Source organism: Hyaena hyaena, unplaced genomic scaffold, assembly GCF_003009895.1.
Source record: "Hyaena hyaena isolate Hyena2069 unplaced genomic scaffold, ASM300989v1 scaffold_303, whole genome shotgun sequence".
NCBI lineage: Eukaryota > Metazoa > Chordata > Mammalia > Carnivora > Hyaenidae > Hyaena > Hyaena hyaena.
This window is the reverse complement of record NW_024080934.1, coordinates 985,495-1,055,690: the sequence shown is the minus strand read 5'-3', so window position 1 is coordinate 1,055,690 and position 70,196 is coordinate 985,495. Positions and strand designations below refer to the sequence as shown.

Sequence of the window (70,196 nt, the reverse complement as noted above, 5' to 3'; positions counted from 1 at the left end):
AGAAATACATAAAATATATATATATCTTTTATATATATATATATATATAAAAGATACAAGTCTTAATCTTGATTACAAATATATTGACAGCCTACTAGTAATTATTTGGGAAAATAAAAATCTGATTTTAACAATGTCCACAGATTTTTATTATTTTGGTTGGCTCAAAACAAGTATTGTCATTTTAATGTGGTTAGATAAGTGAGCAGTTAGGGGTACCTAGCTGGTTCGGTAGAGTATGACACTCTTGATCTCAGGGCTGTGACTTCAAGCCTCATGTTGGGTGTAGGGAACATAAATAAATAAACTTTAAAAAATGGGTAAGTGAACCATAGGTAAAAAATAAAAGTAAGATATGAAGCTAAGATTAGATCATAGAGTCTGTATTTGACAAGAGAATTTTATTTACTTACAAATTGTAAGAAACTGTCCAGTCGTTGTCATTTTTGTCAAATTTTGTCAACTTCCAATAAGACCACCAGAGAAATCTACTCAAAGTTGAGAGTTGAGTTTATGAAATTTACTGTAGCAGAGGACAGTGCCACCTTGACTCAATTGTGACTGGGAAGGAGGGAAGGAGGGTGGATTAAGGAAGGGTTAAGGATTAAGGCTTTTAAGGTCTAGACTGTAGTGGTTTAAAGAAGATGCTTCCAGACAGAGACCTGGTTGGAACTGGCAACGTTTATGACAGCAAAGTGAGGATTTAAAGTAATTTTTGATAAGTAAACTGTTGTCAGAGAAGCAAGCTCTTTGCCAGGTGAGCAAGCTGTTATCTTAAAAGGAAAGCTGTTCCTACAGATGATCTTCCCATATACACTGACTGAAAAGCACATCCTAAGGCAAATAGTAAAGTTATATATTCTTTATAGTCTTATATTTCTGGGAAAGATTATCCTGGAACAAAGAATTAAGGCAAATAGTTTCAATATCCACTTTTCCTTTAAAAAATTCTCCTTTTAAAGTCCACTAATGAAAGAGATCAATGAGATATAGTTCAGAAAAATAATTGCTTAGTTGGTGGAGAATGCAACTTTTGATCTCAGGGTTGTGAGTTCAAGCCCCATGATGAGCATAGAGCTACTTAAAAAATAATAATAATAAAATAAAAGTTAAAGGCCATACAATGGAATATCAGCCATAAAAAGGAATAAAAGTATTGATACATTCTACATGAATGAACCTTGAAAACATCATACTAAATTAAAGGAGTCAGAAACAAAGGCCACATATTATCATCTCATTCATAAGAAATATCCAGGACAGGCAACCCAGAGGCAGAAAGTTGATGCGTGATTACCTAGGGTTAGGAGGAAGGGAAATGGAGGGATACCATAAAGGGTACAGGCTTTCTTTTGGAGAGAATGACAATGTTCTGAAATCAGACAGTGGTGATGGTTGCATGACTTTGTGAATATACTTCTAAAAAAAATCACTTCATGGTGTGGTCCCTGGGTGGCTCAGTCAGTTGAGTGTCTGACTCTTGATTTCAGCTCAGGTCATGATCCTGGGTTGTGGGATCAAGCCCCACATTGGGCTCTGCATTGAGCATGGAGCCTGCTTGGGATTCTCTCTCTCTCTCTCTCTCTCTCTCTTTGTCTCTCTCTCTCTCTCTCTCTCTCTCCCTCTTCCCCTTCCTCCCCTCTGCCCCTTTCCCCTGCTTGTTCTCTCTCTCAAAAATATAAACAAATATATATATATATAAATTCATTGTACACTCTATATGTCTATGTGAATTACATCTCAATTTTTATTTATTTATTTTTAAATATTTATTTATGTTTGAGAGAGAGCACGAGTAGGGGAGGGACAGAGAGAGAGAGAAACAGAGGATCCAAAGCAGGCTCCATGCTGACAGCAGAGAACCCGATACAGGGCTTGAACCTGCAAACCAAGTTCATGACTTGAGCCAATGTTGGATGCTTATCCAACTGAGCCGCCCAGGCGCCCCTTTGTAAGGTAATTTTCTTTCAGCTGATGTAGTAATTGGATTTTTAGCAGGTCATTCTACCATTTTGTCAAGCCAGATGCTTTGGGTTTTGGGGGATTGCGATAATGTTCATGAATCCTGTGAGTGTAATTCCATTCCATTATGTCCTTCAATGTAAACGAGTTCCTCGGTCTGAAGTGATTTGTATGGAACATGAATGGCAATGAGTAAGGTGGAGCACTTGGGGCAGGAAAGGTTAATCCAAACTGAAATATGTTTCTATGCCCAGGAGGACAAATTGCTGCTCCTTTCATGGTGCAAAGTGTCCAATGTATTCACCTGCCTCCAAGTAGCTCATCAGTTCCTTGGAGAATGGTGTGCTCTGTCAGGAACTCAGCGTGGCTCTGACTCACAGCACACAGGTACCCAGCAGAGGGAGAAGGGAGGAGACGTTCATGTAGGGCCTCCTTCCCTGCTGCCATCTCACTTTATAAATGAGCCTATTAAGCAAACACCAGGGTGGCTGATGAAAGAGGTTGACTGACACCCACAGCACTAGATAGACTGTTCCGAACTAGCAAGTCAACTCATTAGCCCCTGTCCACGACGCAATGTTAATTCCTACATCAGGATACCTACCACCGAAGTCCAAAGTTGAAAACCAGATGCACTGGCTCCTCAGTCAGTCTGGTACTTGCTTAATAAGTTTATCAAACCAGATAGGAAAATCTATTCTGATAGTTATTTAATGCTGGGGTTTGTTGGTTTGTTTGTTTTTTGTCTGTTTAGACTAGTCAGTTTGTAGATGCTATAAAGGTAAATGAACCAGTACTTTGCCTCTGCTTCACATTGAATCATATCCAAGAATTTGCTCTTATAAAGGCTGTGGGGTATTTTAGTATAAGTAACTCAAAAGCCATTTAAAAGAACTATTATCTGCTCTAGGTGGCAGGCTATAATGAGCTGGCTTTATCACCATCATTTAGTATCATTTCTAAGTAGGGCTATAAAATAGTTCTGGCCGGAGTCAGCGTACTAAACAAACCAATTCATAAACCAGGACCCTACTTTCTTTCCTTTCATTCACTCCTCATGCGGCCATATGTGTGGACTGAGGAAAGCCAGCAAAGCAGAAAGCCTCAGAAATGATAGAACACTGAGGTGACCTGCTTATATATTCTAATTATGCCTTAAGAGCTGCTGGGACTGGCCATGTATATACTGTTTTCATGTAACAATGAAATGCTGCTGCACCAACCCAATATATAGTTTTGCGAATCAGAGAATGCCCCATTCATGATGGACAGTTCAGCACAGTCATTTATGTCCTAAGAACAGGGCCTGGTAGCAATTTAGCAGCTTTTTTTTCAAATGGAGAATACTGGTCAATAAAAGAGGGCATGATGTTAGGGGTTTTGCTAGAATTCTCCTTTAAGAAATAAAAAGGTTTTGGAGAAGATTCACACAGCACTGAAGCTCCCTGTAACATTGGGCCCCCTGGGCCATTAGGCCTGAGGGGCAGGTGGCTTGCACCTCAGCCTAAGCATGGTATAGAGCCTGTCTTGCGTGGGGCCTAATATAAATCCAGAGTTATAATTACTTTATAAATTACTTAGGGCAACATATTATCCATTTATCAGGTATGTTACCCACAAACCCACAGAGGTTCATCAAACACTGTGCCTCTTTCTTTGTGGTGAGTGATACAACTTGTGCACCAGACTAGAGTCCGACCCCCAAAGTCTCACTAATGTTGCAGTCCTTGAATTTTTTTACATTTATTTCCCATCCTCCAGCATGCATGTGTTTTATGAAGTCTTACAGAATGCTTACTTTTTTCCTATTTGTCAGGTCTAGTTAGCATAATATCATCAAAGAAATGGACGAATGTTCTACAGGACATCAAGATGACAAATCTCATTTATAAAAGTGAGATTTTATACATCTTGCTTGAAGGCAGATGTATAAGCTACAAGCAGATATATCCATTGTTATATGTCCATGTCCTAGAGGTTGAAAGCATTATGGTCAGGAGGCTAGAGCACAACTAGGAGCTGAGTCAGCCCGCAGGGGAACTCATAGATAAGGCCTCAGACAGGCTCTACCAGGGTGCTACTCATAACTCCCACAAGCCCATGGGGATCCCAGTGACATATACACTTGTGGAAATCTTCCACCCACTCTGTAACACTGTACTAACCAAGAAGGAATACGTGGTCAAATAGTCACATGTAGCTATTTAACTTTAATTAAAATTAAATACAATTAAAAATTCAGTTCCTCAATAGACACAGGTGGCCAGCAACTGTACTGTTAGACCACGTAGGTACAGAACTATTGGACAGTGCTGCTATACAAAGCCAGAGTAGGGGTAGCCAATGATATTTCCCTAACTAGCCAATAAACAAGGTTCCTAAAAGCCTATCAAACCAAATAGGGCAATACCTACACAGATTCTGCTAGTCACTTAGTATCGGTTTTGGCCTGTCTGGACTATGCCAGTTTGTAGCTGCTACACAGGTGAATGAACAGTCCTCTCTCTCTACTTCACATTTAATCATATCCAAGAGTTTGCTCATAAAAGAAAATTCTGTGGGATATTGCAGTATACTAATGCAAAGGCTATTTAAAAGAGTTATTCTCTGGGAAAAGACAGTCTCTTCAATAAATGATGCTAGGAAAACAGGAAGCTACCTACAAAAGAATGAAACTGGGCCACTTTCTTATACCACACACAAAAATAAACTTAAAATTGATTAAAGGTCCAAATGTGAGAGCTGACACCATAAAATGTCTGGGAGAAAACCATAGGCAGTAATCTCTTTGACATCAGCCTTGGCAATATTTTTCTAGATATGTCCCCTCAGGCAAGTGAAATAAAAGCAAAAATAAACTATTGGAACTACACCAAAATACAATACTTTTGCATAGCAAAGGAAACCATCAACAAAACTAAAAGGCAACCTACTGAATTGGAGAGGATACTTGCAAATTATATACCCAATAAGGCATTAATATCCATAATATATAAAGAACTTCTACAACTCAACAAACCAAAAAAAAAAAAAAATGGATTCAAAAATGGACAGAGGACCTGAATAGACATTTTCCAAAGAAGTCACACAGATGGCCAACAGACACATGAAAAGATGCTTAACATCACTCATCATCAGGAAAATGAAAATCAAAACCTTCAGATATTATCACCCCACACTTGTCAGATGGCTAAAATAAAAAACACGAGAAATAAGTGTTGTTGAGGATGTGGAGAAAAGGGAACCCTCGTGCACTGTTGTCAGATATGCAAATTGGTACAGCCAGTGTGGAAGACAGTATGGAGGTCCCTAAAATATAAGAAATAGGGGCACTTGGGTGGCTCAGTCAGTTGAGCATCTGACTCTTGATTTTGGTTCAGGTCATGATCCCAGGGTTGTGAAATCGAGCTCCATGGCAGGCTCAGTGTTGAGCATGGACCCTGCCTAAGATTCTCTCACTCTCTCTTTCCATTCCCCTCCTCCACTCATGCACTCTAAAAATAAACAAACAGAAAAATAAATAATAAAAATAAAAATAGAATCACCATATGATCCATTTCCATTATTGAGTATCTACCCAAAGAAAATGAAAAGACTAATTTAAAAAGATATATGCACCCCTATGGTTATTACAGCATTATCTACAATAATCAAAATATGCAAGCAGCAGTGTCCATCAATAAGTGAATAAAGATGTCATACACGTACACACAGAGCCCAATATTACTCAGCCATAAAAAAGAATAAGGTCTTGCCATTTGTGACAGGGATGGACCTAGAAGGTGAAATAAATAAAGTGAAATAAAACAAAGAAAGACAAACACCATATGACTTCACTTATATGTGGAATCTAAAAACCAAAACAAATGAACAAACAGACCCATAAATATAGAGAACTAATGGCTGCCAGAGGGGCGATGGGTGGGGGAATGGGTGAAATGAGTAAAGGGGAGTAGGAGGTAAGGCTTCCAGTCATGGGATGAATAAGTCATGAGGCTAAGAGGTACAGCATAGGGAATATAGTCAATGGTATTAGAATAGAGTTGTATGTGATAGATGGCAGCTACACTTTTGATCATAATGTAATGTATAGACTTGCCAAATTACTATGTTGTACACCTGAAACTAATTTAACACTGTGTGCCAACTATACTTCAACTAAACAAAAATAGGTAAAATAAAAATGAGAGTTATTCTCATATGTTTCTAGTGGCATGATATACATAGGGTTGGCTGCAGTAAGAATTCATTTTTTTATTGGTCATTGATATAACAAGTGCCTTTTAACATATTTTTGTTAATAACCTCACTTTTAAACACTTTCTGACAGATAGTTATTCAACAAGTGCTTCACATAAGTGATACATGCTGGATTCTTGTATTTTGGGTAGGGTTCCATGTCCTTATTAATTTGCTGCTTATTACTTAGCATATCAGTTCTTTCACCTGTCCATAGAGGAAGTATAGCAGGAGACTGAAGAGCCCATAGGTCAAGTCAGAATGCTGGGTTTGATTCTGTCACTCACTTTGGACAAGTTATTTAACCTTTGTAAGCCCCAATGTTCACTCATCACTAGTCATACATTTGTTCTTAAAACAAATATTTTAAAAATAAGCCAGGAATTGGGTATACAATGGTGAAGAAAACAGTGTTTTCTGCCTGAGAATAATGATACCTGCTTCTCAAGGTTGTGTGTGTACTGAGATAGTATATGCTAAGTGTCAAGGAATAAGCTGGCACGGCAATTGGTAAATTCTAAAAAAATAAGTACTTCTCATGTACCTAGAGATGCTTGAACACCTTTTATGTGCTAACCTGTCCTGTCCCATTCAGTTGTGACAGGCTACACGACTATTTAGAATCTGATTAGGATGTACTGTAAATATAAAATAAGCACTAGAGTTAAAAATCTTAACATCAGGGGCGCCTGGGTGGCTTAGTCGGTTAAGCATCCGTCTTTCGCTTAGGTCATGATCTCGCGGTTCGTGGGTTCGAGCCCCGCGTCGGGCTCTGTGCTGACTGCCAGCTCAGAGCCTGGAGCCTGTTTCAGAGTCTGAGACTCCCTCTCTCTCTGACCCTCCCTGCTCACGCTGTCTCTCTCTCTCCTAGAAATAAATAAAACATTAAAAAAAAATTTTTTTTTTAATCTCAACATCAAAAGCAAAGAAGTATCTCAGTAATTTTCATATTACATGTTGACAATATAGTTTAAATACATTGGTTAGATGAAATGCATTATTAAAATTAATTTTACCAATTTTTTACACTTAAAAAACTTTTTTATTCTGAGAGAGAGCAAGCAAGCAGGGGAGGGGCAGAGAGAGAGAGAGGAGGAGAGAAGCATACCAAGCAGGATCCACACTGTCAGTGCAGAGCCTAACTCTTGTTATACTTTTTAATTGGACTGCTAGAAAACTCAAAATTACATACGTGGCCCATATTTCATTGCTATTGCACAGCATTGTGCTAGACAACAGGCACTGTGAATACAAATAAAATCAAGCCACAGTCCCTGCACTCAAGCTCCTAATTTGCCTAGGGATTGAGATAAATTGTAATATAACAGGATAAGCATTCCTGCAGCAATGTAAAAATTCAGCAAGCTGGTTTTATATAAAGAAAGAAACAATAGGGGAGAATGGTATGGATAGCAGGATAGAAAGAGGTCTTCCCCTCACAGAAAACCTGACTTTAGGGAAAGGCATTTAAGGAGCTTCTTCACAGCCCCGTGGGTTATTTGACTAATGCTGGGAGTTTCCACAGCCACCTGGATGCTGTTGGGATTCAGACACAGTGGCTATATCTGGAGTTCACAGTATGGGGACAGTCCTCCCTAACTGCAATGATCACACGGGACTGGATCACTCAAAGGGCTCATGTGACTCCACGGGATATACTTAGGTAAGGCTTTAATAAAAGTGAAGGATACAGTACAGGAAAGAAAGCACAGGCAGATAGAGTCAGATGGGACGCTTCTGGGCACAGCTCCCAAGGGCCCTTTGTTAGTCATACAGAACATACTTTGTCTTTGGAGTATGAACCACCAAGACCACAGCAAGATATTATAATCTCAGGGATGCCGAGGCACAAGTTTCCTGAGGGGTCTTATACTGCATACCAAGGAGTTAAAACCAGGCTAGGTAACCATTTAACTCTACGCATCATTGTCTATCCTTATTTTGGCCAAGAAGCCAGACTTCCAGGCTTCCCTGGAATAATCACAGAGCTACCTAAATCTAACAGAAAGCTCATGTTTCCATTCCCAATACAGCAAAAGAATTTAGGGCTTAATGTAGTAAAGACTATGGGAGGGAGCCTCTAGGATGGTCCCTAGTGACCCCTAACCCCTTTTCCTTGAATGTGGGCTGGAACTTTGTGACTCACTTCTAAAAAAAGGAATATAGCAAAAACAACAGGATGTCATTTATGAAATTAAGTAACAAAAAGACTGTAACTTTCCTTTTGCCTCCTCTTTCTCACACTTGTGTTCTATTGCTTTGAGGAAAGTCAGCTGACATGTTGTAGGTTGCCTTATAAAGAGACCAGCATGGCAAAGAATTGAAGAAGGCTGCAGGTCAATGCTGGAATGGAGGCGCTCAGTCTAAACGCCTGAAAAACTTGAACCCTAACAACCACATGCATGAACTTGGAAGTGGATCCTTCCTCAGTCAAGCCTTCAGATGAGACTATAATCCCAGCTAACAGCCATGACTCAGCCTTGTGAGAGACCTTAAGGAGGCACTCAGCCCAGCCACACCCAGATTTCTGAAACTTAGGAACTGTGACATAACAGTTTTAAGCTTTACACAGTAACAATACCTCATGCAGGGACCTAACAATGAGCTTCAATCTGCAAAAGGACAAGCACAGGATAGTATGTTCCAAATCCATGACGTTGGTATAGAGTACTAAGTCACAAATGAAGGGAAGAGTAAGGGAAGCTAAGGTCACACTGACACAAGGTGGAAGTAGGGGAAAAAAACACAAGGCTGCTAGAAATTCTAAGGGCAAAGCCAAATAGAGATGGAAGCTGAAGGGCCATCTGTGGGAGTAGCAAGCTGGAATTCCTTAGCAGACATATTCAGGCAAATTAGTCCAGCACCTCTAATACTGGAGAAAGGGAAAGTGTTCATAACTATCATGTAATAAAACATTCCTGTAAGGAATGTATTGTCATCACTGACTTTGGTGTTTTGGACCAAATTAGAAGTTCTTTAAGGACTACATTAATTCTTAGGTACTCCTTTATTACTTTAAAGCTCTTTGACCTTATTTCTCTGTAGCTCAGTTTTCTCATATGTATAACAGGGACAATGATAACTTCCTGATTTACTCTGAATATTAAATAATCATTTATGACAGGCAATGAGTTAAGGTTAATTAATAAAGAAGATAATTGAATCTGAGCATAAAACCTAACTATCCACACATTTGGTTTCCTACAAGATTCTTCGAAGCATCCAAAAGGAACAGAGTTATTCTCCCCATGCATAGCAAGTTAATATTTTGATCAGCCCATCCAGTCATGAGAAAGTATATGTTTTACATTTGATATGAGGTCTTAAAAATAATTAAGAGTGTCTGGGGTCCAGAAAATGATAACAACATAGGAGCCACATTTTAGATATACAATTCAAAGCACTCAGAGCAGGCAAATTCCCAATGATCAATGGAATTTAACACATCTACAATGCTGCCAACATGACAGGAGCAGTTCCGTGTTCATCAAATCCCCACAATTAAAACAGTCTGGAATCTCAAACAAATTATCACCATGGAGGTACAGAGACATCAGATAAGAGAAGACAGGAGAGAAGTGACTGAAAAGGACTTAGAAAAGGAAATGCTCAATTTCCTTTCCTGCTCCTTCCAACTTTTTCAATTCAAGTCAGTGGTTTCTTGCTATTAAAAACAACAACAAACTATTGTCTCATAGACAAATCCATTCTACTTAGGTAAAGCAAAAGTTGGGAGAAATCACAAAGATTTCAAATTAAACCTCAATTTTTTCATAAAATTTACCCTGAAACATCAGCTATGAAAATAATGATGTCTGTGAAAATGGTGTTGAGTACAAGTCCATTTCCTTTCTAAAAGTTATGCTGGGTTGACTCAACCACTGAGGTGTGGGTTAATTTATTCAAGACTGTTGACTTACAGGCTGGCCTCCAGATAAAAGCTCCATGGAAACTGGCCACAGGCATGATCAATTCCTGGCCACCCTAAAGACTTCAACTCCCTCGTCACACAGGCAAGGCAGTCCTCCCTACTCAGTGGCACAATTCAGAAAAAAACATTCCTCCTTCTTGTCCTCCCTTATCCAATCCACCATCATGTTCTATTGGCTCCTCAGGAACATAGATCCAAAGCGTCTGGTGCACCTTATATTCTAGTGCTCAATACGGACACATATGGCTAATGGCTACCATTCTGAAAAATTAATAAGCTCATTGATTACCTTCTGGTTACCTGTATTTACAGTACAGGATTACAGAAGTATCGAAATGCTCAGCTTATATCACTTAACCTTCATTAGCAAAGCTTTCTTAAAAGTGTATTCACACCCTTTTCAGGGCACCTTCCCAATCCTGATGTGAAACAATCTGTCATTCAGTCTTAAGCTTTGCTTTCTTCACTATTTCAGAAAGCTTTCGAGTCCTGATGGCTGTTTTAATGTGATATTTAAGTGTAGTTTCGCTGTAGTCCTGACTCATACTCCATCATCTCTGCTCTGCAGTCTAAACTTAATATAGAAGAGTTCTGAATACTTCTCCAAGTTCTATTTATAAATATCTAGAGTTTGAAGAAAATGAACCTTGAATGCATTCCTCTAAACATGTAAATAGTAACAACAAATCAACATTATTTATGCTTCTACTATAACAACAATTTGTTGATTTGTGCTTTCTCTGGACCCTTTTCTTGAAAAAAAAACGCAGATAAAAATTAATTGGGAAGACTAGTCGTTTTGGCCACTTTCATCTAGATAAAGGCAAGAGAAGGCTGTAACCTGGCTGTGGTAATATAAGGCATTCCAAAATCAGCAGAAAATTTCTATAGTGATTGTTTTTCATTGCTCATTTCATCTTCTAACATTTATGCCCCTTATAAATATCAAGTCACATTTGGACACTTGGTATTTCTCATCTTCTAGATTGGAAATTCCTAAGGAAAACTTGTTTTACTCATCTTTGCAGCTTCTATGGTAGCACCATACTTTGCACAGAGCTTCATATATTATAGATATTTAATACTTGCAAATTTATCTCCATCTCCAGGAAATAAAGTATATGTAACATGGTGTTCAATGTTACCATTCAGATGTGTTTTTCTTTTTCCTTTAAAATTAGTTTTATTGATGCTTTCTGTAGTCATTTTTTTCTGTGTTCATTCTTTAGATGAATGTCTGATTTCTTTGACTTTTCACTCTTGCATCTCGCTTGTATTTTCAGTTTTTCATTGGTCTTTCATTGAGGGTGTTTGTTTTTTGCTGTATTATGCATAAAGTATTTTACACACACTGCTCAGAGCCTCGAACACCTGAAAGACTTTATTTTTTTTATTAATTTTAATGGCCTATGCAGGCTACTCTTTCCTATCCTTTGAAATTCAATGTCATAGAATAACATTCATTGGTACCTATAATAAGGTTCTAGCCTTAACATTGTAAAAGCCACTCCTAATGTGAGAAGTATCAAGCAAAGAATAACAAAAGCAGCCAATTCAACACTATTATATGCAACCTTATATGCAACCCTGTTTCATATATACTATTTTTTTGAAGTGCTTGAAAGTTAACGTTGACCTTTTGGCAATGAAGCAAGCCTGAATATATTCAGGACACCTGGGTGGCTGTGGTTTAGCATCCCACTCTTGGTTTCAGCTCAGGTCATGATCCCATGGTTTGTGGGTTTGAGCCCCACATCAGGCTCTATGCTGACAGTGTGAAACCTGCTTGGGATTCCGTCTCCCCCTCTCAAAAAAAAAAAAAAAATATATATATATATATACACACACCACACAGAGACTGAACATATCCATCTGTGCTTGCTCCTTAATCACCACTGTAATTAATCAGAGATTTTAATCAGATTTTTTTTAAGCCATCTTAAAAACTAAGGAATTGAAATGTCAGTATTCCACGAAAAATTCAAACATTTTTAAAGGGTTTTTATTTAAAAGTAAACCTATTACATGGTTAAATAGCATTTTTATGAAAAATATGTATCACAACAAAATTATGAAAAGTCTGGCCTTAACATTTTTGCCAATCTCTTTAATGTCGACTTGATAGAAGACCCCTGAATTTCGTATCTACTTGTGCATTCAACTTGTTGTTAAGCCATGCTGTGGTTTAAGTGTATCAGAAAAATTCCATCTCACACACATAGATGGCTTATGTGCACAAGAGCGTTTTTCCAGCTTTTTCAGATAACCACATATATTCTTCTCTGACACTGCACCAAGAGCTGACAGTTGTTTCCTAAAGGTTAGTTGCAACATGAAGTTTGACATGATAGGTATCTTTTTGCATTCTTCTATTGAAATCCATTGGTCTACATGGCATTTTGAGTAATCTCTCATCAACATGCATTCATCATCAGAAAACATGGTTCACTAAGTTATGCAGGTCTTCTGAATACTGACATACATCAGCATACATTAAAAATAATTACATTCAGGGGCGCCTGGCTGGCTGACATGTGTCTCTTCATCTCAGGGTTGAGTTCGAGCCCCACATTGGGTGTGGAGCCTACCATAAAAAATTTTAAATGATCAATTCCTTAATATTTTCATTGAGTTGACCACAGGTCTAGTAGTAAGATGCTATCAAACTTGGTCTCAGATACAAGTTTTCCAAAATCTGAATTTTTTCGGAAAGCTTGTTTTAGCATTGGCAGTAAATATTTTTATTTTCGTGGAAAGGTCAGAAGAGCATAGTTTTCAGAAAAATGTCAATGATTGCTTCAAATAAAAATGACATCCCAAGGTTGAGTTCACAAGTCAAAATATTATTTTTCCTCAATGACCACTGCACCATTATTGCTTGTATATCTCCCCTTCGGATTCTTCTGAAACAGCTTCTGTATGTGCTTTTTCACCACTTAGAATATTTAAAAGATGTGTATTCAAAGGTTGAGACTTAATGATATTAACAACTTTCACTACTTTATCAAAGACATTAAGACTTAAAAAAAAATACCTGCGTTTGCAGCAGTTAACAACACAGTGATCAATATAATGACTATTACAGTTTGAAGGCATCGCCCTGACTGGTGCTTCAGTACCAGCAGTTTTCCCAACCACTGCTTTTCTAACTGAATCTTTCACGGACATGAAACCATCATGAAACCAACTTAGTATTTTACGAGAACCCTAGTCATCTGTAGTCTTCAGAATGTAGTTTTCAAACTTGTAACAAACTACACATAAAAGTTACTATTTTAAGGATTTTTGAGTGTACAGTTCAGTAATGTTAAGGATATTCACACAATAGCAAAACTGAAACTAATTTCCCTTTAACTCCCCAATTCTCCCTACTTCCAGGAATGTAGTTTTTAAATGAACTATATGTATATATATATACAACTGAGATTTTATGAAAATAACCAACACATTTCTAGTAGTCATAAAGTAAAACCCAGAAACATTTTGTCTTCTCCTTTCTTCCAATTTCCTGACCCTAGTAAAATGTTTGCTCTTCTTCTGAATGCAACCTGAAAATATTTACTTCTGACAGCTTACTTTAACATTTCTCCTTTTTAAAACTTTACTCTTCTAAAATGTGTCCTATTGTGGGGGTAGAAAATGAAACACAAACCATTATGACTTCACATATGTATTTTTAAAAAATAAATGTTTATTTCAAGTATGAAAAGTAAAGTTTAAACGTTATCCAAAACTTATGTTCAGCTTAACAAGTACAAAACAAAACTTCTGACAAAGTTTACAATTAGGTATAAAATACTTAAGAATATACTTTGACGTTCACAGTGAGCATTTTTGAAAAATAAGTTTTGCTAATTAGCTTTAGAAATAAAAATATATTTACAGTCCCAGCTAAAATAAACAAGTCTTTAACTGAGAACAACAGTCCTCCCTCAGGATCAATAGTTAGCATTTCAAAATAATCAATGGTAAACTTTGTTCAATAATGTCAAAATTCAATACCTTATGGTTTTGCTGACAAATACCATCTATTCCTTATGTCTGGTACCCACAAGCAAGGTTCTCAAGCCATTTTAATTAACTTCATTTATAACTTAAGTAGTAACCAAACTCTTGAGAGATTTTTCATGACAATTCTGAGTATTTCCAGCAAAATATTCTAAGCAGAAAATAGTGGAGATTTTCTCGTGCCCATTACAGAACCATCAAAAATATGAACCTCAAAAGTTATTTTAAAGGGCTGCTACCAAGGCTTCTGCTTCTCTTTTCCATATACATCTTTTTGTAGGTTTGAAACATTGCTTTTGAATCTTTTACTGGATTTTGTAGTGTTTCAAATCCATCTGCACTGAAGCTTCTCTTGGAGAGTCTTGCATTAGCCAAAACATTATCATCTAAGGAAACAGAAATTTTGTTTACTTTATTACTTAGTGTTAGTAACCAATATACAATCTATTAAAATGGAGAGGGTAAACCTGTCCTGTTCTCTGAGATAAAATATTGGGACAAGGAGTTTGACAAACTATGGCTTTTTACCTATAGAATTATAAATTACACACATGGGACATCTTGCCTCTTTGGGGGACTATTTTCTACTCTCATCCCATTTTCATATCCCAGGGCTATCCTGTTCTACTATCATTTGCACACTATTATAAACGTGACTTTTGTAATAGGTATCTAAACTACCAATATAAAGAGCACAAACCAGCCAGTTCTAACCAGTGAATGGAAAAGTTTTTGTATTTTAAGATATGTCTACTGTTTTGGTTAGACTATTTCAGTGTTGTCTTAGCCTATCTTTTTGATGGGTCCAGCTTTTCCTACCTCCTGTATTTCTTCTAGATGTGCCTATACTTCTCAGTAGCCAATTCCCATCTAGAATTCCCTTGGTTTCCATTCCTGCTGTAGCCATCCCTTTCTGGATACTTTTTTTTTTTTTTTTTTTTTTTTGCCTAGGAACTCAACTATTCTGTCCTCTTAATTCTTGATCATTTCAAATTCTTGTACATCCTCATTAGCTTTCTTTTATGATGTCAGTATAACACTGATACCTGAGATGGGTCCCTATCTTAAGTCATTTTCCACTGGATTGTTACTTCCTCTCCTCTGTATCTTACCCTGACTTTAATAGTTTCACAACCTGCTTCATCTACACTCAAACCTTTGCTGCCAAACGTAGATGTATTATCTAAAATGTTTCCTGAAATCTGTTTGGGAGTTTGTGACATTTGTTTTTTTTGTCTCACTTCATGCTGGTTCACGTTTTCTACCTCATCTTGGTATTTGTTTTTTCATGCTTTCCCTGAACCTCTATCACTTTTTTGGACTATAAGTACTATTTGCCTTTACTTTTTAATTGAAGTATAGATGACATACAATATTACGTGAGTTTCGGATACAGCCTAGTGATTCATCTCACACTTTGTGTCTTGGCTTTTCCCTACCCTGTTGCAGATCTCCTCGAGCTTGTGCCCCAGTCTGTTTTTTTCATCATGATTCTGAGTATTGATGTTTACTCAACTTCAGTTTATTGCTCATCCTATTTGTGGCTGTCTTTAGGTCTCTCATTTAGCTCATGCTTATCTCTGGTCAATCTGTGCAGGCATCTATGAGTATTTTGAGATTCAGATTTCAGTCATGTCTCCCACCCTCTCTATGAGGTAATGTCTCTCCTATTTCCAAGGACCTTTCTTATCCAATCTCGATGTCCATTTCCATTTTTCTCATTTTTGAATTCCTGTGTTCCAACTTTGGAAGTGTGTTTTCCACTCACAGGACTCTTAAAATTCATTTTGCCCTCTTTCAGCTGTTTTCCCGTTCTGATGAAGAGTGGAGTTCTTCCTTTCTTGAGTCTTCAAATCATTTTTTTTCCTATGTGCACCTTTATTGTGCAGGACTCAATTTCTACAGTCCCACTTAGGTATATTTGTTTTAAACTCTCTACTCCACTTTGTCACACTTCCTCTAAGAAATGTGCTTCTTTATGGTTCATGGTGAAATTCTGCTTCTTTCCATTATCAAGGAATTCTAAACCCTGAATATTCAATTAACCAAAACGAAGATAAAACTCCTGAACCCTAGCTTCTAGTTCTCAATGCAAAACTTTAAAAACAAAGTACATTCATTCCACTAAATAAATCAGATACTGAGAGCTCTGGTTTTTCTGGTTGGCACTCAGCCCAAATCCCTCCCCTGCAAATAGAAATAAATTTTAACCAGGAGCCTCAGTCTCTTACCAAAATAACTCAAATTCCACACTTAATTAACTTTGAAAAGAGAGGACCAAGTTCAAGTCCCTATTTGGTTAGTAGTCATGGAATTTCAAATGACCTAACCTCTCATTGACAAAATGGGGACATGCTCATCTACCTGGTTTTGGGAATTAAATAATTAAACTTGCTAATCACCCAACCCAGGGGCTAGCAAACAGGGCATGGCTAACCCTCTAGCCCAATTTGGAAAATAAAGTTTAACTGAAGTATAGCCTATACTCATTCATTATTCTACTGCCATTTTTTCACCATAGGGTCAGAGTTGGGTATTCAGGAAACCTTAGGATCTGCAAAACCTAGTATTTACTCCATACACAGAAAAGTTACCTAACTCACCAAGATCAGAAATACTTTCTTAACAGGAAATAGATCACTGCTCCCCTCTCCACTGTATGACAAAATATTGCAAATTATCTTCCTACCATTCATACACTGAATATTCAAAAAATATGGATAAAAATCAAACTTCACAAAGTTTCATAACTATAATCCAGCTTCTGTGTGACCAAGTGCCCAATATATAAAGTAAAAATTTGAATACATGAGGATTTTACCTATTTCTTGGTTGGCTTCTGGCATCCTTTTCTCCTCAGTTACACCTCTTAACCAGTCTTCTTTTGTACTTTTTATTCCTGAAACTATTTAGATATTCATTTTCAGATTTTTAGAAATTGCTACTCATCTTTTAGTACTTTAATGAAGGAAATTCATGTAAACAAAATAGATCTAGAAAGCATTAAATATATTCACATATACTGCAGGTCTAAAAGAAGCCTCAAACATGCTTCCATTTCAAGTGTCTTGAGTATCTTATAAATGAAAAATGGGTTGCTTTAAAAGCTCATCTTTACTATGGAATTATGTTTTTCCCACTTAGGCTAAACACCAAAAAATTTGAAGATATTTAAGAGTACATGAGGCAGAGAAAGTCACTCCCATTGCTCCCACCCACTTCTAATGTTCTTGTTACACCCATCCCTCAGATGCTAAAGACATATTTATATGGCCAAGTGAAATCACCAATACTTTACAAGATAAATTTTATAGTCTATTTTTACCATAATCCCTATTTCCTTCCAAGACAATGTACCTTATATTTACATTGTAACTTTCTGTGCCCAAACAGATAACACCTCAACAACACAGGAGAAACTAAGATTACCATTCAAAGCCTTCACTTTTCCAGTCTGATTTTCTCACCACAATGTTTTATATGTAATGTCCATAACCCTTAAATGTTTTCTGACTACCAAATAATTAATCATCTATTTTCTCCTTTCTTCCTGGCACTACTTTGAGAATTCTATCCATTCAGCCAACTGACAGTCATTCTTCCACTCTAGATTTGGTAACTAAACACTGAATAAGACTGGTTCCATGGCCCTCCCATTTCCAGAGCAGAGTGTAGGACAGTGCTTAAACTTCTGTGATAACAGTTATCAATACTTCAAAGATAACAGTAAATTGAACCATTTCCATATGTATATAAAAAGTTTTCACAAATATGTAATGATTATCTCCTAATATTTAGACCAAAGCTTCAAACTCACAAGGGCTTTAACATCACAAGTCCAGATGAGAATCAACAAAAGATTGAAATAATGTGTAACTAACATTTTTCTAACTTAGTACAAAGAATGATTTTCATAATATTGGCTTCTTGGTGCAAAAGGAAATCTTCGTATTTGGCAAACCTTACAATTTTACATACCTCTTGTCATCAAGTACAAATTGAGCACAATTTACAGTAAGGGAAAGGTAAACTTAAAACAATGCCTTACAATGTGGCAGACATCAAAAAAATCATACCAGACCTTGCACAGGGGCTTGCTCCTGGCTAGGACAAGGCTGCAGATCCTTCCGGCTGTCATCAGAATTTGTATTCTTAATCAGTCCATCCGGACATAATTTAAACTCCAGCATGCTTGGTTTTTCTGTGGCATCTTTCACAGGTAAGAGGCTCTGAGGTTTATTTTCTGGTCTCCTCTCTTTATTAAGCTTCATGGGTGAACTGTCTAATTTTGTGAGACAAATGCTCTCACGTTCAGTGCACTTAAATGCAACTCTATTCAGATATAGTTTCCTTTGATCCTTTGACTGGGAAGACATCTGGCTGAATTCAACTTCATTGTTTATACTGTTTAAACTTTTGTCTAATCTGGTTTTATCAATTAGCCTTTTATCAAGTTGCTTTCCGGCAACTATTCCTTTAAGATTCCTTGAAATACATATTTTAGACTCCTCATAATGGTGAAATTTGAGGTTTTTACCAAGGCTTGAAGAAATATTTAATGATTCTTTAGAAGCCCGTACACTACTGTGTCTCTCATTTGATTTCCCACAACTCCCTACTTGCATGGAAAGTTTATTGGACTTCATGTACTGAGAATCACACGTTGCATTTCTCATACAGCTTTTCTTTGATGTGTTGCTACCCACTGCTTCTTTGTGCTTCTGCCTTTGTAAATACTCCTTCGGTGTCAGAACTCTACTGATTTTGGATGAAATATCCTTAGGGCCCGAGGACTTAGCATTTGATACTGTCTTTTCTTTAACCCTGGCTCTTTCATTTGCGATTGACAAAAAATTACACAACTTCAATGTACCATCTCCCACATTTTTATTATGCTCTCGTTTATCATATTTCTTCCTCTTAATCTTTGAATCAAGTATGCCCCCATCATCTAACTTCCTTTTTTCCAAAATTTTTTGTCTCAAGCCACCTGCTTTCAATTTTATTTTCTCTGGGGATGTGGACTGTACCAAAGAACCATTCTTCATGCACATATCTTTATTTTTATTTGTTAAAAAACCCACCTTTGGTTTTAGTGGACGTAAGTTTTGTGCCATGAGCTTCTGGTGCAGGCTCTCTTGAGAAAATTTTGTCATTTTATTACTGCTATGAAAAGTTATCTCATGAAACTTCAGTTTTCCTTTCCTTTTGTGACTTTGCAAGGAATCTAGTTTTTTATCACCTTTAGAGAAAAACTGACCTGATAATTCTTGTTCTGTCTTCAGTGATTGAGGTTTTGTTTTGGGCTTATCATTTGTATCTTTGCTTTCTTCTATTTCAGAAAAATGATTTTTCGTATCTGGAAAAGTCAAAGGAGTCTTCAGATTGCTATTTAAAGGACTATTTCTATCAGTTTTCTCTCCTTGCTTACAACTGTCAATCTGTAAAGGAGAACATTTATCTTTCCCTTCTTTTTCCTCTGAAGTTGAGTTCTTGATGGAATTACACTGGCACTGGGGTACTCCTTCATAAACCATAGACAACCATCCCAATGCACAGCAACGGACATCATCTTTCTCTGAATCCATTACAGAATCATCACTCTTTACATCTGTATCTGCTTGTGGGTCACATTGGCCCCCTTCTTTGTTTACAGGTTCTTCTTTCTGATGTTCTGTCAACTCGTCTACCACACAGAGTTGATCTTCATGTTCAGGAAATAATTCTTTCATTTGCTCTGAGTTTAAAATTGTAATTTGTATTTGGTCTGTTGAATCTTGGGAGTCACAACCAGTTTTATCACCAGTTTGCTCTTTTGAGATCTGGTTTGTTATTTGTTGGGCCACAGAACCTTCATGTGTGTTAATAGCTTCAATACCATAAGGAAATTCTTTTAAAAGTTCTGACAGCTGATCATGTAGGTATAAGATGGATGTCTTATCATTAAGAATCTCATGTCTTGTAGGATCTTGGGCAATATAATTGCAGACTGCAACTTCCTGAGGGCAACTGTCCTGTTGGAGAGCTGCTGATGAACACATATCATTAGCAGTGCTTTCTTTTTTAGAGTGAGGTTTCAAATCACTTTCCTCTAAAATTCCACTATTTGCTTTAACAAACTTCAAAGATGATTCTAGAGGTTCCAGTGACTCAGCCTGGTCCGTTATTTTATGTGAAACATTCATGCACTTTAAAAAATTATCATTTTGAAAACCAAAGTCTTTATTTTCAATAACATTGTCTGTATGTTCTTTTTGTTGTCTACTACTAATCACCTGTTGCTTAGGTAGAGAAGATTTCTGTGGCTCAACCCTTTTCAAAGGTGGCAAGTTGAATATCCTTGCTATTTGAGAATCATAAGACGTATCACCTTCAACAAGAGAACAAATATTTTCAATATGTAACATATCACCACTAGCAACATCACTTTTCCTCGGCTTGTATGAAGCTTGCTGTTCACTCACAGAATAGTGGGTATCTGGGTCTGATTTAATAGGCTTTCCTTGATTGCTAGGTGTGTCTTCTGAAATGGTTGACTCATTTTGCTCTTCCTTCTGAATTGGAGAGAACATCTTGGTGTCTGTTGTAGTCCCTGCTACTGGTTCATTAACATTAGCTTTCAAAGAAGCAGTAATACTTGTATTTTCTGCCAACTGATTCTGTAAGCTACAAACACTGCCTTCTTTAATAACAGGATACACTGTTTCAGATAAAGCTTCAGGTGATACTTCTTTGACCGACAATGTTTTGACATCTGAAAGAATTAATGGTGACACTACAGCAACCTGAAGTTCTGTTCCCTTTGTATTAGTTGCACCTGAAGACTCACAATTCTGAACTCCTGTTGACAAAGCTGTTTCTTGTGAGCTGTTTAACATCTTATTTTGAGAATTTCCAACAACTGAAAATGGACTCTTATCACAGGTTTCCAAAGGCTTTGAAACTCCAACTGCTGTTCCGTTTTTTCTTGACTCATTATACTGTTTTTCTCCCACAGGTTCTGAAGGTTGCTTTTTCCACAGAGAAAGGCATGTTGCTAGCAATTCCATGGAAAAGTGACTGTCACTTTTAGAAGACATTCCACTTTTTGAGGATTTATGCTCAAGGCAAAAAGAGTTGTCTACAATCTTGGCATTTGTGTTACAAGTACTTGAAGCTTCCATGGTTTTCAAATTCAGCTGGTTACTACTGATTTGGGGATTTGGATTAACTTCACAACTATGTGGCTTAGAACCCTGAATAATTTCACTAGCATTTTTAAACAATTTCTCCTGAGGTTTATCTCTACATGTAAGTAAACTGAGAATTAGCGTATTTTTATTTGGATATTTTGAAACATATTCCTCAAAGGATGTAGAGTGAGGAACATAAGTTGTTTCAGAATTTGTTGGCATGTTTAGTTCAACATTGACATTTTCTGATGAAATCTGGGTGTTATTTAAGGTTGCCTGGGTAATCTCAACAGTTGATGCTTTTAAAGAAGTCCTAACCTTCAAATCATGTAACTGGTCTGGCATTGGAAACTTTTCTGAACAGACAGAATTTAGTAAAACAGAATTCACTTGGTTAAAATTTCCACAACTGGGGTCCTGAATGCTGGAGTTCATTGTACTGTGTGTTGGATTTGTTTCTTTTGCAGATTCCCTTACTGTTGGTTTATTCTCTGGAGTCACTAGGGTTACCTGTGGTCCAGACTGGATTTGGGCAGTCTGTTTCAGAGACAATTCAGAATTTTGAGCTAATTCACCAAAAGATGTATCAGTTGTTTTAATACAACCTGCTGCCATCAAAAGATTTTTATTAATCTTGATCTTCCTTGCAAGTTCCGAAAACTTCTTTTTGATTTCTACTAATGTTTTAAGATCCCTCACTAACTTTTCTTTTGTGACACTTGTATCCAGTACTTGATCTGAAGTTAGATCACAAGAGCCTGTTCTTCTCTCTTGATTATTTTGAGCAAGAGTCGGAACACCATCCACAGAAGATCTAACAGGTTCATTGAAAGGCTGAATGACATTGGTATTTACTTTCAAGTTACAGGAATTTTCAACTGTGCTGACATTTTCATTAAGGTTTTGCCAATGCTGTTGAAAGTTTCTAGAAAAGTCTTTCCTCATTTCAGGTAAGTGCATTTCTGGACTCTGAGGAACTTCCAGAGAAGCCTGTTTAGTAACATGCTGAGTACTTTGCAAAGGCTGGCTTGCGTATCTACAGTCATAAGGAGGAGGAGGAGGTCTTTTGTCAGTGTGAGGAACTGCATATTGATAGGACTGTATGGTTGCAGTCTGCTTTGACTGTAAAGTCTGTGGAGGAGCTGGAGGGTGACTGTTTTTAATTTGCAATGATGCAGATGGCATAGGGTTTTGTTTCTGAATGGCAGGATCTTGAGAAAAGCTTTGCAGTGTGTAATTGTATTGCTTTGGAAGTGGTCTATAATCTGGATAAGTCAGTCCACTGGATGTATACTGTTGCGCCCAGTCAACCTGTCGTTCTGATACAGACGGGTTAAGTCTTGGCATCAACTGATAAGTTACAGGAACTCTTGAAGAATTAGGGGGCACCATTTGTAGTTGCATAGAAGAGGTATCTGATATTACCAACTGATTCTGTAGTGCATGCATATTAGGTGTATTAGTTCCAAAACTAGTTTGATGAGATACAGTTGCCCCTGTATGAGAAAGCATAGATTTCTTCATTGGTGAGTTCAACCATACATTTTGTGTAACTCCTGAAGACATCTGCAAGTTGTGATTTAGTTGTTTGGATCCTTTAACATTTGCATATGTGATTCTTTCTACTGACGTCTGTGAGGCCACAACTGTCCCGTTATGTATATCAGAAATAGGGATTTGCTGAGGAGCTGTATAATATCTCATGTTTAGCAGTGGCTGTGAAACTGGATTTGAATTTCCAAGAAACATACATGCTTCTTGGTTACTTCCAGGATAACTTAAAGAACTCTGAGATGTTGTGTTAAATGTATTTATTAAAGTTTGCTCCAAAAAAGATGACTGCTTTTTAGGATAATGTGGTGGTAAGGTGACATTCTCTGGTTTTGCATTCCAATTCATTGTTGATTTGATGTAGTAGCAGTGTACTAAAAGTCAGTTGTTTTAAATGTCAGGGATCTGTAGGAAATAAAGATCTTTCATTAAAAATTTGTTTTGTCTACATAAAACTTCAAGAAAATTAGTTTACCTTAACACCAATGCTATGTCTATCACAATTCCAGAAATCTCTGACCAGTCAAAACTTCATCTTTAATTTGGGGAAGAGAAACAAAGAAAAGAGCAAAGGAGGATGCAACAATAAATATGGCAAATACCAATAAAATTTCTGGAGTATTTTACAGGACTTTAATCTACACAATATAGTTAGTATTTTGCTTATTCTATTTAAGTGGCAATTACTTTTATTTTAACAGGTTCTTTATTCTAAGTAACCCATGGTCACTGAAACAACAAACAAAAAACTTCAAACACATGGCAAAAAGTCCTTTTTGTTTATCCCCATTGTCTAATTCCCTAGAGGTATCTATTATTCCCTCCCCTTTCAGAAAATTTCATAAGTAAAAAAAAACAAATAAATAAAGGAAATCTCATCTTTTTGATTCATTTTCATTACAATACCTAGGATACCTCATCATTTCACTACAAATATATTAACCTCATCATCTGTAAAACATATACTTTCTGTTGTTTAACCAGTCCTGTATTGGTAGATAAAGTTTTTGCACTTGTAAACTATCCTACACTAAGCATTCTTGTATTTATACTTTAAATTTTCAGCTAAATGTTTCTGGAAATTCCTAGAAGTAAAATCAACGTGTCAAAGAACATTAAAATTATCTTCATGAACAATGACAAACTGCCTTCCAAAAAGATTAAAATAACTTACACTCTCACCCACAGCTACCGACAAATCTAAACACGGTCAATTCTACAACCACAGTAAATGAGAAAAGACCAATTAAAACAAACTAAAACAAACTTCACTTCAACATAATAGTATATCTCAAATGCAGAATATCCATTTTTCCCAAGTACACATGGAATTTTTACCAACATGACCATCTAGCTGAGCCATAAGAACATCTCAATTTTCAAAGTGTTAAAGTATTCAGACGTTTACAGTGGAATCAATCCAGATATTATAGAAAACAAAGTAAATAGGAAATTACCAAATAATTGAGAAATAAAGAATACACTTTACACTTACAGAGTGCTCTCTGGTGCCTCTTCCTCTACTTATGACATCAGCCCTGTTGGATCAGAGCCCCACCCTTATGACCTCCTTTAACCTTAATTACCTCTCTAAAGGCCTCACCTCCATACATACATAGGGCTTCAACATATGAACAGGAGAAGGCACACAATTCAGTCCATAACATGTTCCTATCCCCATGTTCACATAACGTCTAACACTAATTTACAGCATAAATAAATGTATGTTAAAAAGAATACTGGGAGGGACACCCAGTCGGCTCTGTTGGTAGAGCATGTGACTCTTTTTTTTTTTTTTTTAATGTTTTATTTATTTCTAGGTGAGAGAGAGAGACAGTGTGAGCAGGGGAGGGTCAGAGAGAGAGGGAGTCACAGACTGAAACAGGCTCCAGGCTCTGAGCCGGCAGTCAGCACAGAGCCCGATGCGGGGCTCGAACCCACAAACCGTGAGATCATGACCTAAGCGAAAGTCGGACGCTTAACCGACTAAGCCACCCAGGTGCCCCGCAGAGCATGTGACTCTTGATCTCAGGGAGTTTGAGCCCCATCCTGGGTGCAGAGATTACTTAAAGACATCCACTCACTTATTCATTCATTCATAAATAGTTTATAATCCAATAATTATTAATGATCAATAATGAATGAATGAATAACCAAAAAATAATCTCTGTATTTATCACAAGACTAATAAGTTAACCCAAGAAAAGAAATGATGACAGAGTAAAATAAAATAATGAACAAAAATGTAGAGATTCAACAAGTCACAAGCTTATTCTTTAAAAAGAATAAAAATCATTAAGCCTCTGACAATACCAATCATGAAAATTTAAAAGCACAATATTGGGAACAGAGGATACAACTATACCCTATAGACATTAAAATAGTAAGTATTTATTCCAGTACATTCCAAATCTAGGTGTAATAGAGAATTTCTTTGAAAAACACACCTAACCATGATTGACAGAACTTACATTGGTAATTAAGTATCTTTTCACAAAGAAAATGCCAGGTTCCTAAGGCTTTGCTGGAGTATTCCAACAATCTTTCATGAAAGAAACAACGCAATCCAGCTTCTTTAAAAGGATAAGAGAACACTTCAGAGCCCATTCACTAAGGCTATCATCCAAATGCTGAAAAAAAGGAAAATTAAGAATTTCTCTCAGAAAGGTAAATGCAAAAATCCTAAACAAAATGTCAGCAAACCAAATGAGGTGACCTATGAAAAGGATATCCCATCATGACCAAACTGGCTTTACTTCAAAAATATAAGTTTGTCATTTGAAAATTAATCATAGGATAATAATTTATTTGAGAGAGCGAGCAAGTGAGCACAAGCAGGGGTGGGGCGGGGGGGGTGGAGAGAAAGAGATTCCCAAGCCGGCTCCACAATGTCATTGCAGAGCCCCAACATGGGGCCTGAACTCACAAACCATGAAATCATAACCTCAGCCAAAATCAAGAGTAGGACATTCAACCAACTGAGCCAGTCAGGCGCCCCAGATGATAAATTTTCAACAGATGCAAGAGTTCTTGATAAAATTCAATATCCATTCATTAGAAGAAAATCGTATCAAACCAACAATAGAAATTTCCTTAATTTTGATAAATAATAGCTTCGAACATTTATACTGACAATAAAACAAACACGCCACTATTGCCCCTTCTTTTCATCATGGTACTAGAGATCTGGAAAGCATAAGAATTGGGAAAGAAAACATAAAACTGACTATTCACGGAAGTTATGAAGAAAATCCAAAACAGGGGCACCTGTCGTTCAATTGGGTAAGCATCCCAACTTCAGCTCAGGTCATGATCTCCCAGTTTGTGAGTTCGAGCCCCGTGTTGGGTTTTGTGCTGCCAGCTCAGAGCCTGGAGCCTGCTTAGGATGCTGTCTCTCTGCCTTTCTCTGCCCCTCCCTTGCTCACGATTTCTCTTTCTCAAAAATGAACATTTAAAAACCCAAAACAATCTACAGATCTTTTACATCTATCAAGCTGTGGGTCATAGTGTTCTCACTAAGAAGAAAAACAAGACTGAAGAAGGTATGTATGCTTTTGGATTAAAACAGATCCCAAAGAGAGAGAGAGATCTGTATATTCTTCATATGCCTTCTCTCAGAAAAAGCTCCTTAATAATACAACTGACTAGGGGCACCTGGTTGGCTCAGTTGGTAAAGCATTCAACTCCTGGTCTTGGGACTCTGAGTTCGAATCCCATGTTGAGGGCAGTTTACTTATAAAACAAAAAAAAATACAACTGACTGATCAGGCAGAAGCATAATAAAAGAGCTTTTCTACTAGAGTTAATGGTGCCTAATAAATCCCCCTTAGTTCTCATATGTACTTGGGACGGGACACTGTTATAAACTGAATTGTATCATTCCCCCCACCAAATCCAAATGGTGAAGCCCTAACCCCCCAGTGTGACTATATTTGACGATAGGCCTTTTAGGGAGGTAATTAAGTCTAAAAGAGGTGATAAGGATAGGGCCATAATTCAACAGGAATGGTGTCCTCGTGTAAGAGAGGCATATGCACACAGGGAAGACCACGTGAGGTCACAGAGAAGGAGGCCAACTACAAATCAAGGAGAGAGCCCTCAGGAGAAACCAAGCACCCTGATCTTGGACTTCTAGACTCTGAAACTAGGAGACATAGGGTGCCTGGGTGGCTCTGTCATTATGCATCTGACTTCAGCTCAGGTCATCTCACAGTGAGCTCAAGCCCCACTTCAGGTAAGCATAAGCCCCGCCTTGTGTGACACCCGCTTATTTCCCTCTCTCTCTGTCCCATATTCACTTGTGCCTTCTCTCTCTCTCAAAAAAAAAAAAAAAAAAGTAAAAAAATAAATAAACTGTGAAAAATTAATTTGTTGTTTAAGCTACCCATTCTGTAGTTATGTCAGGACAGCCCAGGGGACCAATACAGAGCCCATGGGTATGAAGACAAACAATCGTTATGAGTAATCTGGGGTTACTTTTTTCCTCTCTCTTCTTTGCTGGCACAGAAAGAAGTGAAGCTTGGAAAATCTTCCCTGAACTGCTTATTTAGAGGGAGGGAGTTAAAAGTTGTCTGACTTTTTTCTGACTAGACAGTCTCCACTTTTGGATACAAACTATTACATCTTTTAAGACTATACATAAATGAGATCACCAGGGACAGGATTACCATGGTCTACCATTTTAATTTCTCTTGAAAAAATTAACTTTTTGCCAAAATCTCCACTCCATCATCACCCTTCACCTGTGACAGCCACAGCACTCACCTGATAATTCCCAAGTATGGCTTAACTTAAGGATCTCCTTTGCATAGAAGCAGCTGAAATTTGGGGGGGGGGGGGGGCATGGCAGGAGATCACAAGCTAGCAGACTGATTTTACTCCATGAACACAAACATCAAACTTAACATCGCTCAACAATTTTACTTCGTTTTATTGAATTTTTCTCCCATTTTCTAAAGACTTCTCTCTTCTCTCTTCCCTGGTCCCCAGCCACTCCAACCCACACACACACTCCCTTGTCCTAACTCAGCTGCTTAGATTTCAGAGAGGAAAAAAAATAGCACCATCCACCATTCTCCCATCATTATATCTATAAAGACCAACCTTGCAAATGTAATATGCATCTCCAGTGACAGAGTTGACCTTCCTCCTACGAAATCTCTACATTTAAAAATCCTACTCCCCTTCGTTATTCCTGGTATCAGTCAGTCTCTGAGGGATTCACACATGCTCTAACATACTCTAGGATTGACAGGATTCAAAAACAACAAATAAATCTCACTGCACCCCACATTCTTCACCTCTCTATTTCCAACACCAGTGACAGTCTTTTAGTTTGATTTAAAATCCCAAGTATAATAAACCAGATTTTAAATGCTTAACATCTTTAATGGTACAAATAAAAATGGTTTTTATTTTTATTTAAAAACATTTTTTTAATCATTTTTTTTTTTGAGAGAGAGAGACAGTGCACAAGTAGGGGATGAGCAGAGAGAGAGGGAGAGAGAGAATCCTAAGCAGACTCCACACGGTGGGTTCAGAGTTTGGTGCATTCATGAACTGTGAGATCATAACCAGAGCCAAAGTTGAATGCTTAACTGAGACACCCAGGCGCCCCACAAATAAAAATGATTTTTAAAAGTAATTTGTGCTTCCACAAAATACACACGGACAAAAACTACTAAGGAAATTAAAATGTACATTAGAAAATATTCACTTAATGCAAAAGAAGATAGTAAGGGAGGACAAAAAGATACAAGATCTAGATAACAAAAAGTATGAACAGCAGACATAAATCCCACATATTATATCAGTAGCATTAAATGAATGGATTAAGCAATCCAAAAGAATATTAGACTAGATTTTTAAAAAAAGCTAACTAAATTTTGTCTCCAACGGACACACTTTAGATCCAAAGATACAAATAGATTGAAAGTAAAAGAATTAAGAAAGAGATGGTATCAAGCAAGCACAGTAGCTACAAGAAACATGGAAAGTCTATGCTTATTATCAGACAAAACAGAGTGAACAAATCTTACTAGAGATAAAGAGGGATATTTTATAGCCATAAAAGGGTCAATCCAACAAAAAGATAAAACAACTAAAAACACCTAACAGAGCATTTAAATTAAAAAAGCAAAAATACAAACAAGGGAGAACTAGACAACAACACGAGTTGAAAATGTCAATTCTGCATTTTCAATAATGACTAGAACTGGCAGAAAAATCAACAAGGAAAGAGAAGTACTGAACACATTATACACACCCACATTTGTTTCTAGTGGGGATTAAAACAGAATACTTTACGTTGTAGGCTAGTAAATAATTGTCCATTGGTTGCCTTCTAGGTTTAAGGCTCTCTCTTCTTTGGCAACAACAGTTCAGGTTTTTTAACTGGCAAAAGATCAGCAAGAAGGCCAGTAATGGGAGCAGGTGTCATCAAGCTACCAAAACACTGGATTCTTCTACTCAGTGATGGGAAATTCTAGGAACATCCTTGCTATGACTACCTGTAAGTTAATTAGCAAACTCTGAATAATGACTCAAGTTAGAAAAAGTCTGGCTCTACTAACCTCACCCATCTGGCAGCCTTTGCAGTCTGAAGTATAGATAATACTAATATGTTGATGGTGATAACATGTGGTGGCCCTCAAGCAGCCCTTGCATGTTGACGCTGATAAAGTGCCACGACCCAAACTGAGGGAATTCAAAGTCATAATTCACATACTCCTACCCTAAAGAGAGACTCCATGGAGGTTTCTTTATATGCCATCATGAAAAGTCTTAAAAATTTTAACCAAAAAATTTTTTTAAATCTTGGGGCACTGGCACCTGGATGGCTCATTAAGCATCCAACTCTTGATTTCGGCTCAGGTCATGATCTCATGATATGTGAGTTCAAACCTCACACGGGGCTCTGCACTGACAGTGGGGAGCCTACTTGGGATTCCCTCTTTTCCTCTCTCTCTGCCCCTCCCTTACTCGCTCTCAAAAAATAACTTAAAAAAAGAAAAATTTCCAACCCAGGAACTTTATTTGTAATTGAGCCTTATTACAGAAGTTTCAAAGCAAAATTAACCTAAAGAAAAAAAATCACTGCTTGGAGGAATAATAATATTAGTATCTATCTTAAACACAAACACACAAGCACATACACTCATGAACAGAACTCTGTGAACACAGACTAGTTACATTATGGTCTGCCTTAGCCTACAGGTCAGATGAAATTGTAAGAAACAGAACAAGACAAATGGAGCCACATTAAGAATTATTTTATATACAGGGGTAACTTAATTTAGCAAAGAAACTGGAACATTATTAAAGTGAAAGATAATGCTATCAATAGACAAGATGATAGGCATAAAAGAAGACTATCTTAGAGCAACCCAAAAGATGCAAATCTAGACGATGTCCAGCAGGCTTCAATAAATGTTAGATGAATAAACATAATCTAGAAGTGCTGAACACCAACTTGAAAAGAAGTCTCTATTTAAACTTTCAGATGGGAAAAAGTCCCCACTTCTCCCTTCAGATCTGTACCAACCATAAACATCACATGATTTCATCTGTAAACATTTCAATACTTCAAAAATATAGAACTTAAGAAATATATAAAATACTCTTCTCATACCTGAAAAAATATATATAAAACTGTTCTGGTATTTTGAAGTGAAACTTTCCCTTATGGCTTGTTAAGTTCAACTTCTGACTTGCATTAGAAAAAGCTATAGATGTTTCTATAATGCCAACAAAACCACCAATACCAACACTTCAGTATAAAATGCACTTTTCAGGAATTCCAAAAGTATCATGATTTTCCCACCCTATTACTCTAGTTCTGGCTGTTCACATCCTTAGTCATAAGAGAAATTAGGCTATCAATCCTTGAATTAGGCTTTTAAGAATATTCTAAATTTTGCATTATTTATAATACAATTCTACAAATAACAGCTAACATTTGAGAATTTACCATATGTTAAGAACTGCACTGAATGCTTTAAATACATGATCACACATAACTGTCACAACAAATGAGTGAAGCCAGGCAATAGTGCCGAGGCTAGGAAGGCTAGAAATCCCACTATCACAGCTGTCCACACTGCCAGAGACAGAAAGGAGACGAAAGTATAACTTCATATACAATTTATTACTCACACAGAAAAACCAACATCAGTTGTCCCTATTCCCAGAGGGTGATCTCAAGGTGGCTGAGAACACAGGCTGACAGGAGTCAACTCTAAACTGCAGCCATTCTGTAGCTGGCAACTATAACCCAAAGATAAGGGAAGTGGTAAACCCCTGTGCTCAACTGACAATAGGAAACAACATCCCTGTGGCTATTTCTCACAAGCATTTTATCAACCTTTGTTCCAGTAGGACCTACAGGGGGCTTTGCCTATTTAGCCTGTGAGTAGACAAAGGTCATCAGAGTACCATGGGGAAGCTGCCCCCCTACATCTCTACCCTCCACCTTACACATGTCCTGCTACAAATTCTATTCAGAAGCACAGGACGACACTCAATCAAATGGCCTAACTAACTACTTTCTCTTAGGCAGCACTGGAGAAGAGTGACTTGATCCTGATCCCTGGCAGGATGATCAGGCCTTTTGTGGAGGTCAGGCCATAGGCTCCCCACATGGAGCCAAGTAAGGTCCCAGGTATCATCAAGGCTCACCAATGAGAATCACATGGCTTTCTCCCTGGAAGAACAGGGAGTGGGAAATAAATTGCTCTAATTTTGCTCATTGATTAAGCTAAGTACAGCGCAGGTTGTTGGCAATCACAAATACCCCGTCATGACTGGCTGGTAGGAAGTTCAGAGCAATGCATTTGACTATGAGCTAAAATGTTTACACTACTTTCTTATGTCTCAGGAACAGAGGGAAGAGACAAATTTCAAACTAACTTTATAGTTGTATTATTCCCTAAAATGGGAATTAAATATCACAGAGCACATATGAAAAAGTCAGTTATCCCCCCTTGGAGTTCTGCCTAGCAACTAATTTTAGAGCCCTCCAGGGCTATCCACCACCTTAAGAAAACAATATTCATTAGAGGGGTGGTGGTCTCAAATATCTAGAAATTTCTGATAAGCACCTCAAATACACAGGAGTAGTTTGTTTGCCAGGCAAGTATAAAGTACCTAAGATGCAATATGCTGTTGGGAGTACAAAGTGTATTAGGAGTATAAATACTGCTATAACAATAGAAATGAGCCAATTTTGTGCCTCTTGAGGTGGACAAACTCTTTGAACAGAACAGTTGTCACAAAAGCAAGCCGAACTGCCCTAAAGAGAAATCTGAAAACTGTTACACCCAATTAGTTACCTGTCAGTATAGGCCACATTCTAGTGTCTACTCTGGTTGTCCCAGGTTTTGTGTGGAGGGTTGCAAGATCAACACAGGCATTTTGTTGGCACGCAGTTAAGATCCAGGTTTTATAAAACTAAAGGTTAAGACTAATGATGCAAGGGGACCTGAAGTACCAGAAGAAACCTACAGGACAAAATCTACTTTCTTGTTAGCAGGGTCAGGTAGGGGATGACAGATCCAGTTAAATTCAGAACCATAACTATAGTCTAGAAAATACATACAAGAAAATTCTGCTTTCCCTTAATCAAGAAACCAATGGAAATCATGACTGACAGAATTAAGTATACAAGCCTTGGCCCAAAGGACACCACTCCCAAAGGCATTCACTCCCAAAATTAGCAGCTGCTGAGAGTTTCTAAGAGTCCTTAGATTAAGATCTTCCACTGGTCAGCAGTATGTTGACTGAGGGTGGTAGTTAGCAACAAGCCTCAGGGAAATTAGATTACTAGTTTCTGCCTACTCCTCCAACCCTGATCCCCTGGGTCTATAGTCTTCCTTCTCCCAACTAGCACAGGGGAACTCTGCAAGTTTTGGTGGGTGAGAAAGAACGGCAACCGCTCAACTGTGAACTGATCAATTCCATGCTATAAGCCACCTTACCCACAATACCTTGTATAGTAACATGGTCATGTAGAAAGAAAACATAAAAACCAACAGAAGTTATGGCAGTGAATCTTTATGGCCATAATGAAAGTGACCTACTTGAGATAAATTTCTGACATCCAATAAACACTCTCAACTACTCTGACTAGAACACCACATGGAAAAAACTAAATGCAGAAGCGGATTTGGTATATCCTACGTAAATATTCTTCAGGGTTCTAAAGAATTTCTAATGTATAGGGGTGCCTAGAGCTGTGACTGAAGTCCAAGGAGGAGAGTTATAAAAACTTCTAATCAGTAGCCTATTGGTCAGAAGCACAGGAACAACTGGGGCTTGTGACTGGTGGCTTAAGTAGGAATGAAGGTAGTTTTGTGGGACTGAGCCCTCAACCTATAGAATCTGATGCTACCTTCCAGGTATAAGTGTCGGAATTGTAGGATACCCAGTTAGTGTCCCCAGAGAATTACTTGTTGGTGTGGGGAGAACCTCCCCACACACATACAGTGGACTTCAGTGAAGAACCCCAAAAGACTCCAAAAGACACACTGACTGAAACTGACCTGAGATACAGAAAATCTAAGTAGGCCTATAAAGAGATTGAATTAGTAACCACAAAATTACACAAAAAGAAGTGGTTAGGCCCAAATGGCACTCCAGACAACCACATCAAAAATGTAAATATTATAAACCAATTCTACAAACTTTTCTAAAACACAAAAGAGGGAATACTTCCCAAGTTAATTCTAATAAGAGGCCAAGATTACCCTATAGCAAAACCAGATATCACAATAAAACTACAGACCAATCTGTTACAAATACAGAGGCAAAAATCCTCAAAAAAGAACTAGCACACCCAATACAGCACCATACAAAAATAATTATACACCACAACCAAGTGGGACTTATCCGTGAAATGCAAGATTGATTAAAAATGTTAGATAAAATATTAATACAATAAAGGACAAAAACTACATGATCATCTCAGCAGATGCAGAAGAAGGATCTAACAGGATGGAAATTAAATGCATCTTCAAATCCAACATTTTTCCATGGTAAAAACACTCAAACTAGAGGGGCGCCTGGGTAGCTCAGTCAGTTAAGCATCCGACTTCAGCTCAGGTCATGATCTCGCGGTTTCTGAGTTCAAGCCTTGTGTTTGGCTCTGTGCCGACAGCTCAGAACCAGGAGCCTGCTTTGGATTCTGTGTCTCCCCCTCTCTCTGCCCCTCTGATGCTCAAACTCTGTCTCTCTCTGTCAATAATAAATAAATGTTAAAAAAAAAAAAAAAAAAACTAGAAAAAGGGAACTTCTTGGATTTGATAAAAGGCACCTAACAAAAAACACAAAGCTTACATCAAATTAAAGACTGAATGCTCACCCTCTAAGAAATCAGGGACATTGGAGCGCCTGGGTAGCTCAGTCGGTTAAGCATCCAAATTCGGCTTAGGTCATGATCTCATGGTTCGTGGGTTTGAGCCCCGTATCGGGCTCTGTGATGACAGCCAGCTCAGAGCCTGGAGCCTGTTTCGATTGTCTCCTACTCTCTCTGACCTTCCCCTGCTCACGCGGTCTCTCTCTCTCAGAAATAAATAAAACTCAAAAAAAAAAAAAAAAAGGAATAAGGGACAAAACAGAGATGCCTGTTCTTGCTGTTTCTAATCCATATTGTACTAGAGGTTCTAGCCATGGCAGTTCAGAGGGGAAAGAAGAAAAAAAAAAAGAAAGAAAGAAATAAAAAGACTACCAGATTGGACTATCTCTACTCGCCGATGACATAATCTTGTATATAGAAAACCTCAAGGAATCCACTAAAAACTAAAATAACTAACAAAGTAGTTTAGCTCATTTGCCTACTACAAGCTGAATATACAGAAGCCAAATGTACTTCCAAACAACACTTAATCTGGAGGTCAATCTCACTATAGTAACATTAAAAAGAATCAAATACTTTGAATAAGTTTAACAAAAGTGACAAATTTATAAAACATTGCTGTAAGAAATTAAAGACCAAGAAGAGCACCTGGCTGGCTGGGTTATGCAACTCTTGATGTCAGGGTGGAGAGAGTTCAAGCCCTACACTGGACACAGGGTTTACTTTAAAAAAAAAAAAGTATCATAATTCTAAAAACACAGTAATAAGATAAAAAAATTAAAATATTGGGGCACCTGGCTGGCTCAGTTGGAAGAGCATGCAACTCTTGACCTCAGGGTTTTGAGTTAGAGCCCCACATTGAATGTAGAGATTACACAAAAAAGAAAGAAATTAAAGACCTAAAAAAAAGGGAAAACATCCCATATTCAGTGGATTGAAGGATTTAATATTGTTAAGGTGGAAATACCACCCAAATTCATCTACAATTCAGTGCAACCCTTACCAAAATCCCAGGTGTCTTTTTAGAAATTGAGAACCTGATCCTGAAATTCATTTTGAAAAGAGTAAAGTTAGAGGACTCACACTTTCAAACTTCAAGACTTAATACAAAACTTTAATAAAAACATGTGGTACTGACACAGGATAGACACTGATCAGTGGAACAGAATCCAAAAACAAACCCTCACATTTACAGTCACTAGCAAGGAACTGGAATTCAATGAAGGATTCCTGTAAGTCAACAATACAGAGAAAACTCAAACTGAAAGTCAACAAAGATTCTTAACCATTTTCCCCAAAGATATTCAAACAGTCAATATGCACTTGAAAAGATGTTTAACGTCATTAACCATCAAGGGAATGCAATAAAAAATACAGTGGCAAGGGCCTCTGGATGGCTCAGTTGGTGGAGCATTTGACTTTAGAGCAGGTCATGATCTCCTGGTTCATGGGTGGAAGCCCTGCATTGGGCTCTGCACTTAAGCTCAGAACCAGAAGCCTGCTTCAGATTCTGTACCTGTCTCTCTCGCTCGCTCTCTGCCCCTCCCCAACTCATGCTCTGTCTCTCTCAAAAATGAACAAATATGTTTTAAGATCTTTAAAAAAATACACATTTTAAAAAGAAAAAAAAAAAATCCACAGTAGCATATCACAAAAAGACAGTGTTTGCCCTGGATGTGGACATATTAGAACTCTTATGCCTTGCTGTTGAGACTATAAATGGTTCATCACTCTGAATAACTCTGGCAGTTTCTCAAAAGATCAAATATAGTTATATGATGGAGCAATTCTACTCATAGGTACATATCCAAGAGAATTAAAAATGTATGTCTACACAAACACTTGCACATGAATGCTCACAGTGGCATTATTCATAGTAGCTAAAAAGTGGTTAACAATCTAAATGTCTGCCAACTGATTAAAAGATAAACAAAATGTGGCATATCCATGCAATGGACTACTACATGACAATAAAAAGCAGTGAAGGACAAACTTTGAAAACAAAATGCTAGGTGAGAGAAGTCATAAAGATCACAATATTATTAATTCAGATGTTCAGAATACACAAATCTAGAGACAGTAACTAGTAGTTGCCTGGGAATGTTTGGGTTGGGGAAAGGGGGAGTGATCTGTGAAAGAAGATTCCAAAACAGAGTAAACATTGCTACAAGAGTCACTCTAAACAGAGTCAGATGAATATCGAAAGTAGGGTCTAGGCTTGTCTCCAGTTTTAATTTTCAGAATACCATGAAGTTCTGACTTTTGTCAATTGCAACTAGACCACCTCCTGGAACCTACTTTGGACTGACACAGAGATAATGTTAACTCTTTTTATAATTTTTTTTTTTTTTTAATTTATCTTTGTGAGACAGAGCACGAGCAGGAAAGGGGGAAACACAGAATCCAAAGCAGGCTCCAGGCTCTGAACTGTCAGCACAGAGACCAACACAGGGCTCGAACCCATGAACCATGAGATTATGACCTGAAGTCGGGAAGCTCAACCAGCTGAGCCACCCAGGCGTCCCAATGTTAACTCTTGTTAACCAAATAGCCAATCATGTTTTGTAGTTAGTTTCAACTCTGCTAGCACTGATCAATCCTTATTCTTCCAAAACAAGTTATGTAACCTTGTGCCTTCTGCTTATAGAAGTCTGCATTCCCCACTTGTTGCACACTTTTCTTTGGATTTTGTCAACTCTGTGTCCCCCTGATTGCAGTCCCTAAGACCCGAAATAAACCTTTTTGGTTGCTTTACAGATTCATCATCTTCTGGGTCAACATCATTAATGAGCACGGAGATTGTTTTGGGAGCAAAGAAACTGTCCTAATTGCAGTGATAGTTGCACACCTTGTGAACATAACTTAAAACCACCGTAAACTGTAGGGGCTGCCTGAGTGGCTTAGTTGGTTAAGCGTCTTGACTCTTGATTGGTCAAGTTCCCAGGGTCTTGGGCTCAAGTCCCACACATATGTCTCTCAACTGGGAGTGGAGCCTGCTCAAGATTCTCTCCCCCTCTCCCTCTGCCCCTCCCCCACTCACGCAGACTCACAAGTGCACATTTTCTCTCTCTACAATTAAAAAAAACCCTGTACACTGTAAACGGACAAATTGAATTTTATAAATATGGTATATGAACTGTATCTCTAAACTATAGTTTAAAAAGCAAACACAGTATTTCCCTGTTATTACCACAGACATTGGTACACAACCCAATGAAAGCCGATGAAATTAATTATAGACTTTTGGTAGAGCAGCCATACAAAAGGCCTGTCTAAGGCCAAGGTGAATGGATACATACCTGAGAGATGCTGGAGCTACTCAAGGAAGAAAGGTGTGCCTGGGAATGAAGTCAATGCTGAAGACAGCAGAGCTCAAAGATGGAGTGTCTCAAAAGTCCTTAAAATTTTCTTTCCTTAGATTCAGATGCTGGATCCAGCCAAATATGAAGGCTGAGCTATTTGAACTTCTCTAAATGATGTGATCCAGTAAATTATCTTTTGGGGTTTAAAAAAAAATAATAATAATTTGCTTATGACTTGTTTCTTAAAACATAGGGTGGACAATACAATTTCTTATAATACTTTGCAATCTTAACCATAAATTAAAGGTTTAATTTATACTAAGTCCTATAATTTAATACATCTCAAGAGAATCTCAGTGATTGTCACTGAATCTTTGCAGTCATTAGAACTATGAACAAATGTCTCACGACATTTACCTCAATAGGTCAGCCTCTAACACTGCCCTTCAATTTACAAGCGTACTTAGAATCTCAAGAATATACACAGTACAATGCTGCCTCCCAACAAAGCATTTATAATTCCTCAAAGTCCACACAATTACTTCTTTACAAGGCTTATTACAAAGTAAATTTTAACTTCATTTTAAAGACAGAGTTGGTAACCCATTGTCTCTGCCTCAAATTGAATGCTTTCCATGTCTGTTTCAATGGGATGGATGGGGCAAGAGGGTGGAGAAGGCCTGGTTATACACATACATACACACACACAAACACACAAAACCTGAAATTCACCTTTATAAGTACCTTTTTATTTTACTTTATTTTTAAATATTTTTATTTATTTCTAGGAGAGAGGGAGAGACAACGTGAGCAGGGGAGGGTCAGACAGAGAGGGAGACAGAGACTCTGAAATAGGCTCCAGGCTCTGAGCTGGCAGTCAGCACAGAGCCCGACGTGGGGCTCGAACCCACGAACCGCAGATCATGACCTAAGCGAAAGTCAGACACTTAACGGACTAAGCCACCCAGGCGCCCCTATAAGTACCTTTTTAAACAACAAGATCAGGGGCACCTGGGTGGCTCAGTAGGTTGAGTGTCTGACTTCAGCTCAGGTCATGATCTCACAAGCGTGAGTTAAAGCCCCACGTCAGACTCTGTGCTGACAGCTCAGAGCCTGGAGCCTGTTTACGGATTCTGTGTGTATCCCTCTCTCTGCCTCCCCTCAACCTGCACTCTGCCTCTCTCTCTCTGTGTGTGTATCCCTCTCTCTGCCTCCCCTCAACCTGCACTCTGCCTCTCTCTCAAAAATAAATAAAAACATTAAAAAAAAATTAAACAAGATCAATTCCCTAAACATTTAGGTTCCTATTCATACAACAGATCGATAATCTAAGTGGGAACGAAGTCCTATATATCACATAGTAATAAGGAAAAATGAGGCTCTGAAGCAAGTATGCCCTGAGTTAAGAATTTAATGGAAATATTCGAGATTTCAAATTAAACCTACAGGTAAAAACCAGAGTTGTGTCTAGTACTGCCTTACATACACATAACTTACAACAGGATCTATAGTAAAGAGTTTAATCAACACAAAACTGATAAACTGACTTAGAGCTGATAAAACTTATACCTTAAACGAGTAAACTGAATTTCCGTCTGAGGCCATAAAATATCTTTCCTCTAACAGGACAACTAAAATTTATTGAGCTCTTACCACTTACAGACAACCGTGTGTTATGATTAAAAACTCATGTAATCTGGGGCACCTGGGTGGCTCAGTCGGTTAAGCATCTGACTCTTGATTTCGGCTCAAGTCACAACCTCACGGTTCGTGAGATCCAGCCACACGTCCGGCTCTGTGCTGACAGGGCGGAGCCTGCATGGGATTCTCAGTCTCCTTCTTTCTCTCCCTCAAAAATTAACAAAGTAATATAAAGTTAAAATTTTTTAAAAAATAGAGCAGTCCTAAGTAGACCTCTGCCTGAGTAACCTGAACCAGTCACCTCTCATAATCTACTCTTATCTTGCAAAGATTAACAACTTAATTCTCTATGCTATGTCAACCATATATATTTCTCCTCAAGCTCTGTCATCAAGTCCATTGTGTCCACTTCACGTTTAACCGATGCTGATTCATTTCATTAATAATTTAATTCCATAACAGATAAATTAGCACAGGCTACTTAGAGGTACCATACTCACTTTTAAGTACAACGTTAATCTTTTATTACTGTGTATGTTCCCATTTCCCTCCAAGCATGGGAGTCCCCCTTCACACAGTGCTTATGCTTCTTTGGTCCTAGGAAGAGCGAGAAACATTTTATAATCAATAATAATATAAACTATATTTTTATTCCTATGAAACTTACTTTAAAATAAAAGCACATGCTATTCTGTTTACTTGATATGATGCTGCCGTGCAAAACCGCGTTCCCTTAAGGTTGCACGGAAAACACAGAAGTTTACAGAATTCTTATTAGCGGTGCAAAGGAACAGAAATAGAAGCTGGGCGTGGCCTAAAATACCATCCACCGCTGAAGTTAGAATTCAAGCGCGGTCTTCCAGGTTCACGACTGCCCTACTATTCCGAAACAAAAATACTTCATCTTAGCAATTTTCCCTACTGGAAGAGCAAGAGAATCCGACCGTACGGGCTTGGGGGGAGGGGGGGGGGAAACTAACTAAAACCTTAACATTCGTGACTGTTAACTGTGACTAAAACATACGATTTACGGCCAACATTAAACAGAAAAATCCCCAGACAAGCTCTACGACCCACCTATTCAAATGCACCCCAAGTTGAATCTATCACTGGCAGTTCTCTTTATTTTGAAGGCAGGCTCCTTAAAGTATTACAAATAAATTGCTTTCACTGAAACGATTTCCCCCAAAGGTTGCTGCTGAACTCAAGACCCTAAGGACACTTGCTTAGAGCATTCGCCTCCCTCAGGAACACCTAAAATCCGTATGCATTTGTGCATTTCAAAATGCCTCGAGGAACTAAGCACTGCTGCGGAACAGAAAGCATCTGCGGAACAGAGGCGTTCGCGGGCCACTTGAGGTACACGCCGCGCAATTCTGTTTCGGGAGGGTCAGCATAATGGAGGTGGGGAGGAAGACAACGCTCGACCAACAGTAAATGCAAAACAAAGATTTTTTTTTTTTCACGCCACCGACAGGAAATCATTAAAAACATAAGGTACTCTCACACCCACCGCCTCGTAGTTCCACAAAACGCGTCCTCGCTCTCTCCACCACGACCTCCACCACACGGAGGGGAGGCGATTTCAAGAAAACACCCAGGAGGCGCCGCCCTCCGGCTCGGGCTCGGCGGCCGCGGCTGACCCCGGCCGGCCCCGCGCCGCAGGCGGGCCGCGAGCGAGGCGGGCGGCGGGGCTGCTCGCGGCGGGGCGCGCGAGCCGCGGGGCCGAGGCCCAGAGCCGCCCGAGCGCCCGCGACCCCGAGCCTCCGTCCTCGCCTCAGAACAAAAGCGCCCGCCGCCGCGCGCGCGGCGCCTGCCCGCGGGCGCCCGGCCTCCCGGCGCCGCGCCGGGGACCTGACGGGAGCGAGGGGCGGCGGGCTCCCCGGCCCCACACTTACCGAGGGGCGCCGAGCCCAGCGTGGGCAAGCGGGGAGGACGCTCTGGGCCTCCCGGGCCCCAGAGTTTAAGTCAACTCGGTCCGCCTCCAGGGGCGGGTCGATCGGCGGGGCCCAGCTCCCCGAACAGCTAGGCCCCGCCCCCGGCCGTGAGCGGCAGCGGTGAGACCTGCGCCGCGCGGGTCCTAGCGCCACACGGATAAAAAGGCCGTGGCCAGCCCCGCCCTCCAGTCCACGGCGGCTGAGATTTGCAATGGCTTGTTTACTTGTCTTAGGGAGAAAATGTCTCTAGATAGTGGTGCTCTACATTTCTCTTGCGTCGGAATCGTCCAAAGTATTGAAGAGCACCACCTGCAAAATTGCCAATTCAGTAGGGCTAAAGTGGGCTGAAATTGTAGATTTCTAACGAGGTCCCAGGATAGGCTGTTGCTGCTGGCCTCAGAACCAATGATACAGAGAATGGGGTTGGCAAACTTTCCACAAAGCATGTGAGAGAAAGAGCACCAAGTGAAGCTAAGGAGATAATTTTTTTTTTCTCCAAGGCATTGGAATAGGGAGAACATCCATGAATGCAGAGGAAGCTTCTCCAAGAAATAAATAAATCTTTTTTATATGAGGGTTTTTATAGAAAGAGGTAAATAAGGAAATCCCCTCTGAGTGGTTAAGGATAAGAAAGAAAGGACAGAGGTAGTTAGTTTTTGCCAAAGGGTGGGCAGGGTATTCCTTTGCCCTAAGATTTGGATCCTGGCTCTGCCACTCCCACTCACTAGACCTACAATCTTCGGAAAAATCACTTAACCTGTCTCTGCTCAGTTTCCTCACCTATAAAAGCAGAATAACAGGAATGCAGGTTTCTCCTGCTATCCAAAAGTAAAAGAATTTCTGTGAAAACTTTGCTAATCCAAAAGAGTGTAAAGTGATGCTGCAATTATCATTAATTTATATGGAAACATTTTTTAATATTCCCAGACCCAAATAACAACTCCTTTTAAGCTTTCCTTGGGACACATCTTGCTAACAGATGCACAGAATCAATTGGGATAAAGCACAGATGCTCACAGACATAGTTAAAAGCTATAGCAGCTTGATGCTGAGATACCCAGTGTAGTTCTCAGGGAAGGAACGTCATGGTGCCCCTCTCACTGCTCAGGGTGCACATGCATAACAAATGCTGAATGCTATTTTCACTTTTCACCTTTTTTTCATGAAAGCAAAAATCCTCTTCAGATGTCTTTGGGGTTAGCCGAAACAGGTAACTAATGTAGGTCTTTTGTAAAACCCAAGTGGCATAAGGAGAACTTTCAAAAAATGAAAAGCAGGAGATATCTGTACTTACTTCATAGGATTATTGAGATCACTCCATAAATTAATACATAACTTAGAACATCTTCTGGAACATGGAGTGGTGCACTTGGCTCAGAAAATGGGTTTTCCAGAGCTTATGCTCACAGATCACCAATGAGGAATCAACCCACAGGAGAGGGAGTTTTATTGGAGAAAGTCTGATACAGACCCCATTCCTATAGAGCCTGAGGAAGATTTAATGCCCAGGAAACTACAACTGTATTTGGGATGAAGTTGCTGATCTCTCTGCCATGTATCCTTGTCTGTGTTTATGCCAGCTTTCTCCTTTAGATAAGTAAAGCTTGTCTGATTTCCCAAAAGTGTTTGTTCTTTCCACAAATCCTAAAGTACAACTGGCATTCATCATCACAGCAGCCCTGAAGGGTCATCAGCAAGGAGACTTGCAAAGAGAAGACATAATCTCTAGGACTTGAAAGTATGCTTAATCCAGAGCTTGACTTTACATTGCCTTCTCTTTAAGGTACTTTCAACACTGAGTGCCAAAGAAGGAACTTTGTTACCCAGCTGGCCAGGCTGAGGAAAGATTCCCCCAAAAGATTAGACTGTTCTATGCTATGTTCCTTGTCATAAATTACACATCCGATCCCTATGTTTCCTGACATTCAAAAGCAAAAATTCAAAATTAATTCGACTATAGATGCCATCTCAATCTTTCAAGAGCATAATACTTAGCCTCAAGGCTTGTTAACTCCTAAACTTACAGAACAAGTTTTAGAATAGTACCTGACATCATTAGCATATCTATAACAAAAAAATTATAGTGGTGTACTAAAGATGACTATTATTCATTTCAGTTGTAAATGGGGTCATGGTTTTCTCTTTCTTTTCTTGAATGTCCCCTCTATTCTGTTTCCCCTTCCTGTTAGTAGTTTTTAACTGGGTACAGGGTCATGTAACTGGGAACCACATTCCCCAGGCCTCCCTTGCAGCTACATATTTCCACATTTCAGTTCTCACAAAGACTTATGGGCAGAAATGTTGTACTCAACTTCTGCCTAAGGGAATGCTTTTACCAGAAATTCCTCTATCATTCTCATTCGTTTGGGTTAGAATATAGAAAAGGCAGTAACTAAATTTCAACCATACAAAGGAAGATCATTCCTGCGGACAGGCATTCTTTTCCTTTCTTGGGCCATAAACCTCTTTAGCAGCTTGGTAGAACCCATAGACCCCTATTTAGAATAATTCTTGGGAATGCTTAAAATAAAATGCATAAGATTACGAAGGAAATTAATTCCATTTGAAAGTTCTCAAAACATTTTAAGAAACAAATTGTAACATGGTAATATGTATTTCTTTGTTAACAGATAAGATCTAACACTGATTTTTTTTTTAACCAATGGACTCAAATGATGTTTCCAGATTACCTGCATTAACTCTAATAATATGAAAACACCTGTGATATTTTTTAAAATGTTTATTTATTTATGGGGGAGGTATACAGAGAGAGAGAGACAGAATTCCAAGCAGGCTTTGCATTGCCAGTACAGATCTCGACACAGGGCTCAATCTCACTAACCCAAGATCATGACCAAAATTAAGAGTCAGACACTTAATCAACTGAGCCATCCAGGTGCCTTGAAAATAGCGTGTGATTTTGATGGTGACAAGTTTACTGTTAACACTGCTATGTTACTGTGGATTTTTTTTTTTTTTTTTGCCAACATTCATAATTGAAGGTGTGAAAGAAGATTCAAAATGAAGTGATCATTGCTAAGATAGTTACTCAAAATAGAGTTGGAAGTATATTGAGGAAGTAAAGCCTATGCACATCTCCTGTTTCAATTCTCAGAACACCATGAACTTTTGACTTTTGTCAATTACAGCTTGTCAGTTGCAACTGGACCATCTCCTGGAACATATCCTTCTGCTTTGGACTGAAATAGAGATAATCTAGCACTTGTTAGCTATATAGCCAATCATGTGTTAGATAGTTTAAACTCTGCTAGTATGGATTATAATTCTTTCAAAACAAATTATGTTATCTTTTGGGGTTTTTTTGCCTTTATAAGCCTGCACTCCCCACTCATAATTTGCAAATTCCCAATTCAGAGCATACTTTGGATTTGGGTGGACATTGTGTCTTCCAGATTGTAATCCCTAAAACCCTAAATAAATGTTTTGGTTGATTTACAGCCTCTTCTTGACAGATCAACAAAGGATATGGTACATTTCAGTAAACTGTTAGTGAAAATAGAATTAATTATTTTGCCATTATTGGGGACCAACCATTACTGTTCTTTTCAAAAATCCTTTTAGTTTGATTAAGAATCAGATTGACAGGGTGCCAGTCTGGTTCAGTTGGTGGAGCATGAACCAACCATTCTTGATCTTGTGGTTCTGAGTTCAAGCCCCATGTTGGATGTAGAGATTACTTAAAAATAAAATCTTAAAGAAAAAAAAAAAGAATCAAATTCACATGAGATAGATTAACTGGAGAAAATCAAATTTAATAACATAAATATGAGGACTCCACACAGGCAGAAATTCCAAAGACAGGCAAAATGAGGTACTTATGTCATTCTGAATTAAGGAGAAGCAGGTAGGGGTCTGGGACTTCAGAGGAAAGGAATGTAATTCACAGGACAATAAGAAAAGAGCAGATGTTTGGTAATTAGATGTTTGTCCTGCCATGCAGATGGGTCACTCAGATAAAATTGATCTTTGCTAATAACCCTATTCTAGAAAGACCCTCCTATTTACATTAGATGTAATAAAGGGAGGGACAAAAGTTTCTTCTAAACCCATAGGGTCTTCATTGCCTTCAGTTCAAAATGGTCCACATGCCAAAGTGGCACATTGGGGGTGAGCTGTCCCAAACCCTTTCACCATCCAAATCCATGGTAACTAAATCCTATCCATGAATGCAGTAGGCAGGATGTGGGCCCTTATAATCGCCTCCTGATGCTACTTACATACAAAAGGGATTTTGCAGATAACTAAGATTACTAATCAGTTGACCTTAAAATAAGCAAATGAATCTGGATTATCTGGGTGGATCCAGGTAATCATATGAGCCCTTAAAAGCAGAAGAGGAAGATGGGGCAGGAGGCCAGAGAGATGTGACAGAGATGGAAATCAGAATGAAAGCATAAAAGAGGCTCAATTCACTGTTGCTGTGTAAGGACACAAGTCTAAACCGAACTGACTCCATGACAGGCTTTAAGTTTCCCCTCTAAACTAGAAGGCGTAAGTTTCAGCTTCCCTGAAACTATTAGGCAGTTACACATTGCCCAAGGCAGGAGAAACCACCCGGGCAACACCCAATCAGGAAAGGCCAGCAACCACCCTCCACATTACTAAGGGAGAGGCCTATAGATAGAGACTATAGATAGGACTCTGTTACCTAATGTCAAAGTTAACCGAACAAGACCCTAGGCTCGCTCTGTGATTGGTTGAATTTAAAGGTACTCTAAACGTTGTAATTGGATCCCACTAAAAGTAACGAATACTCTAGACAATGTGTATGGTTAAACCCGCTGTCAATGATGTTGTATTATTATGATTGGATCACTGTTTCCATGCCACAACTTCTGTAACTCCCCCCTCACAAACCCCCTAAAGACCCTACTCTGCCTTTGTTTGGGGTTCACAGCACGGATCTACTGCGCTGGTAAAGTCTGTGAGCCCAAGCTCGAGCCCGTAATAAAGCCCTTTGCCTTTGCATGCGTGACTCGGTCTCCCGGGTGGTCTCTGGTCGTTGAGGATACTGCGATCTGGGTATAACAGCTGGTTTGAATAGAAGGGGCCACATGGAAAACATGAAAAGGAAGTAAATCCTGCCAACAACCTGAATGGGCTTGCAAGTGAAGTCTGTGAGATAATAAGTAGATGTTTAAGCAATTCAGTGTAGGGTAATTTATTATGGCAGTAATAGAGAAGTAATATAATGGACTCCAGGTTATAACCCTTACCCAAGGCAATGTTTAAGGAATCAAGTGGAAGGAAAATAGATACTGAACTATCTGTGAAGAAGAGTTCTCTACCAGCCTGGACCAGCTAGATTATTACTAATAGGTAAGTAAATTTCTGCCTTTTAAAAGTTTATTGAAACTCTGAATATGAAGGAGTATTACCTTATGTGAAATGTAAAATGAGAAATGAGATTAGGGCCAAGCCTCAAAAACCCTAATGTTTAATGGCAAGAGAGGAGGATAAGCCTTAACGACACAAAGGAATAGCCAGAAAGAAAGAAGGAAAACTAGGAGAATGTTGTTACAGAGCCAAAGAAGAGAATGGTTCAGGTGAGTAAAAAATGTTCAGTTTGTTAAGTATCACAGAAAAGTAAATAGGAAAATATCCTTTGGATTTAACAAGAGAGAATAATTGGAGACTTGAGCTTGGAAATAGAGAGGAACAAGAACAGCAAAAACAATCCTGAAGAACAATTGAAGGACTTTTCACAACCTGATTTCAAGACTTACTAAACAATAATAAACGTAGTTTTGGTATAAACCATCAATAAACCCCTAATGCATGTGTACTTCAGTACTTTTCTCTATGATCATTCAACTGTGTATTAATAAACATACATATAGAGAGATTTTGGTCACCATTTTATTAAACAGCATGGTACACATTTCTCTGAGTCTTGCTTTCTTCAATAAGCCATAGCAATCCTCTAGGTCATGGAAGTAGCTCTCTAAGTCATTTTTAATAATTAATTAAAATGTATCATTATCCAGTTGAAACTCCAATTTTTGCCATTGGTGAACAATCCACAAATTTTGGAAGGATTCTCAGGAGGAGGATTGTTGGGTTGAAATGTGATTTTAACATAACAGGTATTGCCAGATTATTTCCTTTTAAGGCCATAAGAATTTACATTAACATTCAGAAAGTTATCCTTTCCCCATCATTAACAATGGCTATTAACTTCTCAATTTATGTGAAGTGATCTCCTTGTTGTGTTTATTTGAACAGTCAAAAAGATCTGGAGTTGAACTACCAACTGGAAAACAAAATTCAAGGCCAATTTGGAAAACAAAGAGCAAAAGGGTGGGAGGTGGCCATAGGGGTCAGCAGTCAAAAAGGAAAGTAGATCAGCCATTCAGATGCTAAGAGCTTTGTGTTTGGGAGACTGAATGTAAGATGCTACTAACTGATCAATTCATTCTTTGTTGAAAAATAACTACTCTGTTCAGATTCATGGCCAAGGGGCATCAATTCTACTACTACAGGGAACTAGTTTTTAAAGACTGAATTTCAGCCCAGTTTTATTAGGCCTGTTCATTCTCAGTGATGGTACCCCAGTTGATATTGAATGTTGTTAAAGAAAGACACTGAAGGTTCTGAGAACTTTCCAAAGCTGTGGATTACCATACCAAACCAAACTATGATTACCAATCTACAAAAATTATTCCTTTCTTAAGGATTTATCTTTGACCATCTGCTCCCAAAATTAGCCACATTTCAATTTATCCATCCTACTAAGATGCCATCCTTTTACAAGTGAGACTGTCTGTTTGGTGCCTTCTCATAGCTGGCATTCTCCAATAGATGATACTGTAAGGGCAGGATAATGTCATCTTGGTCATGGCATTATTGTACAAAATGGAAAGATTCTTTCCCATCACAGACTAGAAGTTCTTCATGACTTTACCTTGTTAATCACCAAAGCATAATTTAGAAGAGTTCTTGGACTCATGGGATATTGTAGACATTGGATTTCTAACTTTTTGTGTTCGCTGCTCCTTTATATCTTTAGTTGACACATGTCAAGGAGCAGGAATTTCCTGTTCCCTCCAATGTCCTTCTACCCAGACTAAAAATCAGATAAATTGACATAAGACAGATTAAAAGGAAAACACCAAATTTAATTTTGTTCATACAAGGAATCCACATGGAAATTCCAAAGACAGTCAGGCAAAAATAGGGTATGTATGTCATTCTGTGAACTAAGAGAAAGGGAGTAGAAGTCTAGTACTTTAGAGAGAAGGAATGCAATTCACAGGAAGATGAAAAAGAGTAAATGTTTAGTAAAGAAATGTTTGCTAGGTCACTCAAAAATAATAAGACATAGAGGATTTTACTCAAACAGGGCTTGCTAGTTTCTTCCTTGTCTACCATAATTAGTTCCTCTCAAAATGCAGTGATGATACCTCTCTTTCTGGAGCAGGTTACCTATCTAAATTCTTTTTAGGCAGTTGAGAGGGAGGTAAAGAGCTTTTCCTGAATCTACTGGGCTTTGATTGCTTTCTAACTTGAAGTAATCTTCATGCCAACGTGACTCATTTTAGGGCACGCTGCCCTTGGTCCCTACACACACCTGAGCCTGTCCCCTGCGGAGACTCATCACCATTGGGTTCCCTAATCGTCACAACTCTTTCTTTCTATTTGTATATAAAAAATCAGGACAAACTCTAGGGACATCAGAGACCAATTGATTATGTCCCCTCATTCTACCCCATTGTGAAAGCCCACCCACTTTTGTTTGGATACAGTGATAGCAGCTACCAGTCTGGGACTTAGTCTTATTACCTGCACTTAACTTCATAGTCCCTGATGCTGCTCAGATTTCATTCTTAAGTGAAAATAGCTAGCATTTCTCTGCCTCTAGATTGACTTCCTAAAAAATCATCTCCTCTCCTCTGTACCTATTTATCCATTGTAGGGATACTCTAGAACTCACCACTGTTTTTTCTCATTCAAAGGAAAGCAAAACTCATAACTGTTATGGACTTATTTGGGAATTATACCTACCTTGCTCTCATTTCTTTGAAACTCCTTTAGATGATCCATATTTGTTTATTATTTTTTAATGTTTTATTTATTTCTGAGAGAGAGATAGCATGAGCAGAGGAAGGTTAGAGAGAGAGGGAAACACAAAATCTGAAACAGGTTCCAGGCTCTGAGCTAGCTGTCAGCACAGAGCCCGACACGGGACTCGAACCCACAAACCATGAGATCATGACCTGAGCCGAAGTCAGATGCTCAACTGACTGAACCTCAGGCACCCCTAGATGATCCATATTTAAAGCCCTTTGTAGATGGGCACTATTTGAGGACCAAACAAGGTGGCTATCATGCTGGACATGCTGTTACAACTCATTCAGATTTCTTTGGATCCAACCCTCTCCGAGACGCCAAATCTGCACAAGGGTTTGACAGTCCTTTGTGAAGCAAATTTCTGTATGGTGTGATACATGATTCACTTGAAATTACATGTTCTGAAGTAAAGGATATTTGTTTTCTTAAGTACAAATTCACCAAATGGAACAGAGAAGGTGAATTTTTATTATTAGCAATCCCCAAATTTCAAGATAAAACAGCTAGGTTTAAAATATTTGAATTGTGCTTTTTCCTCTAAGTTTTCAGTTTTGGGCTGAAGTAGGCAGGATTATAAGGAACACAGGAGTATGACAACTTTGTACTACATCAGCCAAGCTAACTTCAAATTAACTTTCCCAGAATTTCTTTCCCTGCATGATTTTGAGTTACAGATGGCCACAGGAGAAACACGAGCATGTTTTAGAAGGCCTCAGTGAAGCATCAGTCATTTTTTTCATGCCAAAAGTCAATATAGGGCACCAGGTATTGTGGTAGTTGAGTACATGTTGTTGCTGATATGCTAGCTCACCTGGTAGTGAATGGTAATCCTCAGCTCATAGTTCTTCAAGCACACACCATATCCCTTCCTTCAGCTTTTCCTAATCCTGAACAGGTGTATAGGTGGTTCCATGAGGAAGGGCACCAGCTTCCACCACAGGTCACCCAAAATCATGGTTTGTCCTTGTGGTTTCTAGTCTCTCCATATGGACTTCAGTTCTTTCTCTTCCATACCTCACATCCAGCTTCCCTGACTGCCAGCCTGAATGACATCAGGCTCTATCATCAGTCTTGCATCCACTTCTCAACCAGCTACCATAATCATCTAAGTTCTAATGCCTACAATGAACCCTTTATTCTCTTATGGATATTGTTTCTGCTTCTCAAATCTAACTCCACCTGCTACAAGGATCAGGGCACTTATGAAACAAACATCTTCTAAGAGAAGCATAAAATTATATTTGTAGCATTTAGGATTTGCTATATGCCAGACATTTTGGTAACTATGCCTTATCTTGCTTGATCTTTACCACAATATTATTTTACAGGTGAAGAAATTGAGATCAAAGAGGTTAATATTTTGCCCAAGGGCACACTGCTAGAATATGAAAAGCCAGGCAATCAAGAGTGTCTGCTCAGGGTGCCTGGCTGGCTCAGTCAGAAGAGCCTGAAACTCTTGATCTCCAGGACATGAGTTTGAGCCCCTTATTGGGTGTAGAGATTACTTAAATAAATAAGTAAACAAACAAACAAACTTTTTTAAAAAAGAGAGATTTTGCTTATAACCATTGTGGCATCCTGCTTCCTCAAAAAGCATAAATTCTGCATAGTAATGAATTCTCTACACAGAATGGTGAATTTTTACCCTAAAGGTATTTTGACTTTGTTCATTCATGGGATCAGAAAACACCAACACAGGGGCGCCTGGGTGGCTTAGTCGGTTAAGCGTCCGACTTTCGCTTAGGTCATGATCTCGCGGTTCGTGGGTTCGGGCCCCGCGTCGGGCTCTGTGCTGACTGCCAGCTCAGAGCCTGGAGCCTATTTCAGAGTCTATGTCTCCCTCTCTCTCTCTGACCCTCCCCTGCTCGCACTCTCTCTCTCTCTCTTAGAAATAAATAAAAATATTTTTTTAAAAAAAACCTTTAAAAAAAAAAACACCAACACAAAATATGCCGCTTTGACATAAGGATTATTTTGCACTGAAGACATTAAGAATCACACCTCCACCATTAACCACTACCACCATCACGGAGACAAGAGTGACTTTTACTATCCAAGTCAAGGAGCCATCACTAGGATGAGTTTGCATAAACAAAACCTTATTAAAATAACCCTTATTAGTTTCTATTAGTTTCATTTTCCTACCATTTACTGTCCTTTGAAGCCCAAACACCTTTTCTTTTGTTAAAAGAGTATATAAGCTCTGCTTCTCTGAGTTTCATTTCTCTTCTTTGAACTCCTATACATATAAAAAAAAAAAAATGAGTGCCTTTTCTCCTGTTGTTATTTAATTTGCATACCCCCAGGTATTAAACTTAACAAGATAGAGCTTTCTTTTTTCTTTTGCTTTGTTTTCTTCTTATGTCTATTAAAAAAATATTTTCCAAAAAGATAAATTATCTGAAGTAGTCCTTTTGATTAACAATACAGTACAGAAATGATAAGTGTTCTTAGTCAAAACTTTTAAGACTTTAATTCAATCACAAATTAAAGTGTTAACTTCCACTTCTTCAACTATCAAATATCAAATATCCATTATATGAGGTAAAATTCTTAGTTGGGAATACAAACTACAAGTCTTGTAAAAGACTCACACATCCTCAATGAAAAGAGTCAGGGCATGCTGAAACATGCTGTATTTTGTTTGTATCAACATTTTCCTCATATATATTAAAATAATATATGCTCGTTAGGTAATGAGGAAAATAGTGAAAAATGGAATAAAAATTTAATATCTTATTACCCAAAGACAACTATCGTTAATATATTGATTTTTTCTTCCATTATTTTTTTCTATGCAGAGTTTTCTTTTAAATAGTTTTATATGTTAAAATATAATATTTGGAGATGCGGTATATATATATATGTATATGTGTATATATACATACGTATATATATACAATGGCATATACTGTTACTCAGAATACAGAGAATACTCAGTTATCAAAAAGAATGAAATCTTGCCATTTGCAACAACACAGTTGTTGAGCTAGAGTGTATTATGCTAAGTGAAATAAGTCAGTCAGAGAAAGACAAATACCATACGATTTCAGTCATATGTGGGATTTAAGAAACAAAACAGATGGGGGAGGGGCACCTGGGTGGCTCAGTTGGTTAATTTGTGAGTTCAAGCCCCAGATCGGGCTCTGTGCTGACAGTGCAGTCCCTGTTTGGGATTCTCTGTCTCTCCCTCTTGCTCATGTGCTCTCTCTCTCTCTCAAAATAAAGAAATAAACTTAAAAAAAAAAAAATGAACATATGGGAGGGTGGGAAAAAAAGAGAGGGAAATAAGCCAAGAGAGACAAACTGAGGGCTGCTGGAGGGAGGAGGGAGGTGGGTGGGAGATGGACTAGATGGGTAATGGGTACTAAGGAGGGCACTTATGATGAGCATTAGGTGTTGTATATGAGTGATGAATCACTGAATTCTACTCTTGAAACCAATATTATACTGCAGGTTGACTGACTAGAATTTAAATAAAATTTTGAAAGAAAAAGGGGCGCCTGGGTGGTTCAGTCGATTAAGCGTCCAACTTGGGCTCAGGTCATGATCTCACGGTTGGTGGGGTCGAGCCCTCTCTCCAGCTCTGTGCTGACAGCTAACTCAGAGTCTGGAGCCTGCTTCGCATTCTTTGTCTCCCTCTCTCTCTGACCCTCCCCTGCTCACATTGCCCCCCCCCATCTCAGAAATAAATAAAACACATTTAAAAATTATAAAAGGAATCCAAGAGATTCTGAAATATATGTCTTAAAAAAAATCAAACAATTAAAATATAATCTTTGGAGTGCCTGACTGGCTGTCAGTAGAGCATGTGACTCTTACTCTTGAGGTTGTGAGTTTGAGCCCCATGTTGGGTATAGAGATTACTTACCAATAAACTTTTTAAAAAATTAAAATAAAATACAAACTTCACAAACATAATTTTAATGACTGAATATTTTTCTAAGGAAAAAAGATATAGTTTACTAAATCATTTTTCTAGTGTACACAGAGTTCATAGAAACATTGTTTTCTTTGTTTTTACTTAGACACAATAACAGTTTATTTTATTTTATACCTGTATATATTTTGAGACAGAGAGAGAGAGAGAGAGAGAAAGCATGCACAGGTGAGCATAGGAGGGGCAGAGAGAGAAAGGGAGAGAGAGAATCCCAAGCAGGCTCTGCACTGTCAGGGCGGAGCCCAACATGGGACTTAAACTCAAAAAAACCAGATCACAACATGAGCTGAAATCGTGTCAGATGCTGGCTCGCCTAATGTTTTTTTTAATTGGGATGTTTAAAATACAAAAGTAATACAGAAATGTAAAAATTCAATTTCCCATTTGCATCCCCAGAAATCAAATCACTGTCTAATTTTCCTTTGTACATTCCTTCCAGAGCATTGGCTGTGAATACACAATTATACTGACAGGCAAAATTCTTAGACAAATTTGTTAGTACATGCAAAGGTTTTTGAATTATGAAGGAACCAGCAGGTAAGAAAAGAGTTGGCTTGAGAAGATTTGAAGAACAGAGTCTTATTTATATAGTCAGAGGAGAAAGAAATGCTGATTGTTGTCAGATATCTAGTGTCATTTCCCAAGAGTGTCACATTAATGTAAGCAGTGTTAGAGGGGTCTCCAGAAAAAGAAAGATGAGACGTAGCTTTCTTGACATAAGAAAAGTCATTTTAGAACCTGGCCATCTTGTGATCTATGCCCGATCAGAGCTGCTGGTCCACAGCACATTTCTTGCAGAATTGCCTGGGATATGTTGAAATAGCAGAAGAATAGACCTCAGAAGTTAATGATTTTAAGAGAACAAAAGAATGTAAGAACAAACAGTCGCTATCAGGCCAGGAGATAGCCTAATCATATCAGAGACAATAAATCAGTAGGAAAACTCCCAGGGCTGGTTCAACAGTAAAGATTGACCTTACGAACATTCTTGAGTTATCTTTGCAGGATTTAAACCCCTTTGAGCACTCAAATACCAGACCAGCTGGAGCCAGAGAATTGACAATTCTGACCCTTGCTGCCTCTCATAACTTCGATCAACTAAGACCTAAACTCTGTCACCTTAACATGACTCTTGCCCCAATTCCATGCTGAAATCTCGATTGCACAAGCCCTTTCATGAATATGTATGCACCCTTAGCTTAAAAGCTCCCCAGGTTTGTTCATTTGGGAAATATCCTCCATGTTCTCCTTTACGTGTTGCAAACAAAACCCTTACTTTTCCTCTTCTTTGGTGTGGTTGTGTCTTTTTGGCTGGACCCCCGTCAAGAGATGAACCCATTTTCAGGTAACATCAGGGCAAGCAGACTTAGTAAATGTTCTAGCATGTATGAAAACAAACAAACAAACAATTATCGCATATACAACGTAGATTTAAGTTACATACACACACCCATACACCCTTTATCATTTCCAAATTATAAACGCATTCTCCTAAAATTTTTTTTGGTAACCTTACATCTTTATCTTTGGATTTTTAAGTCCCTCCTCTCCCAAAATATTTATTAATATTATTTTTAAAATTTTATTGATTTAAGTAGTCTCTACACCCAACGTGGGGCTCAAACTTGCAACCCCAAGATCAAGAGTTGCATGCTCTTCCGACTGAGCCTGCCAGGCACCCCTCAAAATATTTTTGATGTGACGCATAAATCTTTTTTTGCATCAGAACAGACAAAACACCACTTATTGAAATACCTAGTTCATCTTTCCCCACTAATTTGAGATGAAACTTTAGGTAACTACACAGTAGAAATATATGTCCTTAAGGTAACTACATAGTATATGTCCTTAAGGTAACTACACAATATAAATATATATTTTTAACTGTAATTCAGAACATTTTTCCCTTTCAGTGACCAGTTTGTTTATAACTGCTTTAATATGACAATGTTTTAATAACTTTATATTTTGATATCTAGGACAGCATATCCCATATGTTTATTCTTCTATTCAAAATATTTATGTGAATCTGCTTTCAAAGATGTTCTTTAATTTTTTTTGTTTATTTATTTTTGAGAGACAGAGAAACAAACAGAGCATGAACAGGAGTAGGGCAGAGAGAGAGGGAGACACAGAATCTGAAGCAGGCTCCAGGCTCTGGGCTGTCAGCACAAGAGCCTGACACAGGGCTCAAACTCATAAACTGTGAAATCATGACCTGAGACTAAGTCAGCTTAACCAGCTTAACCAACTGAGCCATCTAGGTGTCCCAAGACGTTTTTTTTGGTTAATAAATTATATTCTTTGGAATTGATAGAAGTGGAATTTTTGGAGTTGTTGGATATGTTTAATGTCAAACTATTTCTTGTATATGTCATACCAGTTTACACCCCAACAGCAGGGCACAAAGGTTCTCATTGCTCACTTTCTCACCAATATGTTGTTTTATTAACTTTTTAAAACTCAATTATTCTGGTAGGTATATAGACATAACTTATTGTGGATACAGACACAACTTATTATACTTTTACTGATTTTTATGGGGATTAGCACATTTACCCATCTGTTTGCCATTTGGAATTTGTCTTTTTTTTTTTTTTAATGTTTTATTTATTTCTGGGAGAGAGAGAGAGAGACAGCGTGAGCAGGGGAGGGTCAGAGAGAGAGGGAGTCACAGACTCTGAAACAGGCTCCAGGCTCTGAGCTGGCAGTCAGCACAGAGCCCGACGAGGGGCTTGAACCCACGAACCGCGAGATCATGACCTAAGTGAAAGTCGGACGCTTAACTGACTAAGCCACCCAGGCGCCCCTTGGAATTTCTGTTTTATGTAATGCCTGCTCAAGACTTCAGCATATTTGGGGAAAAGAAGTCTGTCTTCTCTTTGTTTTCATTATGACTTTAAGTTTACATTTTTGATCCACCAAATCCATCAAATCCATCAAAATTTGATTAATTTTGGTGTAAGAGTTCAACAATCACTTTGAATTGAATAGTTACTTGTCATACTACTTACTACTTACTGAATATTCCATTCCAGATCATTGATAACTTTGAAACCAATTTTTGTACATGTGCATGTGTGTCTCTGTATAGTATTTGTGTATATATATCCTATGAAGATTTCCTTTGTATTGCATAGGATGCATAGATAAATTAGAGAACTTCCTTGTGTTTTTGTTTTTATTTTTTTACACTGAATCCTCCAATCCAGAAACACAGTATGTTTCTCCATTTATCCAGGTGTTCCTTTATGCCTTTTTATTCAGTCTAAAAATTTTCTTCCTAGATAGTTTAGTTTCTCTTACTGTTATAAAGATCTTTGCATTATTTGTTTTCTAATTTCTTCATTTATTTTACACACTTTATTACTCAAAAAAAAAATTTTTTTTTAACATTTATTTACTTTTGAGAGAGAGACAAAGTGCAAGCAAGGGTGGGACAGAGAAAGAAGGAGACAGAATCTGAAGCCGGCTCCAGGCTCCAAGCTGTCAGCAGAGAGCCCAACATGGGGCTTGAACTCACTAACTGTGAGATCATGACTTGAGCCAAGGTCAGACACTTTAACCGACTGAGTCACCTAGGTGCCCCGTATTATACACACTTTTAAAAATTGTGGTAATTATATATATAACATAAAATTTACCATTTTAACCATTTTTAAGTATATAATTCAGTGGCATTAACTACATTCACAAAGTTATACAACCATCACCACTATCCTCCAATTTATCCCTATCTTTATCTTTTTTCTGGCTACTTGATAAAGTCTAGCCATTCTGAGAGCTCCTGGTAGACAATCTTAATTGCAAAATCTTTCAACTAAAAGTTTGAAAGCATTCACAACAAACTATTATATTTTCTATAAATTACTTTTGTAATGGAGAGCTTTCTAACCAAACTGCCTAGACCAAGGCAATGGAAGATATGATGATTTCAGGGACCTACTAATTTAATCAAGAAAGAATGAGTGGTTCAATAATTGTTGATTGGGTAAAGGCTGTGACAAGGCCAGATACATACTCTTCTTCTTTGCCTGAATCTGCTTTCTACCTAGCCAAGTTCCCATTCCTTGTCTCCTGATTTTCAGCTAAGATTAGAACTATCTGTCTCCTTGAAACTAGCTAGCTAGAGACAAAAGCATTTGTTCTGATAACTGGTTGAGACTGCTTCTGCTTACAAAATAATCTTGACTGTAAATCACCCCAACTACAGTTGGTTTACCCCTGCCTATGCAAGTCTAAGCCAATACCACTCTTACTTGTGATGTTTTTGGATTTGACCATCGCAGATGAATACTGTGTCCTAACATGAAAAGTTACACCTAACCGAGATAAGTCATACATTTTTTTCTTATTTTTTTAACTTAAAAATTTTTTGTTTGTTTATTTTGAGAGAGAGAGCGGGGCGGGGGGGGAGGAGAGAGAGAGAATCTCAGGCAGGCTCTGCACTATCAGCACAGAGCCTGATGCAGGGCTTGAACTCATGAACTGCAAGATCATGACCTGAATTGGAATCAAGAGTCAGCCACTTAACCAATAGAGCCACCCAGGCACCCCAAGTCATCTTTTCTTAAAAACTTTATTTTACACACCCATTCATTATTTTGCAAGATGTAGGAAGCAAAGGATATAGTTATCAGAGTCATCACAAATGATTTATCTTCTTCATAGGGCCTAACTAACCTAAATCATACAAGGTGCATGAGGAATTGAAAAACAGACTTTAATACTCCTGGGAAATATTAATTACATCCTCAGGAATTCATCCAGAGAGATCATCTTATCCAGAATCATTAAAAGTAGCTAAACTCTTTGTTTGGCTGTCTAAATTGCTCTCTCACCTGTTAGCTGTTGAACTATGAGACAGAGGTTGGTGTGTGTAATAAGGCTTCTTGTAAAATACATACCATTAGTTTACGAATCAGAAGATCTGAATTATAGTTCCAACCTTGATACTAACTTCAGCAAGTAATTTAACCTTTAAGCATTTGATTTTTTTCTTTAATTTTTATTTATTTTTTAAGAGAGAGAAAGAGTGTGAGCTGGGGAAGGGCAGAGAAAGAGGGAAACACAGAATCCAAAGTAGGCTCCAGGCTCTGAGCTGTCAGTACAGAGCCGGATGTGGGGCTCAAACTCATGGATTGTGAGATCATGACGTGAGCTGAAATTGGACACTCAACTGACTGAGCCACCCAGGCACACTTTTTCTTTAAAAAAGTCAAGGGGTTGAACTAGGTTTTTCATCAATGCAGATATCTTCGCATTGCCAAACTATAGCATTATACAATTAGCCCATAATTTCCAGAGCACTTTTTTCAAGAAAACCTATACTCTAGGCTTTATTCTTTCACATCTGTCAGGTCACTGAGTTTGACTTTTCATTTCTAGTCTACTTGCTTACTCCTTTTTTGTTCTGTTTTCTTCCTTCCCTCCTTCCTCTTCCCTTTTTCCCTCTCTCAATCCATTCCTTCTCTTTCTTTTCTTCCCTTTTCCTTTCCTCTCTTTGCTTTCATCATCATAAGGAAATTGATTATTTCACATAATGGAAGTCCAGATGTAGAGTATTCTATCTTTTAACTTAATGTAACAAGTACAAAAATGTTTGAGATTCTTTTGGGAAAAGGAAAACTTGATCTTCATTACCCATAGGATGGCCTAGGTATGGCTTGGGGATGTAGGTATCTTTAGGGACCACTCTAGGGTAAGCACACTAATAATGGTTACTTTTTGCCCACTAAGTTTAGAAGTAGCCATTTAAATAAAGCAGCCACCTGAGTCCTCAGTCTTCTAATCCTCCCCTGGGGGGTTATTAAGATCAGTCGTTAAGGGCTCTTTTTACAAGACAAGTCTTTATGCTTACCCATCTCACCTTACTAAGATCTCACAAGAGAACTCACTATTTGCAATCCAGTGAATTTAGACAGAAAAAAAAGAGCAGAATTATTCAAAAAAATATGATAGAAATTTGTGTTTCCCAAGAGAATTAATTTTGTCAACAAGTTAAAGTCTATCAAATTTGGATCCTCATTTACATCTTCTTAAATCTTCTTCCATATCCAGCTTGTCCTTGGCTTATTAGCTCTTCCCCCAATAGATAGCGTATTATATCTCAGTCTTTATCCTTGTTCCAATCCAGGCTACACACTGCCGACTCACATACCTAACATATGCCATAATATGGGCTATGGGAGTAAAAAAAATGATATAAACTTGACCTTATGAAGCTTGGAATTTTTGGGAAAGCATGATAGGAAGCTATTATAAATCAGTACAAAGAATTGTTTTAAATTGTTTTTAAAATTTAAAATTTAAAATTGAATTGTTTTAAAAATGAAAATTAATGATAAAAATGGATGTTCCCATCACATGCCATGAACACTGAAAGTTTTTAAACTGAAAAGATAGGAAGCATAAAGAAGATAAGGAAATTGGACAAACTATAGATTTTTATATTTGTAGGCTCCAAATTAAAAGACAAACTAAAAACAAAAATTTAAACAACATGACAAAAGCTTAATATCCTACCATAAAACTGAGTATTAGGAAGTTTTTAGGCTCCTCAAAATTCTACAGCCATGATAACAAGCAACCCTCTTAAATCAATTTCCTTCTGCAAACATGTCTTTGAAAGTCAACCAATCAGAGACAGCCCAATATTCCTGAAAGCCAGCTAGTCAGCAAGGTATTGGGGAGGAAAAAATTTTCTCTCTCATTCAAGATTCATCTAGCTGGTCTAAGGATTAAATTGTCATGAGAGACATTAACAGAATAAAAAACCCGCACAAAATTTAATTAGGTGCACATGGAGGTCCACTGATAAAGTTGAGACACAAAGAAATCACCAAGACAGGCAGTTTTTATATCTTTTAGATAAAAAAACATAAATCTGTGAGGAATTGATAATATGAAAAAAAGCTTCAATTAATAAGGAATTCTAAACAGAATTCGGGCTGAGATAGTAAATTAGTGTAAGTACCAAGGTAGGCTTCTTCAACACTGAATTCCCATCTCTGGTGATAAGGATATTTCTCTCAGTCTTCAGCCAAAGGGGGGGAAGGTATCCTTCACACGGGAGATTTATTTCCTGCATTCAAGATGCCCTTTTTGCACTGGCTGCCTTTCAAGTAATTCAAAATAGTCATTATGCCATTGTGGCATATTTTGGGGTGGTCTGCTCTGTGTCACCACAAAGGCTTACCAGAATAACCTATTCTCTTTTCTGTAACTAGGATGAGTCACATATCTAGGGCTGATGTAAATGCACTCTCGCCTCTATAATTAATACAACCACTAGACAGACAAATGCTTCCCATGAACCTCATAACACAAGCAGTTGCTTTCTTCAAGGATACTGTGCCTGATTACTATAATATTCCCTTATTTAAGTAAGTCATAAATTTCTCTATGATATTGAGTAGTAGTCCCCACCTTTGGTGGAGGCAGGTATAACTATGCAAAAATGCCATTAAATGTGAAAATGATATGAGACAGTAATTCATCAAGGAGGAAATCCAAGTGCCCTCCCCCAATTCAACCTTACAGGTAATCACAGAAATTCTAAATAAAACATTATACCTTTTTTCACCCAAAATATTAATTCTGATAAGGGTTTACTGAAATAAACATATTTTTAAAGTAATTTCTACACCCAATATGGGGCTCCAACTCAGAACCCTGAGATCAAGAGTCAGATGCACCACTGACTGAGCCATCCAGGTGCCCCCACAATAAATTTAAAGCCTTGAAAATCTTTATTTTACTCTAACTCAGGACTCTTATTTTTATCCCATCTTTCTCCAGAGAGAGAAAAAGAGAAAGGGATAGAGAAGGGGAGAGGAAGAGAATGGGGGGGGGGAGGGAGGAGAGAAGGATAAAGGAGGAAATAGGGGAGGATGGGGAGAAGGACAGAAAGGAGGAGAAGAAGAAGAAAGCTGAAGAAGAAAAAACATGATTTAAGAACAAATCTTTGCTGTGATAATAGACATGTGAAAGACACCACCATGTTTTGATGGTCAAATTTATACAGTTACAAGGATGATTAAGCCAAGAATAGTCATATATATATATATATATTTTTTTTTAGAGAGAGATCTCATACAAGTGAAAGCAGGAGAGGGGCAGACCATGAGGGAGAGAGAGAATCCCAAGTAGTCTCTGTGCTGACGATGTGCAGCCCACGATGATTTAAAAAAGGAACCATGAGATTATGATCTGAACCAAAATCAAGACTCAGATATTTAACTGACAACCCAGGTGCCCCTAAACCTTTCTTAATTCTTCCATGCAGTCTATAAATGAACTTTAAAAATCCAATCGTCTTTTGACAACTAAGGCATTAAGTCTTCTACCTTTACTTTATAAAATTAGTTACATAAAAATCTTTGGGAAATCAATCAGCCATACCTTGGAGATTATAGGGAATGTACTGCAAAGCACAACACTGCTTTCTGGTCTTGCTGAAAACAGCACGCCAGGCTTCACTTATCCGGTTAATGTACATCTAGGGGACACAGCACTCTTTGCTTATATTGTTAATGTACATATATCTAGGGGTTAGGTCCTGCTCGGGCTCATAAATTTCTTAGACTATGTTATCACATGGAATATCTTACCCTGCTTTCTACTTTTGCTCTTTCGAATTCTTGGAAAATCCTTAACTTGTTTTTCTGCAAGTTTTCAATATGTTCCTTCTGACACATAGCTCACTGATGTATTGCATATTGTTTATCTAAATGCATGTTTAATAAATACAGGAGCTTGAGAGCAGCTCAAGTTTGGCCTCCCTCTCATCTCTCTTGACTTGCATAGAGTCTTGAGTAATTCTGCAGCCACTGACTTTGCAGGACAAAACTGAAGGTCAAACCCACAAAAATCTACCATCCTAGTTTATGCTCTCTTTTACCTCCTACTCTTTTTTGCCTTATTTGGATTAATTTTATTATTTTTCCTACTAGTTTGAGAGTTATGCATTCTACTTGGTTTGGGGACGTAGTTTTTGTTTTTGATTTTTGTTATTCGTTCCCCTGTACATTGCAATGTGATCGTTTAAATTACAATGTCTGAAGTTAATAAATATATTTTCCTTCAGAAGATGGACTTGACATATATTACTTTGGATTTTTTTCTTTTAAATATAAATATCCTTAAACATCACCATTGTTTTATAGTTGATATTTGTTTAGATTCATTCAAACATTGGGGCGCCTGGGGGGCTCAGTCGGTTGAGCACCCAACTTCAACTCAGGTCATGATCTCGCAGTTCATGGGTTAAAGCCCCACTTCAGGCTCTGCCGACAGCTTAGAGCCTGGAGTCTGCTTCAGATTCTGTGTCTCCCTCTCTCTGCTCCTCCCCTAATGCTCTGTCTCTGTCTCTCTTTCTCTCAAAAATAAATAAGCTTTAAAAAAATTTTTTTAACTTATTCAAACATTTACTACTTTTTTATATCCTTTGTTTCTTCTTAATCTTAGACCTTTCATCACTTTCCTCCTAGCTAAACTTTTTCTGTTTTGGAGACTCAGTTTTATCTGTCTGAAAATTATTTTGCCTACATTCTCTCTTTTTTTAATTTTTTAAAAATATTTATTTATTTTTGAGAGACAGAGAGGCAGAGTACAAGCAGGGGAGGGACAGAGACAGAGGAAGACACAGAATCTGAAGGGGACTCCAGGCTCTGAGCTGTCAACACAGAGCCCGACATAGGACTCGAACTCACAAACCGTGAGATCATGACCTGAGCCGAAGTCGGATGCTTAACCAACTGAGTCACCCAGATGCCCCTAAAAAAAAAAAACCAACCAAAAAATCCCCAATTCTGAATGGAAATGATAATACGTTGAACCAATGATTATAAATATATCACAGATGATAAATGCAGAAAAAGCAGCTTAAATAATAAAGAGAAATGTATAAACTTAAAAAGCTTATATTAGGAAAAGAAAAGCAGAAAAATCAGTAGGTAAGTTAATATCTACAATAAATCAATGTAGGGGAGAAAAGTTTTCCTTGATCCTCTTACAGTCCCCAATTGGGTCTGAAAATTAAGTTGACAAAGATTAGCAGAAGAAAAGTATACAAACTTATTTATCTTGTTGTGTGGCACAGGAGCCTTCATAAGGAAGTGAAGACCCAAAGAAACAGACCTGAGTATTTTATGCTAGGTTTGATGAAGAGGAGCAGTCCTTTAGAAATATGACAGGAAACTGGGAGAAACATAGCAAGGCCTATTTGTTGGAATTCTTCTCCCTGTCTCTTTGGCCTTGAGTGAGGACACTCCCTTCCTCCAGCATAGGGAAAGCACCTCTCATATGATAATTTTATGACCTGTTGCAGGGGAAGAGGACAGGGGAAAGGTCAAAGTGACCTTTCTGCTGCTTCTGTTTTCTCAAATTCCTTCAGCTCAAAATATTCAATATGCCAACGTGTCATATTTCTGGGTAGCATGTCCTAAACCCCAAAATCAGAAAAACAGCAAAAATAAATCCAAGTTAAAAGGAATAGTTATTTTAAAAGAATACACAAGTCTGGCAAGAATGATAAACAAGAGAGAAATGTGAACACTTTTTATATAACAAAGAAGTTATATGAATGGCAAATAAGAACTTCATTTAATCATTGGGAAATGCAAAATAAAACCATGAAATACCACTTCACATCCACTAGAGTGACTCAAATTAAAAAGACTAATAACACCAGGTGTTGGTGAGAATGTGGAGCATTTGGAACTTTCATTCATTGCTGATATGAATCTCAAAAGTATTATACTGGATGCAGAGTCAAACACAAATGACTCTGCTATATGATCCATTTATATACAGTTCCAGGAAAGGCAAGCTATATAGTGACAGAAAGCAGATCCACAGTTGCCAGAGACCAGAGTATGACAGATTGACTGCACAGGCACCTGGCTGGCTCTGTCAGTAGAGCGTGCAACTCTTAACTCAGGGTTGTGAGTTCGAGCTACACATTAGAGAGAGAGAGAGAGAAAGAGAGAGAGAGAAAGGGAGAAACTGGATTAAGGAAAAATGTGGGACAAAGGTAGGTGAGTACACGGTGGTGTGCAGTAAAGCTCAGGTCTTGGTTTCACAGGAGGGTGGGAGAGATAGATGCTGGTCCTTGTCTCGTGGAGTTGAAGAATGAGTCTCTCAGACAGGAGAGAGTGATCAGAGTGATAGAGTTTGTTGAGCGAAAGTACAAAGCTCTCAAGACTGAGAGGGGTCCATGGGGCGCCTGGGTGGCTCAGTTGGTTAAGAGTCCGACTTTGGCTCAGGTCATGATCTCACAGTCTGTGGGCTCAAGCCCCACGTCGGGCTCTGTGCTGACAGCTCGGAGCCTGGAGCCTGCCTTGAATTCTGGGTCTCCCTCTCTCTGCTCCTCCTCTGCTCGCTCTCTGTCTCTCAAAATAAAGACATTAAAAAAAAAAAAAAAAAAGAGTGAGAGGGGTCCAGACTGGGTTGCTGCCAAAGATTTTTGTCTCTGACTTTATTGGGACCTTATTAGGAACTGGACACCAGTTTCTGAGACTATATACGGCACCTAGCATGGGCAGGTCTGGAATGTGTTTATCTTTTTTTTCCAAAACCCGCCCACCAGCTTCTGGGGGAGGTGGGGCACATAGACCCCGGGAGGAGGAGGACTCAGGGCTTCTAAGGTGAGCCTTGAAGCCCAGGGCGAGGCCCAGGTGGAGCCACCGGCTGCAATCAGCGTCCCTGAAGGTCCATTATCTATATCCGTGTTTACTGCTTCCCCTTTCCCTACTCATTGGGGTCTAGCTGGTGACACAATAATGGGATAATCTACTGCAGTTGTTCTCACATTTCTTTATTATTTTTAAGTTTATGATTTATTTTGAGAGAGAGAGGGAAAGAGCAAGCAGGGAGGGGCAGAGGGAGAGGGACATAAAATCCCAAGAGGTTATGAGCTGTCAGCGAAGAGCCTGATTCAGGACTCGAAGTCACAAAGCGTGAAATCATGCCCTGAACCCAAGTCAAGAGTTCTTCACCCAACCAAGCGAGCCACCCAGGCACCTCAATGGTTCTCAATTTTCAAAGCCCATTGGTCAATTCATGAAACTATAACCACATGGTGGGTTTGGACCAGAATTTTTAAAAAATGAAGTGGAATCAAATGGACTAGAATATAACAGAAAAGAGTAGAATATGAAATACCAGTGCATTGCAAGATTATCTTGCAATTATCTTGTGAAACTTTTCTTTCAATTATATATGCATCTCGTCTACATTGAGTGGTGATATAAAAATTGAACTTTAACTATAGGTTTCCAACAAAGTTGAAAAATGTTGACAGAAAAAACAAAACAAAAACCCCGCATTGACTTAAGGATTAATGTAGTAAGGGGTCTTGACAACATTGATCCTATAAAGAACAAGAACATAATGAGGATATGATCCATCTGTATATTTCACAAACAATAACAGAGGTAAAGTCATGCAGACAATGAGAGGAAAAGTTGAGATGAAACATTAAACTGCAAAATCATTAGCAATTATTGGTGTCCTATGTAGGGGTTGCTTAAATAATAGGGAGTCTTCATAAATGATCATCCAAATGAGGTCACCATTGAGAGTGAAAGTAGAAGCCACGACAACAGGTATAAACTGGGATCCTGCCAGGCAATTGAGGATATACTTAAAAATACATACTCATCAATTAACGGTTATTTTTTAGTATGAAGAACGAATGAGTGTTAAGATTGATCATCTAACTACGTTTCATCACCGCCACTGAGTTATTAAGGGCTTTCTCAGTGTCTGCCTTCATCACCACAGCTGTGCCTGACTGTCTGCCTCCACTAAACCTATCCTTGTTACAATTAGGATGACTCATCTAATGTAGAGTTTAAACTACAAATCTGAGGGGCGCCTGGGTGGCTCAGTCTGTTAAGCGTCTGACTTCGGCTCAGGTCACAGTTCGTGGGTTCAGGCCCTGCGTTGGGCTCTGCACTGATAGCTCAGAGCCTGGATCCTGTTTCAGATTCTGTGTCTCGCTCTCTCTCCGACCCTCCCCTGTTCATGCTGTCTCTCTCTCTCTCTCTCTCTCAGAAATAAATAAAACATAAAAAGTATATATACATATATATATACAAATCTGATAGTGCCACTGCGATATTGTGATTTATTAAAGAAATATATATTTCTTTTTGTCTACTGCTCCTGCAAAACCCTTGCAGTTTTCAGTATGAGAGTTTTAGGGGCATCTTTTGTTTATAGTGCCTGGTAAAGTTTTGGGACCCAGTGCTATCTCCAGGTAGAAAGTGTCAGAATCATGATGTATAGAAAACCCACATCTGGCACCATGACTATTGTGAAGTGGGTGTTCTTGGTGTGGGAAACAAAGGCAGAAGGAAATGACAAATAAAATTAAATTTCCTGAAAAACTGCAGCCCACCGACAAATACTTGAGGCTGGCAGAGTAAAACATTTCTCCAGGAATTCCCCAAAGCTAATGCTTCGCTGGGGAAAAACAACTTTAGCTTGACAATAGCTAGGCCTCCAGTATCCTGAGTCTTCTTTAGCATATGAAAATCTCATTGGAAGCTTGCCCTGGACTTTCCATTCCTCAGTTCCCAAGTTTATAACCAGTATCTCTTCATGGTCCCAGGGCAGCTCTTTCTGTCCCTTGGTCCAGTCCACATGCTTTAATAAAATCACCTTTTTGCACCAAAGGTGTCTTCAAGAATTCTTCCTTGATCCTTGGCTCTGGATACTCCCCATCACTCCAAAACCTCATCATTTTGACAACTGGAGTGCTGGAATACTCAGAGGTTGGTGTATGTAATATAAATGAAGACACTAGTTTTCCTTTACAACCAGACATGCTTTAAACTTTTTGATCACAGAGAAAAAAAAGATTTGAAGCTCCTTAGCACCATCTACAATGGAAGGCTCTTCATAAACTCTCCAGCTTCTCAGGTAGCTGATACTCTTTTGGAATACTCTTCCAACTTTTTCTTACCCATCCTTCAAAATTCATTCTAGCTTATCTTTTCCTAGAACCCTTCCTCAGAGTCCCGAGATAGACTAAGGGCAGAGGTGCCTGACATTCTGGCTAAGGGGGCTTTAGCACGGCAGTCTGTTTGGATGGGTTGAATGCCTAAGGGATTTGTTTTGAAATACTATTTGTAAAAGATGGACATTTTGGGAAGAGGGAAAACATCCTCCCAAGACTGCTTGGTTCTTGTGGCTGGTCTAATAATTAAATTGACACAAGACAGGTTAACATGTGAAAAATGCAAATTTAGTTAATTCATACAACGGTCTCATAGATATGGGACTTAAGAAATGACTAAAGCAGGCAACTTTTATACTTTTTAGACACAGAAACAAATATGTGAGGAATTGATAAGACAAAGAAACTTAGGTTTGAATCTATTCAGAGTTTTTTTTGGTTTGGGGAGGTTTTTTTGTTTGTTTATATGTCCCTGAATTCCTGTCTCTGATAAGGATACACAATTCTACTTCTTGGTTCAGGGAAGGTACTCTTCACATTGGAGGTTTATTTCCTGCTTTCTGGAGACAAAGGAGGGTGTTCTTGCATTGGCTATTTTTATTTTTTAATTTTTATTTATTTATTTTGAGAGAGAGAGAGAGAAGCAGGGGAGGGTCAGAGGGAGAGGGAGAGAGAGAATCTTAGGCAGGCTCCACACCTATGTGGAGCCTGACTCAGGGCTTGATCCCATGACCCTGGGATCATGACCTGAGCCAAAATCATAAATAATCAATATACCAATGTGCTTGTCCCAAGACCCAACAACATAGGAGGAAAACTATACTCTTTTTGCCTTAGGAGGAAAACTATACTTTCCAAAAAAGAAGCATTAAAAAGAAAATCACAGGCCCAAAATGGCATCATTGGGGTTAAGGTCCCAAGTCAGTAAAGCAAGATTTAATACATCACTGACCTACAGTCCCAGCTCTCCAGGAATGCAAACTTTAACCAGTCAACATGGAATTTACTGGTCAATACTAGAAAATGTATTTATTATTTAAGTTTATTTACTTATTTTGAGAGAGAGAGACAGAGAGAGGAAGGGCAGAGAGGACAGAGAGAATCCCAAGCAGTCTCTTCACTGCCAGTATGGAGCCTGATGTGGGGTTTGATCTCATGAACCATAAGATCATGACCTGAGGCGAAATTAAAAGTCAGACACTTAAACGACTGAGCCACCCAAGCTCCCCAATACTAGGAAATTTATTGATAAACCCCTCCTTTACACTGTGACAAGTATACCATTGTCACCAGCTAGATCCCAAGACCTGACCTTTACTGCACACCTACTTATACTCACCAACCTTTGTCCCACATTTTTCCCTAAGCTCTTCTTTCCAGCTTATCTCTGAACTCAGGCATATGGGAAGCAAAAGCACCCCTTGAAAGCACACCTTGAGCAATGGTGACGGCCCTGACTAGACCTCCAGAGGCCCAGCACACAGACCAGTTTGAGTATAACCCTGACTCACAACTGCACTGATAGACCATGGAGTGGCCTCTAGAATGACTGACAATTACCTTTACCTCATTACAATACTAAAATCTCTGCCCAACGAGGAGCACAAGCCTCATTTACATAACATACAATACATAACTAGGCATGTTTCCTTAAGGCACATGTGTGACCTTATGCATGCCTCTACATATGATTACAACGATCCCCTTTTTAAATATTTATCCTAAACCTGTGCTGACAGCTCAGAGCCTGGAGCCTGCTTCAGGTTCTGTGTCTCCCTCTTTCTCTGCCCCTCCCCTGCTCACACTCTGTCTCTCTCAAAAAGAAACATTAAAAAATTTTTAAATAACAATTGCTAAAAATAAAAGAGAAATGACCCTAGTTACTCTATTTTAGGATATTACAGTTGAGTTGGCTAAAATACAAAGTAATCCACCATGAAAGAATATCGATGAAACCAATGAGGTAAGTATTCCTATAAGGCACAGACAGTGACCCAAGCATATAAGTATGAAAATACGAAATGATTGTCAGTTTAATACTCTAAAATCTGTCTATATTAATATGAAATATTTTGTTAATCATGTAATTGATTTATGTCCTGAAGGGTCACATAATGCAAGGGTAATAATATAAGTCAAACTGAACAAAAGACAGTGTATATCAATAAAGATAGCTTCCAAGGAAGTTTCCATTGACATTAACATAGATTTTCTATATCAAAGGCTATTTTAGTTGCAGTGGCTCTTTGGAGAGGCCAGTAAAGATTAGGACTCTGAAAAATTAGTCGTTTACACAGCTAATTGGCAATCAGTTATATGAAGAAAATCTAACTTCTGCTCAGACTGCAAATTATTTAGGGAAATTAGTTAGGAAGGGACATTTTCTGCCTTACTCTTCTTTGTTTCTCCAGTAAATATACAATAAATATTGATCATAACTAACACTTTGTTGGGGATAAGCAGTAGAATAGCACAGTGTCGAGGCAGAGGGAAAATTATCAATGTTGTATTCTGAAGGATGCTGGAGTCAAAGCTTAGAGAACGAGTCAGCTGCTGTAGAAATACTGAGGAGAGGGACTAAAATTGGGGAGGTCCAGAGCAGTGAGAGCTCTAGCAATCTACCTCCCAAGAAAACTGCAGAATAAGTAGGCATGCTAGATTTGCATAGGGGCTCTATAATGAGATTACCCAACCCCGTAATGAGATTAACCTGTCACTCCTGGGATAACTTAAAGGAATAATTTAGGGAACTGCCTTTCAAAACTCCTTTATTTCTTTATTAATATTAGGCCACATCTCCTCCTAGCCTGCTTCTTTTTTATTGGCTAGATAATAAGTCAACAAATTACCTGCAGCCTATTTTTGTATGACCCGTGGGCTAAGATGGCTTTTTAAGTGGTTGAAAAAAAAATCAAAAGAAAAATATTTAATGACCCATGAAAATTATATGAAGGTCACATTTTAGTGTCCATAAATGGTCTTATTTGAATATAGCCATGCTCATTCATTTATGTATTACCTGTGGCTATGTTTATGTTGCAATGGCATAGTTGAGTACTTGCAACAGACACTATATGGACCACAAAACTAAAAATATGTATTACCT

The 70,196-nt window shown here is 38.3% G+C and overlaps 1 protein-coding gene across 3 annotated transcripts; it reads right to left on the bottom strand.

Moving 5' to 3' along the window:
• Positions 1-13,801: 13,801 nt before the first annotated feature.
• Positions 13,802-41,166, bottom strand: RESF1 (retroelement silencing factor 1). Of its 3 annotated transcripts, none has more exons than XM_039247672.1 (7): positions 41,055-41,165; positions 39,657-39,753; positions 37,513-37,708; positions 25,335-25,493; positions 18,222-23,268; positions 16,962-17,045; positions 13,802-14,526 (listed from the first exon to the last, which is right to left on the bottom strand). In XM_039247672.1, the coding sequence occupies exons 5-7, from the start codon at positions 23,209-23,211 to the stop codon at positions 14,360-14,362; spliced, it is 5,241 nt and encodes a 1,746-aa protein (XP_039103603.1). In that variant the 5' UTR covers positions 23,212-23,268; positions 25,335-25,493; positions 37,513-37,708; positions 39,657-39,753; positions 41,055-41,165; the 3' UTR covers positions 13,802-14,359. The 3 variants fall into 3 exon arrangements, with proteins under 3 accessions (XP_039103603.1, XP_039103605.1, XP_039103606.1); XM_039247674.1 differs by lacking the exon at positions 41,055-41,165 and adding an exon at positions 40,670-40,832; XM_039247675.1 differs by lacking the exon at positions 25,335-25,493 and having other exon boundaries at positions 41,055-41,166.
• Positions 41,167-70,196: the final 29,030 nt, after the last annotated feature.

What these genes read in the sequence shown, in the direction of transcription:
- RESF1 (XM_039247675.1), bottom strand. Translation starts at nt 23,211, where the DNA reads ATGAATTGGAATGCAAAACCAGAGAATGTCACCTTACCACCACATTAT. An exon ending in GGAGCAAGCCCCTGTGCAAG is followed by an intron (nt 17,046 to 18,221) that starts GTCTGGTATGAT and finishes ATATCTAAATAG; the next exon opens with TTTCAGGAATAAAAAGTACA. An exon ending in AGAAGCCAACCAAGAAATAG is followed by an intron (nt 14,527 to 16,961) that starts GTAAAATCCTCA and finishes CTGTTTCCTTAG; the next exon opens with ATGATAATGTTTTGGCTAAT.